The sequence below is a fragment of the Neopelma chrysocephalum genome, unplaced genomic scaffold (assembly GCF_003984885.1).
Source record: "Neopelma chrysocephalum unplaced genomic scaffold, ASM398488v2 Primary Assembly neopelma1_96873, whole genome shotgun sequence".
Taxonomy (NCBI): domain Eukaryota; kingdom Metazoa; phylum Chordata; class Aves; order Passeriformes; family Pipridae; genus Neopelma; species Neopelma chrysocephalum.
Window position 1 is genome coordinate 382,198 of NW_020925516.1, and position 71,851 is coordinate 454,048.

Sequence of the window (71,851 nt, forward strand, 5' to 3'; positions counted from 1 at the left end):
GGGGGAAAGGAGGGATCAAGAGACCCACAGCAGCAGCCAGCCCATCAGCAGCAGCCTCATGCTGTGTACACTGTCCTGCTCTGGTGCTTCCTCTGCCATGCCTGGCTCAGAGCATCTCCCTGGGGCAGGAGCTGCACAGGGTCCACCCAGAGCCCATGTTCAGCCTCTCATGCTCCACGGCCTCTGCCATGACCTTCCCTTCCCTTCCCTTCCCTTCCCTTCCCTTCCCTTCCCTTCCCTTCCCTTCCCTTCCCCTCCCCCTCCCCCCTCCCCTTCCCCTTCCCTTCCCTTCCCTTCCCTTCCCTTCCCCAAGACATTGAGGGGGATGGGACTCCACAGCTCCCGGAGCAGCGGTCAGGGAGGTCCTGCTCTCATGAGCCAGTGGCTCACAGTGTGGTACCCGTGTGTGCACACAAAGCCATGGCAGCTGGAATTCATTACAGCACAGCCTGCTCTGCTGGAGGTCCCAGCAGATGTTGTTGAGGGTCATCTCCCCCAGTTACTGCCTGCTGCTGTGGCCTCTGCTGCCTCCAGAACCTAGGGGTGTCCTGTGGTCTGGTTCCCTACTCTTTGCTCTCTGAGCAAAGAGGATGCTGGGGAAAGATGGGGAGACCTCACCTCTGCAAGCCCATGCTCCGTGGGATGAACCCACAGAGCAAGGACCAGTGACCTGCCCGTGCCCTGGGACCAGCTGGCAGCAGCCCTGGGGGCACAGAGGGAACAGGGGCTGTGCCAGGGATGTGTCAGGTACCCCTGGCAGCAGGGAGGTGCTCCGCAGGGAGCACAGGAGCCTCCTGGCAAATGAAGAGAGAAGGACTGTGCTGATTAATTATTTAGATTAGAGCAATCCAAAAGAGTTTAAAATATGCCTGGAACACGGTGACTTAACAAGTGTACCTCGGGGGGTGACGGTGCTGTCTCCAACCCCCCCCTTGCCTGGCTGGCTCGTGGAGGGGCTTCCTTGGTGCTGGGGAGGCTGAAGCGGCCACAGCCCCTTCTTCTCCCTGGGAGCAGCAAACAGAAGAGGTTTTCATTTTTCTCTGCCTGAGCTCTGTAAGCAGCTCAGAGTGTGACTGGAAAAGCAATGGAGCTGGGAGAGGGAATCCCACCATCACAGAGTCTCAAGAGAGGGAATATTTGATGAAGCTGAGTCCTGTGAAGAGAGAGCAGAGGCTGTTACCATCACAGATACTTCAGCACAGATACCACAGAAGAAAGAAGTCGGGCTTTGTAAAGAGTCTTTGTATTATTTCCTGCCTCTACAAATTCACTGAAGTGAAAATGAGGCATTTTTTTTAAGAGTGAGGGGAAAAAAAAAAAGAAAGGCAGGAGAACAACTTTCTACTGAAAGCCTGGTGCTGTGCTTTAACTCTTTCCTAAGCTCATATGCCAAAAACAGGCTGCTCGTGGGCTCTCGGGGCTTCAGTGCAGAATGGATTTTCTTTAGCAGAACCCTAGTGAGCCAATCCTCTCACCAGATGTACCTTTTGGGCTGCCAGAGGGGAGGTCTGCTCACTCTGGGTGGAATTAGCACAGAGTGGCTGCACATGAAAGACACCAAATGCCATCGATCCCAGAGTCTCTGCAGGGCCAGGGAAGAGCAGGAGCTGTTCTTCAGCCTGACCTGCCACATTTTACCAGGTGGCACCATCCTTCCCTTCATGATTGGCATTATTATGACTCCTTTTCTCCAGCTATGACTGTGCCAATCTCTGCTGTGCCAAGAGCTCTGCTCCTCTTGGCATTGAGAACTTTCTAAGTTTGAGCCAAGGCTTTTGTTCCCCTTGCAAGCATCACAGATGAATGAAGCGCTCCATTCCTTCCTTTGTTTTACTTCTTCCAGAGTAGGACCACTCTGGCTTCATGCAGGGAAGGGAAGAGCAGGAGGAGAGGGAGCACACGAGCTGTGTCACATCATGGAGAAGGGGATGTGCACGCACAATTCTGCCTCCTGTTCCCAGGGAACTGCCTGAACAAATGGCTCATGATTTGCCCTGTTACCCTTGGATAAGTTGTCAATCATCCCCTTAAACACTTGCACCTGCACATTGACAGCTGTGGAAAAAATCCCCCAAAATTGTTTTTTACCTGTGTTTTTTAACAGGAACCACAGGAGGAACCAGATGCTGTTCCTTGATGTGGTGGGTAAGAAAGGCCACTGAAAATCCTGTTGGCACATCCTGGATTTTTGGGAAAGCCCCCATGTTCTGGGTGCAATCCACTCCTGTTCATCCCCTGCATGTTTACATTGTGATGCTTCCTGTGGCATTCTCACTCCTCTTGTAGGATTGCCTGACCAGGAAGGGATAAGGATTTTCTCCTTAGCCTCTAGTTGCTGGGACATGGCCACAGGTCTGGTACGGCAAGAAAGTGATGTACTGCCTAAATGACAACCCTCCGACCTACAAATAACACCTGACACTTCAGACCAGGGATGCTACAATTCATAGGGCCATGAGATTAGAGGATGTTTGGAAAAAAAACCTTTAAGTCCCATAAACTTTACACATTTTTATTTATTGTAGAAAATTCTACATTTTCTGCATACATATTTCTCTGTACTTACATATTTCTCTGTACTTACATGCCTATAGGATTAGATGGGATGGCTTTACACTGAGAGAAGAGAGATTTACATTTGACACTAGGAGGAAATTCTTCATTAGGAGAATAGCTGGACACTGGCACAGGGTGCCCAGAGAAGCTGTGGCTGCTCCATCCCTGGAAGTGCTCATGGCTGGATTGGATGGGGCTTGAAACAACTTGGTTCCTCCAAGGGAAGGTGTCCCTACACGTGGCAGGGGGCTTCAAGGTCTCTTCCCACCCAAATGATTCTGTGTTTCCATGATACCTACATATTCTACACTTCTTCCTGAGGTGGAGCTGGCATGTGAGAGTAGCAGGAAGGTATGGCTGGACTCATCCACCCCATGTCAGCATGCAGGGCACAGCAGCGAGCACTGAGAACAGCCTGCAGCAGCCCATAGTATGCAAATTGCTGATAAAAGTCATGTTAAAACTTTCTAGACAGCAAACCCCTGTGCAGAATGCAGGAGGGCATGTGAACCTGCTGAGAGGGCTGCTCTGGGTCAGCTGGCCACGCCCATTTTTTTCCCATGGATTGTTGTTTTGCATGGTTGGACCTTCAAAAGCTTTCATGGAAAAATTCAAGGCCAGATCAGATGGAACTCTGAGCAACCCTGTCTAGTTGAAGATATCCCTGCTCACTGAATGGGGTAGGACTAAGTGGCCTTTAAAGGTCCCTTCCAACCAAAAGTGTTTTATGATTCGACGAAGAGATCTTCAAAGAAACCAGCATGTGGAGCTCCCATTCCAGACACATCTGAATCTTAGACACTTCCTTGTGAATCTTCCATATCATAAAAATAATAGACATGTAAATTAAACTGTCCTGAAGGCATTTGGCAGAATGCTAACGGGGAACTGTGAGGCAACCATCCTCCTTGCCAGCCTGTCAGTGCCAGAGATGAGTTGAAATGAACTGTTTTCAAACACCTCCTGAGCAGGGAGAGGGGACAAGGTCGCTGGGACCTTTGGAAGCTCAGAGGGATGTGGCTCCTCCTCCCCATTGCTGCAGTGCTTCTCGGTGGAGCAGAGCTCCAGCAGAGCTACGTGCTGACCCCTCAGCTGAGACCAACACTCACCACAGAGGGATGGACGTGACTCCACAAGCGAAGCTGCAGGAGTGATATAGGAGAGATCTCTGCTTCCAGTTCCTGCCCATCTCTCTGTATCTCACAATCTCTAGATATAGTTGGGCTGAAATTTATTGAAAACTGTCCTGGTTTTGGCCAGGACCCTGATGTGATTTGATACACCCTCATGTCGTTGCTGGAGTGGGGGAAAGGGACTCAGGATTTCAAGAAGAAGGGTGGGGCTTCTGGTTGACAAAATGCTGCTGGAGGAGGGAAGCTGTAAGCCCTTGTTCATTGTCTGCCCTTGCTCACTGTCTTGGGGCCCAGGGTGAGCATTTTGCATGTGAATCACTCTCTCTTTTGTATACTTCAGTTATTAATGTTGTTGTTGTTATTGTTTCTTTTCTTATCTCATTGCTGTTTCCAGTAAATTGTTCTTAACTCATGATCTTCACCTTTTGTGGCTCCAATTCTCAACTCCATCTCACCAAAGCAAGAAGGGGGAGAGGAGGGGGGAGTGAGAGAGCAGCATCTGGTTTGGGACAGTCTTAGTATGGGCACTGAATTGGGGAGTATCATTCCCAAACCACAACAAAACAAAAAAATTTTGAAAAGTTCTGCAAAAAAATGTGTCCAGGCATTTTTGGCTCTGTAACAGTGAACAAATGGGCAGTTTCTGTTTTTCACAGAAGATTGTGCGTCTCTGTTGTTACTGATAATCTAAAACTTTCTCCATTTTGGGACTCTCTGATGCCATGCACTCAGCCTTCCAATGGGAATAGAGCTGCTGCCAAGTTTGAAGAAAGTTGTGTCACAAATAACAGAATTATGAACCTTTAAGCACGGGGCACTGACCGTGTTCTGCAGCTCCTTTTCGTCCTTACTGTAGTTCTTTTCATGGGTTACAGCTCAGCAATAGGGCCATGAGGACAAAGGAGTTGCAGACAGCTCTGCTTAACCAGAAAGGATAATAACCTTCCAGTGGAAGTTCCTTCAGCAGAATGGTTGAAAGGTTTGCCAGTCAATTCCCTAACACCAACTTCCCATCACACTCATGGAGGAAGAGTAGCTCGCTTTTTTGGTTGGGGCTGCACTCGTTGTTCCTATTATAGCTGAACCCGGCCAGATCCCAGGGGATCTGTCAGAATAGTTCCTTTGCTCCATGCAGTGTGGCTGTAGGGGAAATAGATGCTCCTGGTCCCTGAGAGCAGCATTAGGATCTTGGGAATAGCAAAGTGAAGCACTTAGATGTAGGAAAAGCCAGCACTGAGGTTGTACAGGAAACGTAGGATAACACTGCTCCCTGGGGTAGTCTCCAAGCTCCCTCCAGGAGGCTCACTGATACACCATTTTAACATTGATCCTCATTTTTAATTTATTCACATCTGAAATCTCCCCTTTACTATTGGTTTTCAGCCTGTCCTCAGGTGGAGTCTGGGAACAGTGATCCTCTGTGGGAATGGACTGTGACACACTATCATCCCCAGGGGTACCCACAGTCCTCACCAGGGCAGGGCTGAGGTTCCTTCTGCAGGAGGAGATTACATTAATAAACAAAAGCCAAAACTGCAAACCTTAAATGTTGTGCTCAGGAGCAGGCTATGGACCCTGCTTGTATCTCTTCCCCTGGGCTTGGGCAGGACTCTTCTTCGAAGCACAGGAAAGCTCTCCCTTCCCTGTGCTGCTGATCAGGGTGTGCTGAAGAGCTGCCTTTGAAGGGAGCCCTGAAAGGGAGATGTACCCCTCCAACATGCCTGTGGTACAGCTCTGAGCGTGGGATGCTGAAGCAATGTTTTATTAACCATCTGCCAGGTGGAGAGGTGGTCCCTGTGGCATGTGGGTGCACTGCAGAGATTAAATCAAGTATGGTGCAGGCTTAAGATTATCACAAACACATCTTCTCTTTGGCCAGCCTGGGCATTCCCTGCATGAGCAAGCCACCCTCCGAGTGGTCTTGTCTCTCCCCAGGTCCCTGGCAATGAGAGCTGCATCTCTACCATCTTTTCCCCATGTTCCATCTCTGCCCAGTCTGGAAACAGGTCACAAGTGGCTGTGCTGTTGAGCTGGGGAAGACTGTCTAGAACTCGTTACCAGGCTCTCCTTCCCCATAGCCACAGCCTGGTACCATCTGGTCCCCACCATATGTCCCAGAACATGAAGAGTGAAAAGCCTGGATGGAACAGCCAGCCCAGAGCATCCCCTACTCAGCTCCATGTGGGTGAGAGAGGGGATTTAGCAGAGTAATAGAATCACAGACTTAGAGAATATGCTGAGTTGGAAGGGACCCACAAGGACCATCAGTCCAACTCCTGGCCCTGCACAGACACCCCAACAATCCCACCCTGTGCCTCAGAGTGTTGTCCAAACACTCCCGGAGCTCTGGCAGCCTTGGGGCTGTGCCCACTGCCCTGGGGAGCCTGGGCAGTGCCCAACCAGCCTCTGGGGGAAGAATCTTTGCCTGAGATCCAACCCAACCCTGCCCTGACACAGCTCCAGCTCTTCCCTCAGGTCCTGTCTCTGGTCACAGGGAGCAGAGATCAGAGCTGCCCCTCCACTGTACCCTGGGAGGAGCTGCAGCCTCCAATGAGGTCTCCCCTCAGTCTCCTCTTCTCCAGGCTGAAGAAACAAAGTGACATCAGCTGCTCCTCATAATGGTTTCCCCTCAAGACCCTTCACCAAAGAATAACCTTGTTGGTTGGAAGGGACCCACAAGGATCATCGAGTCCAACTCTAACTCCAGCTGCAGCAGAGCGGGGTGAAGACTTGTCTCCATGGTTGGGATCTGCACTTTGGTCCCTGAGCAGGGCAGCTGGTGTTACTCCCACGGGTTTTGCTCTTTGTCACTTGTATTCCACGATCATTTATTTTAGTGCAATTGCAGAGCACATGGGCAAATTCCTCTGTAGAATTGCCATCTCCAGCACTAAGCTGCTGCCTGTGTGCGGATGGACAGGTACAATAATATGGAAGCTGACTTTGAGTGATAAGCTGTGGGGTGAAAATTGAGTTAGAAAAAAAATCAGCTTTCACTGTTGTGCCAAAACCAGAGGAGCAGCAGAAATCATGAGCAGCCCCATCAGCCCTTCCATGCACAACCCAAGGTAACATCCCATTGCCAGACCTCACAGTCAGCCCTGGTGTTTGGTATCAAGGAGATCTGAGCACTTCTCTGGGGTTAAGCACGGGCTGAAGTGCTGTGTTGAGTGGGACGTGCAGCGGGAAAGCTCCGATCCTGCAGTGTTACATCACAGACACTGCTGTGTGTTTTATGGACATGGACAGGCTCATGTTTCCTGTGCCTCTGCTCCATGCCAGGGCTCAGAAAACTGATCCTGTGACAAGGATGCTCTCGGCCAGCCTTCAGAGACCCCGAGGCAAGTCTTATCTGCAGAGACAGATGAGGGTTTAAAATTGAACTGCAACATAAAATTCTGCAGAGAGCTGTCACATCCATGGTGTTTTATCATGACATCTCTCTGTCAAATGCATTGCTACTGTTTAATATCAATCACACCAATGAATACAAGTTTTATATACATTTATGCAAAATTTCAATTTCTGCTTCCATTTGCTCAGGTGTTGGAAATCACATTACTTACATTTTTCAATAGCAGCCTTGCTTTTTTTTCTGTAGTAGAACTATCAATAGTTTGATGTATTTTTATGTGGATCACTTTCTCAGTGAAAATATTTGTAAAGCTTTATTCTCATATCACATCTACTTCAGCGTGGTGCAGTCATAAACAACTGTGGGGAGGATGAACTTGACATGATCCTGCACAGGTAAGAACACGGGTGCAAACAACTCCCACAATCCAAACTTCCTCAGGTCAGGAAGAGGAGGGCAATAACAGGGCAGGAGAAAGAGTCAAAAAGGGGGAAGTGAGGACTTTAAAACAAACTCAAAGCAAACTTTAAAGCAAACCCAAAGGGATCAGGAATAAGGACAATTAGCTACTCTAAGCCTTGCTCCATTACAGTGAGACCTCACCTTGTTCCTTCCCACAACCTCTGGAAGGCCCAGCTCACCCCTCGGCTGCGTGAGAGGCTGGAGGAAGGCGGCTGTGACTCGGAGGGCAGGTTTCCATTCACACCCTGCCTGCTGCGCCCAAGAGCTGAGCGAGGAGGGATCTGGCAGCAAAGCACTTGGGATTTGCTTGGAATGGCTGCCTGGCATGTATCTGCCACTGTCGCTTCCTCTTCAACCAGACTGGGACCATGTCCTCAAGAAGGAATTTATCTGTCTGTTGCATGCAGAACCTGCATCCTCTCCACTGCCAGCTGTGCACAGTGAAGGTGCAGCCCCATGACACACCTTGGCTGCAGGACAGCAGCTGATCTCAGCCGCTGGCCACTCCAAGCTGGGGCCTACTTGTACAGCCAGAGAGTGACAATCTCACTGCCAGAGTGGAGCACTGCCACGGTCAGGTCAGCTGATGGAGCAGCCCCCTGCCTTTGTTGCATTTCAGCCTGCAGCTGCTGCCACAGAGGGAAGGTGAGGGGTGTCATGAACATGCCAAGTGCTGAGGTGCGGCTTGGCTTACACCTCAGACCACTGTGAGCCCAAAATCCATCACTGGATTGACACCTCTGTGGCAGCAAAGGAACTGATGCAGACCTTCCAAATGTGTTTCCCAGTTCAAGGGTCCTGGAGGCAGAGAGAAGCCTCCAATAGAAGGTGTACAGTCCTCTAGCTGTAGGAAGTTATCACAGAGCCACCTCAGTGCCCTACAGGGTTTGTTTGGTCATTATATCCTTACCTGTAGCAGAAGTCTCCTTTGCCAGCAAGTTTCTTCCATGGAAGTAGAAGTTGTTGCTGTTGTTGTTCTTCTTCTTGACCACAGATACTATTTTTACTATTTGTTGGTTGCATTTTTGGTGCCCTGGAATTGTTCTGGGTACTTGTTCTGTGGACTTGGTGGAAGACAGACAACCAGATCCTCTGCATCTCCCCTTGGTTCTTCTCCAAGGATGGCACAGGTTTCCCCATGTGTGGCTGTTCTGTCAAGAAGGTGAATTCTGCTGGGTGCCTCAGAGGCCACTGTATGTCAAAGATGCTTCCTTATCCTCCTGAAACAGCTTAGCAGTGGTCAGAACTCCAGGAGGAGAGAAGAACACTTAAGATCCCCAAGAGCTGCAGTTCATGCCTCTTCATCAGCAGGGTTCTTAACAGAGTAGTGATCATGTGTTTAGTGTGGTTAGTGAGACATGCAGAGCCATTTGGTGTCTGCTCTTCCAGTCATGCAGGCAGAGCACAGGCCATGCTAAACATTCCAGGGCCGTGTAAGGAGATGATAATTAGGCAATAACACGCAACCAGGGCTGTCAAAGGTGAGACCAGAGCAAAGCAAGGCAGATGCTGCCGGAGGCTGAGTCTGGGCAAGGAAAAAGGATTCTCTCTCTCAGCAGCCTTTATTTCATTGATTTCAGTAGGATGGTTATGACGAGGCAAAGCCAGGCCATATGTTTACACAATCAACAGCTGCAACCCACCTGCTGATCCCTAAAAGAGAAACATGAAGATCATGAGGTAGCCAACTATGGGGAAATCCAGGTAGACTTGGGTAAGGCAAAGCTTCTGCCTATCCAGGGGTTTCTGCAGGCTGGGAGACAGAGGAGGGTTTGCTGCACACGGGAGGCTGCAGCACTGGGAATTTGCTGCAACTGGTGCTCTTTGTCCTCATGTTGGGTCTTATCACCTGATTACATCAAAGTGTGCATTGTTCACCTAGACCCAGCTGACCAGGCAGTTGGACCTCTTCTCCTACTGCTCCATACTTGGCATCTTGTAGATTTTGTCTAACAAGCAAACTGCTCTCCTCCCACCCATCTCCATCTCCATCATCTCCATCTCCATCTTTCTCTCATCATCTTACTTCCCTGTGGTTCCAGTGTTTAGAGCTGTCTTTGCAAGAATCCCTCCATCACACTCTTGTGTGTTGAGAATTCTCTGCTTGTTTGGAGATCTGCTATTTTTGTCCAGCACTTGGCATATTTACACATGAGCTTTACCAGCATTGGCTGGAACTGGTTTTAATCCAAATCTGTAAAGCCTGATTGTGCCTGGGCTCTCTATCCTATCAGCCACACGTGTGCTCTCCCCTGCAAATGAGAACAGATTTGTTGGGCAAGGGCTATGTTCCAGAACACTGTGCTGACTGGCCGTGATAATATTCCTAGCCCTTAATTCTTTATTAATTCAATCCTGTATCAGCTTTGCTGTTTCTGTGCCAAGGACTGATATCACCGGAGGATGTCACCCTGCAAATTCAGCCTCAACACATTAATTTCTACTAAGCAACTGTGCTGGTTTAAAAGTTAACCAGCAAGGCAAAATGAACTCAATTCAAAAGAGAGATTTATAAGTCAGAATAACAATTTATTAAAATAATGCAATAAGTACAAGTATACAGACAGACAATTGGTTTTAACCCACAAAACCCAAATGTACAAACCCAGCACCCTGGGGTATGAACAAAAGTGGTGTACCTTGGCCCACCCCCCGAGTCCAAAGCAAAGGGAGAGGGGATAAAACCTGCTGGTGGGAGAGCTGCTGCAGTCTGGTCAGAAGTGGTGATTGCAGTCCAGTTGAGGGTGGTGGTCTCAGCCTGGTTGGGAGCAGCGGTGGTCTGCTGTCTTCCTCTGGGTCCCACGAGAGAGCCCCAAGGCTCTGAAACTCCCAGTTATATACTCTCCAGTTCAGGCGGGAGTGCTCAGTCCCTCCCTCAGAGTAGGGAATTCCATAAAAGGGCATGTGGATGCTCAGTCCCTCTTATCAGAGCAGGGAATTCCATATAAGGATATCAGAGCGGGGAATTCCATAAAAGGGTACAGGAACATCTTCCCACCTTGCAGGCCTCTACTGACAGCAGTTTTTGGGAAATGGCATGGAGGCTATAGAATACACAGTTTTGGGTTACACCCATCCAGGGATGAATTGGTCCCAGCCGTTCTAACCAGGACAGCAACCCTGTGTTTTTCTTCAGTCACCCAGTGACATATTGAATTTGACCCTCTTTTTTGCTTTTCATAAGCATCCAAGTATAACTGCTCCTATGTCCTTGCTGGAGTGTGTAACCATTGTTTCTTGGGAATCTATCTCTCTGGGGTGATGGTCAACTCTTTCTCTCGATGCACAGACTGTAGATATGCTACTGAACCTCAGTTTTCCCTGAGGAATATTAAAAACAATTAGCAAGACACGTGTGTGTGGGGGTGTGTGTGTTCAACTACTGATGGTCTTTCAAGCAAGTTCCCTGACACCACCACGAGAAGCTGCCTCATCTCTCTCTTCATCTTGCTCTCAAGGGCAGGTGTGTGTCCTGCTGGAGGTGTGGAACCAGGACATTGCCTGCCCTTCTCTGGGTCCAGCTCCTTCCCCACTGCCTACCCTGCATCCCTCTCCACATCACTCCCCTTGAGAAACCATGGGTTTTGTTGTATCAGTGTAACAGGGAACTTTTTCTTCCATTTTAATCTTCCTGGACATCTGTGCTGTTTCTGCAGTCACTCTCTATATTACAACTTTCACAATCTTTTTATTAACCTCTGGCAATTGTCCTTGCAGGTGCTTAGGAAGCCCAAATGGGACTGGGGCCACCCAAGCTGTCCTGTGGCAATGAGCTGGGGCTTAGCAATTGAAGCTGATCCTCCTGGCACTGTAATTACATTGTGGAGACACTTGAAAGTTTCTGTTGTTAAATATTTAATGCTGTAGGAGAAATAAGACCCTGAATGTGAATTTTATGATGAATGTCTTGCTTGCCTGTGGATGTGCTGAGAGCCTCCACTCACCTTCCAGACACAGTGACCATGAATATTCATCCTGTTCCCTCCAGGGCTTGTCTCCTTTGTGAGGCTGCCAGGAGCTACACACTGGGAGCTCAGATAAGCAAGGAGGATAGTGGGGCATTTAGAGGGACACAGGGTGTGCAGAGAGTGACTGTCAGAGGGGGATGATGTGATAATAATTGAGAGCACCTCGTTTCAGATGGATCAGCGCTTCTCAGTGCGTGCCTGCAGCACAGGAACAGACCAGAGACAGTGTCTGTCTGGAACAGGGGAGATGGGCTGTGCAGGTGGCAGTGAGTGTGGGCTGAAAGGGTGCAGTGGGGTCCTCAGCTCCATGTTCAGCCCACACTGAAGGAAATGGTCATTTATGGTGGCTGCCTGGTCCTAACTCTAACTGGTGTGGTGCTACATGTCCTTTGGGCTCTGCAGTGAGGGGAGAGGGGCATGAACATAAGGCAGGGTTGGGCAACCCCCTTCCATCCCTTCTGCTGGGTTCCTTGGCAAAGCCGCAGCAGTGACTTTGTTTAATGGCAGCTCCAAAGACTGTGAAATGGGTTTGCACCAAATGGAAACCAAACCCTTGGGCTGTGTTTGCATCGGGGTTGGAACCTGTGGTTGGTGCGAAAGGAAGGACGCTGCCTCAGGTCCTGGTGCCAGTTCAGCACGACGAGGGAAATGCCCCAATTTCACAGGAGTCGGGAGTCAGGAGCGGTGCCGAACAGCCCCTGGGAGATGTAGTTCCCATGTACCCCCCGGGCAGTGAGATACCCTGTGGTGATTGGTCAAGGCAGTCACGGGTTACTTTGAACCCATGTATGTAAGGTGTTGCTCGATTTGAATAAAAAGGATTTGGCTGTGAACCCCCAACCAAGCTAGCTGGGTCTGTGTAATTTATTCACGTATTATATTAATATGTCACACACCTTTGTGAATTTTATTTATGACCCTCATTTTTGTCCTCTCTTGCATTACTCCTCCTTCATCCAGGGAAGCACCTAAGGGATATTTCTGCCAGTGCAGGGGGCCGTGGCTCAGCAACTGCGGACACTGGGCTGTTCCAAAGTCAGACTTTTCAGAGACTGGGCTCATCCTGCTCAACAAAGACAGAAGAAATGAGGATGAGTCTTGCTGGATGGTCCTCAAACAAAACTGACAGGTACTCACAGTCGTACCATGTCCCAGGTTGCTGCGGTGGAGAGGGGTCTTTCCCAACTTTGAAAGTTGGAGAGTGATGTCACTCTTTAGAACAGCCATTGCTGCCATTGGCAGCTCCCCTTGGGAGAGCTCCAGTGGGACAAGTGTCTGCTGCTTCCTCTGTGATCAGAGGAGAGAATGAGACAAATTTCTGAAATTAAAAATTTTGTACACAGTAAGAATTCCCTGAATATCTGATTGCTGAGATAAAAAATCACCAAGAAACTTTCAGAAACTGCTCAGCTTGTGATTTTCTTGAGTTGTCTCCTTTGCACTGACAGCATTTCAAGGGAACTATAGGTTTCCTACCTCCAGTTATTTTTCTTCCAAAAAATCTAAGTTTTTTTTCACAGAGAAAAGGTTATGATAGCCAAGTCTGAATCACCCTTAATTTATCACAGACACCAGCTTGTCCTAGCTGGGGATGCCAGCTTTGGCAGCCAGCCCTCTGACTGATAGAGTCACCACTGCTTTACAAGTATATGAGCAGCGAGTGCAATTCTGGAGGAAAGGAGGCACACTGTGTTATCCAGCACAGCCAGGTTGATCCCTAAGCAGTCTTGCTCTTTTCTGTTCTTGTTAAATGCATTAAGTCCTCCAGCACTCACACACTGCACTGACACAAGTACCTTGGGTTAAAAGGGTGGCTTGGTGGCTGGTTGGTCCTTCACGTCAGCACTTGTAGACACATAGGAACAGAAAAGGAAACAAAGGGATTTATCTTTCTCCTGGTCCAGCAGGTATCTGGAAAGCCTGTTGTCACCCCATCTGTCATCTCCCTGGGAGGCCGACTCTGGTGTGCTGGATGTGCTTCGGTTCTGCTGGAGGAAGTGCTGTGACTTGGGGCTCCCCCTCCTCCCTTCCCACCATCCTTGGCTTTAGAAATGCTGCTGGTGTGGCTGTATGACCTCCTGTATCCTATGGTCACCAGACAGTCTGACACTCCTCCTGCAGCCTTTGCAGGCAGGGCTCTCCCAGTCCCACCACCATAGTGTAGCAGCAGTTTTTTCCAGCAGTTTTCTTCCAGGCTCTCTTTGCACCAGTGGTCCAGAGTGGGGCATCCCCTGGCTTGGCTTGCACCCCAGGAAACAAGTTGCATTGGAAAGGGATTGGGATGTGCCCCCTGCCCTTTGAGCAGAGCCCTGCTTGGCTGTGTGTGACATCAGCACTCAGCCTTCAGGCGAAGAAGAGAACAGGCCCCTTCTCATGCTGACAGAGACTGCCAGAGCTGATGGATGGGTGGACACAAAGAGCACCACTGGCTTGGAAAAGACAGAGGAATGAAGGTTTCTGAGTACGGAGAACCTCAATGCCAGTAAGCAAAGGTCTGGTGACCTTAAAGGATGCAGTGTGGCAGTGACAGGCAGTCAGAATTGTGTCTTCAGCAATAGCATTTATTTTCCCATTCCTCAGCAGTCACAGCACTGCCCTGGCTGGGGAATGTGCGTGACTGCAGCTGTTTGCACACTCAGCTTGTGGGGGTGCCCAGGAGGCAGAGGGCTTTGGGAGCCTGCTGTGGGTGCACAGAGGGGCTGCTTCCCCAGAAGCAGGTTCCTGCTCCAAGGTGGGGGGATTTCACCTGAGGGTTCACATCTATTGCAGCAGCCTGCCCTGGGCCCTGGACAACAAGTGTGCAGGAAGGACACTTCTGCCAGAGTTGGCAGGATGTTTTCATATGGTGTGAAAGTGGAGAGGGGAGTTTCTGAGGCCACATCTGTGCTGCTACAACTCCTCTTCAGGAGTCCAGCTACCCCCTTGTTTTCATAGAATCACAGAATCACAGAATCACAGAATGTCCTGAGTTGGGAGGTACCCACAAGGATCATCCAGTCCAGCTCCGGGGCCTGCACAGGCCCATCCCCAACAATCCCACCCTGTCCCTGAGAGCATTGTCCAAATGCTCCTTTGAGCTCTGGCAGCCTCGGGGCCGTGCCCACTGCCCTGGGGAGCCTTTGGCTTTGCCCCTGGTGAAGGGCTCACACAAAGAGGGGAATCACACAGAGAGGGGAATCACCTGCTTTGGGCAGACAGAGCTGTGGGCTCCGGGTGTGGTTTTGGGTGACTCCACCCAAGGGTGAATGCCGCAGAGATTACACTCCGACTCAAGGTTAGTTTTGATTTATTATTCCCGGGACCCTTTAGCACAGCAAAGCTTTTTGAGTTCACTGCAACAAGCGCTCCTTGTTTTATGACCTTTATAAATCACCTGAGTGTGCAGAAATGTAGGAACAGAAAATGTTATTCTGGAATAAACAATCTGTAACCAGTGAGGCAAAATAATCAATATTCATAAGATAAAGTACCGGTGTAAAGTGAGCAATGATAATAATGAGGAAAAAGAAAAAAATCAAGAGGTAAGACTCCCAAAATCTTACTGCCTAAAGAAATGGTGCCTAAAGAGTTGCTCTGGACTGTGTAGCTTACTGAAGGGCAATGGTCAATGACCCTGGATGCAGCTGGGTGTTCAGGATAGCTCCTTGGTTCAGTCTGATCCATGTTGGATGTGCAAAAGAGTGAACCTGAAGTGCATTTGTCTAGCAGGGTTGGGATCATGCAGGAGAGATCAGGAACATGAGATGAGAATGGGGTGAGGAATAAGTGAGGGGATTTCAGCCTGGGAAGACACTCTTGGTGACACACTGCATGAGGTGTGGGCAGGATGACCCTGATGGAAACTGTAGAGTCATCTGAGGGGGGGAGAGAGTGAGGGAAATGGTCTGCAGAGTTTTTCAGAAGCACTAACAACTCCAGTGGTAGGTGGGAAGAGGGTAGAGACATTGCCAGTACCTCTGTGCTACTGGCATTCAGCTCCATGGACACTGGGAGGAGGAGGGCAATTCATCTGCCTGGTCTGGGACAGGCTGTATGGCCAAGAGTTCTTGGCCTTTATGTAGCTCCTGCTTCTGGAACCCACCTTCAGTTGAGGTCCCTTCTTGCATCTTCTCCAGAGCCTAGGACTGGTCCTGGGCATGACAGGGTGGGAAGACACTGGTGAACAGGGGCCTTTAGGGAAGGGATTAAGCAAAGAGAAGTTCTCTGTGCAGAAGGACTGCCTGGAGGAAAACCATGGCTGTCAACTAATGAGTTGGGTGGGAATCAGGCTTGGATGAATTTGGGCAAGCACCATCCAGAGCAGGATGTTGAGGGCTGGGTGTTGATGTCTGAAGCCAGGCTAACTGGAGCAGTACAGAGGCAGCAGCCTTGTGGTGTGAATATCTCCAAGAGGAACCAGGCCCCCTTGCTTGGTGTCAGGTGGCTGTTTCCTTCCAAGTGTAACGTGTGAGACAGCAAAAAGCTGTTGCTGAAGGAGCATCAAGTTTCATGGAAAAGCATATTACAGGTCCCTCTGTCATGCCTGGGTTTTTGGGACCCTGTTGGATGGAAACACTTGATGTGATCTCAGAATCTCATACTGCAGACCTGGCTGTGGGACCTGAGCCCAAGGGTGAAGTCCATCTCACCTATGCCAGAGGTCCCTCGCTGTCACCCCCAGACCCACCAGGCTGGTCAGTGGGGACAGAGGTCCAAGGAATCTCATCCTGTGCAGCCACTGACAGCATGTCAGAGGAGTCAAACCCCAAAACAGCCTCTGCTCCTCCCTAAACCTGACTGACCTTACACCCCCAACTACCCCAGTGGTGTGCAGTGCCCAGCCCACACATCATTTGTGCAGCCTGAGGCACATCCAGAGCTTGTGTGTGACAATTAGGGACTGGCCTTCACCTCCAGAGGGTGTGGCTCTGCTGAAGGTGGGTGGCTGTTGCTGTACCTGTAGTCTGGCAGAGGGGCTGGAAGGGCAGCAGTGACCCAAGATCAGGGGCAGGTGGGAGAGAGGAGGAGAGGTGTCTGTGTCCAGGCAGCCATGCAGAGAGGAGCTGAGAAGGACAGAGGACAAGAGAAATGGGCAGAGAAGCAGAAGAGAGCATCTGAGTTGTACAAACAAACACAGATAACTGACCAACCAGGTGCCAGATAAATCACTAGAAACCTCCAACCAGGCACACATGGAGATCTCTATAAATGACCTAAACCAGAAAACTCTTTTGAGGAAAAACTCGAAAACTTTGATCATTGTTGCCATGGTGACATGATTGGGAATAAAGCGTGGCAGAGTATTTTTTTATTTTCAGCCTTTGTCATAAACAAAAAACCTACTGTAGACTTAACAAAAGAGGATAAAGCTGGGTTTAGACCACCTAATCATCAGCCCCAGAGGCTGCAACTAATAAATCAAGGAAGTAGGAAGATTGTAACTTCCACCAGAGGTCAGTTGGTTAAATTGAGTGCAGGTGTGGGAGAGCACTGGAGTCGTGGGGAGGGAATTAATGCCAGCTCTGGTCATGGTTGGGTAATGTTCACACTCTGCTTTCTGGGGACAGGGAGCTCATCTCCTGGAGCCTTCTAGGAAATCCCACCAGCATACCATGCATGGGATAGTGCTGCTGAGGCTGTGGCTGCCCTGGGGACCTATTGCCCTGTTGTGGTTTTATCCTCAGGAGGTGGGCTGCACTCTACTTTGGGTGACATCAGCCAGTACTTTGTCTCTAGCAGAAGCATGAGCAAACCCTGCCTTGCCATAGGTCATAAATCACTGCACTGATGGAGTCTGCTACTGCCCAAACATGGTTGCAGCAGACTCAACCTTGTGTGTGTGTGGTTGCTCCATGGTCCTTGTGCATCTCTGAGATCTCAGGCATTTAGTAAATTCCTGGATTCTGCCAGCCATGGATCAATAGCAGCTATTTCTCATTCAAAAACAATTACCCTTTGCTGAAGAGGTCTCATACTTATGTTTCTGCTCCACATTGGATTAAAAACTAAGGGGATGAGCATAGTGCTTGCAACTCACCTCCTGTGGGGTTTGCCCTCATGGTGAGTGCTCTCAGTGTCCATGGGTGCACAGCCTGGGGTCACTGGGCTGGTTCCCTGTCAGGAGGTGATGACCATCACTAGTGGGGAATGAGACTCTCGGGAGAAAGATGCCAAGACCAGGCAACAGGAGTGTCGTGAGAAGAAACATGGCTTTCCCTCTTCCATCCCAAGATCTGATGTTACCTATGCCTGGCACAGAAGCACATTGAGGGGAGGTTGGCTTCCTCTGTCCATGTCCTTGGGGCCAGGGGTCAGGCAGCACTGGGCTAACTGATGCTCTCAAGAACGAGAGCACATGGATGCATAACCCAGAGAGAAAATAAAGTCCTGGTAAACCTTGTTAATCCAGCAGAGTTGTGGGAACACTGCCACCGGGGAGTGCCTGTGCCTGTGTCTCTTTGGATTTGTCTTGGAGACATGGTTTCTGTGGCCTCCATTTCTCAGATTTGCAAGTGTGCCAGTTTGGCAGCTGGACTGACCAGGAAATAGAGCTGGGAGTTCACAGACAGAAGGGATGTTCTGCTCTATGTCCCCTCTACCTCTAAATGTAGACCATCTCCTGCAGCTCCTGTCTCTGACTTCTGTCATGGATGAAATAAAAAATACACAACAAAATGTATCTATAACATGAAATACTTCCTAGTCCTCTCCCAAGTTCCTGTGAGTCCTATCTACTCTTCTAGCAAAGCTCTGCACTCTGCAGTGCAGGGTCTAATCTCACAGGTCATTGGTGTCACACAGGTGGTGTCTCTGTAAAACCGGCTGACACCGAATTTCCAGCACAAAGCACCAACAGTGACCCATTTTCCTCTTTAATTCAAAATTTCCCTGGCTTTGAACATCTCCAGAGCTGTGGTGCTTCCATATTGCTGAAGCATCCCATCAGCTCAGGTTTATCCAGGGGCAGTTTGAACTTCTATCAGCCTAATTAGTAGCTGTGAGTGCAGCACTGCCCTGCCTGGCTCTCCCTAGGGATGCTGTAGGTCAGGCTGCTCGCCCTGGATGATGTTCAGAGAGCCTTCCCTCCTGTCTCTCCTGGTGTTCCCAGCAGAGAGCTGTGCCTCAAACTGCATCCCTGCATCCTGCTCTTGTCATTCCACCACAGCCTGGCATTTAATCCTGCCAGACAACTCCTGTTCTTCACAGCCCAGTTTCACTTCACTGACACTCATGCTCTGTGCAGTTCCCTCATCTCTGTCCTGCATTTTAGGAGAAGAGGGAAATCTGGTGTGGCACCTTCTGAGAGTGAAGCTCAGCCCCTCTCCATACGCCCCTCAACACCCCATGTCTCCAGCTCGTTCACATCTTCAAGAGCCTCTCCCCCTGCTTTCCATGGAGTTGTACAGCATGACATGGCTTTTGTGAAAGGCTTGGCTGATAATGAACACATCACAGCATCTCCCTGTGTGCAGGAGGCCACGGAAACACCACATGCGTGTGCGTTAAGGTTGCAATCTCAGAAAGTAGGAAATGGGACACATGAACTCTTCTGGGGAAGAAGAGTGACACAACACTTTGTGTTGTGTCACCCCATTGCTCTGCTCTGTGCAGGATTTAAAGCTCTTCCTCTTCACTGAGCGTAAGGGGGAAAGGAGGAGAGGTTATGTTTTAGGTCTGGATTAACCAGAAGTCACAGAGAGGTTGCTGTAGAGAAGTCACTGTTTGAGCAGCAGGAGAATTCACTTTTTCAGCTTTAGCTTGGGGCTCACTTTAAAAATAATTATCACTTGGAAGTTAATTGTCTGGAAGCTTGGGCTGAGTGGTGATTTGAAACTCCTGTGTTTGAGTATCTCAGCTCTAATCCTGGGGGAAGTATAGAAAAAAAAATTACATAAGTGTTTCACAGTTAGGGAAACATCTTTCTCGCATAGGGAATCAGATCTGAAAACTCCCAGAAAATTGCACGTGCTCAAGCAAAGGTCGCTGTCATACCTATTCCTTATAACAGGGCAGCACTTTCATAGAATCATAGACTCATTAGGTTGGAACAGCCCTCTAAGATCATTGAGTTAATCCAACGTCACCATGTTCACCATGCGCTGTCCCGGGGCTGCCATCACTGAACTGCAGAACAGGCCCATTTTGGTGACTCCGTGACTGAAGCAAGAACCTCTGGCCATCAGGACACCCTTGGGAGAGACAGCAGACAGAGAACTGCCAATGTATTGAGAAGCCTGTATCCTTGCTGCCACAAGCAGGTCCTGCAGCTCAGGCCACCCAGGAGAGGTGGGGACCAAAGTGGGCATCACCAGAGCAAACCACAAGGACCTTGAAAACCACTCTTGACACATGGGATACGTGGGCATGCACACAGGTGCCTCCTTGGCATCTCCTGCAACAGAGTTAACCCCTGCTTGGGCAATTCCTGTGGTGCCCTCTCAGCTGTACTAAACAAATCCTCCCTTCTTTGGCCAAAAAAGCCTTACACAGACCAAGCTCCACCCATCCATTGTGCAGTGGAGGGCCAAACACTGAAGAGCTCTTGCAAAGCATAATTTTTCCTCAGTATCTAAGCACCAAAGCTCCAAACTCCCACTGGTGCTTTCCAAACAGCTTGGCCCTGTCAGAGCTGTGAAGAAGGGTGTTCATCCTCTTGATATTCCCCATTATGGGAATGATTCTCTGCTGCTAGCAGTGGTTCTAGGTGAGCAATGCAACTTGTACCAGTGTTTTCCAGGTTGTCAACACTTTTTCTAACCTCTAAGACATTACATAACTTTCCCTTCTGGGAATGTGCACCTGTTTTAATAAAAATAAATTACCACTAGTATATAAAATTAATATACTGATACCATCTGACTCTTCCCCTGTAGGAATCTTGCTGTTTATTGGAAGGGGTTAAATGGAGAGCAGAAGGGAAAGCACATCCTAAGTGCAGCTGGAAAGGGATCTCAGCACCAGCAGAGCAGGAAAGGATGCAGGTCCAGACCAAGCACCAGCTCACCCACATCCCTGCTTCCCAGCAGAGGGACACCCACCACTCAAGTTCTGGGTTGTAATTCATAATCCCACACTGGGCACCTCAGCCAGCCCCCCAAAATACTTTGCTGAACAAGTTTGCTCAGTTCCTGCATCAGATCCCTACTTCCTCATATTGAGAACCTGCACCTGTCTGTGGACAAATGTTAAAATCACCCTCTTGCAGGTGACCAAAGTCACCCTGTGTTCATCCCCATTTTTCCTTCCAATCATCACTCAGCTGTTTGGGTGGGATGAGGGAATAAAACCTCATGAGTTAAGTGATTACATGTACACTCTGAATCCCATTGTGGGAAGCAGTAAGAATCCAGCTGAAGTCTTCAGGGCACTCTGAATGACTCATGAAAACTAGTCAAAAATCCTTTTAGGAAATGACCCAGTTGAAGAAATCAGAATCTGCTCACAAATGATTTGCAAACCAAAGAATGAGTCCAGGGAGCCTGTTTCTCAGGGCCTGACTCATCCTCTCTAGTATTCTTTTCCCTTTTTTTCTTTTGAGCAGTTCAAAAAAATTGTATGAAATTGCTAGAGTATTTTATAGCTATTACTCACCAGCTCAGCATGATTAAATGCAGCCTATAATACACATAAAGAGGGCAAAATTTAAAAAAAAATCAGACTGGCTCAGGAGCTAAATTTCCCAGGAGCCTGAAGTGTTGGAAATGCTGAGGACTGCAGCACATCATTTTGAGTCTCTGTGCCACCCCAGAGTGCTTCTCCTCAGCTCACAGGGCTGCTGAGGTGATCGGGGGGGTTGCTTACACTGCCCAGCCCTCTTCAGATTTTGCCAACTGCAGGAAAGTGTTTCTTTTAAATGAAAACTCTCTTTAGGGTGAAACCTTCAAATTCAGGTAACCTCAGAGGACAGACTCATCCTTTACCTAGCTCCATTGGTGAGAAAAGTATTTCAGGCACTTGATATCGGAGGATTACTCTGCCCTAGGGTTTGTCCTGGAGGAGGCCACTACCTCCACAGTAGGGTTGGCAGTACTTGTTTGGAGGCTAAAGTTTGTCTCATGGGTTCTGGTTTTCTCTCCTGAAACCAGGTGTTCTGGTTTTGGTTGTGGTAGAGCTGATTTTCCTCCCAGTGGCTGGTATAGGGCTAAATTTTGGATTTGTGCTGTGGTTGATAACAGAGAGGATGGTTTCGTTATTGCTGAGCTCAGCCAGAGCCAAGGCCTTTCCTACCCCTTGTTTGGCCACGCTGGGAGGGACTTGGGGTTTGTGGGAAGTTGGGAGGGGACACAGGTGGGACAGGTGATCCCCACTGACCCAGGGGATATTTTAGACCAGGTGACATCATGCTCAGCATATAGGGTGGGGGGAAGAAAGAGGAAGGGGGTGACATTCAGAATGCTTGTCTTTCCAAGTCACTGTTATGGGTGATGAAGTCCTGCTTTCCCAGAGGTGGCTGAACCTCTGCCTCCCGTGGGAATTCCTTGTTTTGCGTTGAGTTTCTTGAGTGACTTTTGCTTTCCCTATTAAATTGTCTTTACCTCTAGCCAAGAGTTTTCTAACTTTTACCCTTCAATTCTCTCCCTGTCCTGCTAGTGGGTGCATGGGGCTTGGTGGCTGTCTGGGGTCAAACCACGACAGCAGGGAAGGGGTCAGAAATTACATCTCTGGGAAGAGAACATGACTAGGGAGGGAGGAACCTCTGTCAGTCTCAGAAGAGCCTCTTGGAGTTGAGCCAGGGGATCAAAGCCAATTTGAGCCAGAGCTCAGGGCATGGGAAAAACACAGCTCTGTTGAACTGCTTATCCCTGGGCAGATCTAGCTTCAGGCCTTCTGAAGGATCACCAGCTTTGAGTTTTTGCCCCTACATGTGCCAGGAGAGGCTCTAAGAACACAGGTGTGAGGGAGGCAGAGAGACCCCTTGAAAGCATGGTTGTTACTCACCTGCCCCTCTTGCTCTGGGAGATGAGGTTGCATCCAGCCCACTTTGTTCCAGGCGTCCAGCACAGGGAAACCAACCCTTTGGCCAGAGCAGCTCTACCTGATTTGTAAAGATAAAGCAAATCTGCCTCTGACAAATGTCTGAGCAACACATTGTACTGAAGGAAAGCAAAATAATGAAACAGCTGGGGTGGGAAAGCATTTCTAATCCCCTCCAGGACTGAAACTCAGGGAGCTTGAGGAGCCACCAGGGAAGGCTTGAGCAGGGCTTCACCCTGTCTCTGCAAGCTGGGGATGTTTGTAAAGAAGAGGTTAGTCAGCAGCTCCTGTTCCGTACAACAAGAGTCATCCTGGCTTTTAATAGCTCCCCGTTAGCTCAGGGAGAAGGAGCAGCTGACCATGAAACAGCAGCAAGGACATCTGAGGTGGCCTAAAAATGTAATATATGAGTGATAAGTTTTTAAATAGAGTGCACAAAGGGAAAGAGACAACTTGGGATAAATCCAAAGCTGAAAATCCAGTTTGGGGGAGTAAGTGAATGCGAGGTGGAGACCGAATTATCACGCTCTCAAGTGAGAGGGAAGGGTTGAGCTGTCAGACCTAGACCCAATCCTGAGAGAGGGGATAAAAATCTCTAAATAAAAGACACTTTTAGTGGGAAAGGCACATGATTCTCTGTACCCACCAGGGTATTAGAATGTTATGGGCTCTTAGCTGTCCAGCTGGGTCAATCCCCAATGCATTGCAAGAAAAATCAAAAATCCTTTCCAAGGTAAACATTGCATCTTGTACTTCTCCCCTCTCAATAGGTCAGCTGCCACAGCAAAGAAATGAGCCTAGCCTGACATGAGTTCTTCTTCAGAAATCCATACCTGGCATTTTTATTACCTTCCCTTTTTGGTGGCCATAACCTAATTGTTTAAACCTGCTTTCTTGAAAAACCTCCAGGCTCTGGATTCAAACTATAATTTGGAGATGGTCTGTAATTTCCAGCCCCCAACTTTCTTTCTCTTCTAAAAACCAAATATTATACTTCTGCCTCAACCCCTTCTCACCCTCCCCTATTCTTACAGCTCCCTAAAAGTGTTGCAAACTGTTCAGAAGCAGCTTCAGCTGAATCTGTGGGTACTCAGGGGGATGTGTGCAGGTGCTGTGTATCTGAGTACCTCTGTTCTGGTTCAGTAATTTTTAACTCATCCTTTCTCACACCTGGCCTGCCTAATCTCTTTGTAGAACGCACTGCCTTACACAGCTTGTTGCCATGACTTCTTTATTCTGAGCGTTGAAGAATATGCTGGATGTTTCAGCCTCATCTGTGTCATCTTTTATTTGCTGTCATGGTCCCACCAGGCCAGGCTTCCCTTTGTCATCTTGTGCTTTGAAGGTATTTCTGGAACTTTTTCTTGTGCCCTCTCTGCTCCTCCCAGCCTGCTGTGTGTTGGGAGTGCTGTTTCTATTTCGGTGTGATTGTGCTGCTACTCTACACGCTCCACACTCAGGTGTCCTCACTCCTATTTACTTTACTTTTAAGCCCTAAAGAGCTCACGATGTAGCTGTAATGGCTTTTATTTTTCCCCCCTTTCCTCTGCATCATTATTGTTTGCTCTTAAAAGTTAAAGTAAGATGTTTTCCACTGTGAGCAAGGGGCAGAGATGTGGGGAAATGTCAATGCTGTGGGCACACCCCCAGGGATGCCTGGGTTGGGGGGATTCTGTTTGAGACAACATTTCAGTGAGAGGGGATGTGATTCTTGGAGGGAAGCAGGCAAAATCCTACCTGCATCATGGACTCCTCTCTGATCTGCACTCCCTTCCATCCCTTTTGTTTTGATAATCTCACCTCTTGTCAGTGGCCTTTTGGGAATAAATCTCCTGCCAGGCTAATTAACTCTTATGGCACTATTCTCTTTTTTCACATCATTTTTCTGGCCATGTTTCAGCCTGGTACAGACACTGGTGGTAGGTGCAGTTAAGGTGAGACATGCCATGTTCATAGGACACGATGCCTCTGACAGCAGTGAACTAGCACTGAGGACCTCGTGGCCTTGTCTTTGTGTCAGTCTCACAGAGATCAGGTGTTTGCAGGCTCAAAGGAATGCAGGTTGATCTCACCTGAATGGAGGATGAGCAGAGTAGCAGCTTCTTGTGTTGTAATTCAGAGTATTTGTACAGCATAATTTTATATATATATATATATATATATAGTGTTTAACTGGGGTTCTTCAGTACATGACAAAACTTCTTTGGAAGACACCAGGGTTGGCATCCCTAAAATGATAGTGAAAAACATGCTAAAAGGTGTATGGAAAGGTCATTTAAGACTGTGAGATCCAAGAGAAGGCTGGAGATGTTTTGTGCCAGCTTCAAAGAAACATAGATACTGAGGAAGTGTTAGAAATCTTGTTTCGTGCCAAAATGCAGCTTAATAGAAGAGTAGGAGAGAACAGGAGCCCTGGGTAACTGCTGTCCTGTTGTGCGTCAATACCTGTTAAAAGTTGATTCAGCTTTTTGGTTTTTAGCCGAGCTGGGCAGGTCAGATGTGGACCCAGAGGTACAAGACCTTTAAAATAGAAGCATAAATACTTAAACCCATTTCTACCTTAAAAAGGGACTTCCTGGAGTTCTTCAGCTGGGTTCTCCTGACTTGGACTCAGGTCAGGCTTGGCATAGGAATGCTCTGAAATCATTCAGCTGCTTTGTGTCCTTGGATAGAAGTAGTTATTTTTCCTGGGCCAAGTTTGAATCCAAAATTGGCTTGGCCAGGAACCTTTCATAGCTGGCAATCTTTCAGCTGCTTTGCTATAACAGAGACACAGGAAATAGGTGCTGTTTTTCAGTAGCTTAAGATACAGTACAAGGTGGCTTTTGGCTTGCCGGGGTAAGCCCAGTGTGAAGGTCACCAGGTTAATTTCTGACTCACAGCAATTTAAACATTCATAATCCAGCCCTCAGTGAACCAGTTCGAATTTTGTTCTCATCTTTAGATGCCATCCAGCTCATGCTTTGAGACTCCAGTGGTGTTTTTGGCACACTCCTGCTTGGCTACTCTATAAAAACAGAAGAGATGTTTGCAGAACATCATCCTTCATTCCCTTGCAGGCACCTTCTGTATCCTGAATTGTCCCAAATAATTGCTTGTGAAGAAAATGTGACATAAATTCAGTGCCTCAAACTGACTCAGACATAGATTAGGCTCTTAAAAGATGAAGTCCTGTTCTTGATCTAGAGCTGGAAACTGGTTGAGTCTGAGAGGTGTTGGTAGGGAGGCACCTCTGGAGGTCTTTAGTCTGACAACCTGCTCACAGTAGGACTGTCACCACCACTAGGTCAAGACAGCTGTGCTTTTCATCAGCCAAACATGGAGGAAGTCCTAGGATGAAGAACTCCCACCTTTCTGTGACCTGGTCCCAGGCTGCACCACCCTCCAAGTACAAATTTTGTTTCCTGATGCAGAATTTGAACTTCTCAAGCTGTAAGATGTGGCCGTCGCTCCATTTCCCCACTGCCCCTTGTTAAATGGCTGTTATGGCTGAGAAGTTTGGCTCTGTGATCTTCAGCACTTCCCTTCCAGTAGTTGCAGGTTCCTCCTATGTCTCCACGGATCCACCTTTTCACTGGTCTAGGCAAGGCTCCTTCAGCTCTCTCCACAAGACGTGTCTCTGACCACAGTGGCAGCTACTGCTGGACCTTCTCAGGTTTCTCCAAACTCCTTTAGGACTGAGGATCTGAGTTCTGAGGGGATGGTAGAACCATAGAATCACCAAATCATTAAGCTTGAAAAAACCCTCTAAGATGGAGTCCAACCATTCCCCCAGCACTGCCGTCCTAGGTTTAACTGTTCTAAAAATCCAAGCAGGAATTTTCCTTTTCCCTGGTTCACTGTGAGGGAGGGATGTTGGACAAGGGAGGGGGAGGGGGTGATTGATCTGCACAAAAGATCCAGCTGGCAGAACTGCATTCCAGGCTGATGGCTCTCCTGGGAACTGGGTGGGGGGATGATGAGTTTTTTTTTTTCTTCCCTCCTCTCCTTGGACACTTCACTTTTTGCCTTAAGTCGGGCAAGGTGTGTGTTTGAGGGGTCGGAGGTTCACTCTGTTTTCAGCCTGGTCCTCTGGCTGTTTTCTGGCCTCAGCTTGCCCACACCCTGCTCTGTCCCCAGCCCGGACCTGCTCACATTTCATCAGGGAGGTTTGACCCACCTGCAGAGGAACTTTTTGGGGAGGGGGTCGCCCTCTTCCCTCCTCCGCCCCTGTGTTTTTCGTAGCGGTTTGTGCTCATCGACAAAGGGGGGGTGTCCCAGCCACAGCCGGCCACAGACAGCAGGAGTTTGGTGGGAAGAACCCGCCCTTCCTTCCCTTTTCCCTTCCCCTCCTCTCTGAGGGGAACCTCCATTGTTGGCCCAACAGCCTTTTTAAGGGGACTTTGGGTACAGGATTATTGTTTAGTTGCCTCTGTGTTCTTTTGTTGTTCTGCCAATACACATATATCCTTTAATAAAGGGTTGTTATTTCTTCCTTTTTCCATACTTCCTCTATTGGAACCTCTGAATTTCGGGTTTACAACTGCTGAGAGAGAGGAGTTCGGTCTACCTCATAACTCATCCTCCTTAGCAAAACTCTTCAGTCTCATTAAACTGAGACAACTGCCAAAGCCACCACTAAACCATGTCCTCAAGTGCCACATCCACATGTTTTTTGAACACTTCCAAGGTAGCTTCCCTCAGTCTCCTGGCCATGCTCCTCCTAAAGTGCACCAGTCTGTGGTTTATCTTTTTTGCAATTAGAGCTCACTCTTACCTTAATATTCAACCTTGTGTCCACTGTAACCCCTGAGTCCTCTGCAGCACTGGCAAACTTGATTCTGATGGAAAATGTATGGATTTGTTGGACCTGATATGAAATATTAAGTCTGCATTCAAGGTGACATTTCATAAATTCCCTTCCAGCAAAATCAAGGAGCACTCAGATGTTTTTTTCAGTAAAGATATTTACTCCAATCAGGAAACATAACTGGGATGTCATTCTAGGAGTAAAAGCCAGGAAAACCAAGGAAAACCAGTGCTTTTGTGGCTGTGATTTTGGTTCCATAGATCCACAGACGTATGGGCTGGAAGCTGTGTTTGGTGGGTGTGCAGTGCAGATGCTTTTATCTGGTTCCAATGCCTGTAAAGCCCAAGTGTGGCTCCGCATGGGCCCTATCAGGACACACACACACACGTAGGAAGTTTGGTTATGGATTCAGGCCCAGCTAATGAATGAAAACAAGGGACATGCTCCCGTACACCCTGTGGGGTGCTTCTGTTCAGCTCTCAGCCTTCTCCAGCACATCCTCTTGGCTGTGCTGGGCTTCTGTTGGCCTGGCAGTTTGCAGGCAGGCTGCCAGCTGGGATCCTACACTGCCAACCCACAGTGAGTCACACTGACCCAAACATCCCTTTGGCCCATTATTGCTTTTCTCTATTCCCGTCTGACTGGTATTTCATTTCAGAAAAAAAACTTCTGATAGTGTTGTCATTAAATCCAGTTTGGAAATTAAATAAATAAATGAAAGACGAAAGAACAGTGCACAGGCTTGCCCTTCCCACCACCCTGCAATCCAGCTCCGAGCTGGGGGAAACGCTCCAGGTGCATCTGTCAGCTGAGGGTTTCCCCTGAGTGCTCTTCTGCATCACGTTTTCTCCTAGAATAGTCCCCAGGCTGCCTGAATGTGCGTATGAGTGGGACTGTGGCTTTTGCAGCAACAGCTTTCATTACAATTTTGGTGTCCCAGCTGTCCCTCCAAGTTCTGTTTCACTTCCCATGGGAAGAGGGCCCCGTGTGCTGCTGCAGCACAGTGAAGAGGACGGTCTCTCTCTGTCCTGTTCCATGAGCTGATGGGCAGCTCACTGCAGCCTCTCCCCTGCCTTCCCTCTGCCGTGTGGGCCATAGGCAGAGCATGGGTTATGGGGCTTGGCCCTGCACTGTGCTGGTCATGGTGCTCTTCTGTTCTGAAGTCCTTTGTCACACAGGGTGTGATGGGGTGTTCCTGCCCTCCAGTTTTGCATTAAATCTGGGCTCACGGTGGGCAGCCACAGAGCTTTTAGAAGGAGATGTGTGAAGACTGTGAGCACTGGAGTGTCCTGAACATACTCTGGTCTGATGGTCTGACAGCTGATTAATCTCTAGCACAAAATGTGTCATACTTCAGTCAGCCTGATCAGATTCCAGGATTACCCCACAGGGTCTTACGTGTGTGTGCCTTCCAAACTGAAGAGCCCTCTGCTCTCAGAAGTACCTTCACCTTTTATCTGATGAACTCAGTGTGCTGAGCTGCTCTAGTTTTAGTTCTCCAGCACTTAAAAAATTATGAGCTGAGCTTTCCTATGGACTCTTGCAATTTTTTAATCAACCTTTTGAAAGCGTGGGGTATGGAGCTGAGCACAGCCCTTACTTTTGCTTCACCATTGCCTGTTAGATTGCCCTTGCCAGTGCTCATCAGGCCAAGCTTCCCATCATTCCCTGCTGCTCAGCACATAGGAGATCTCTGGGTCATCCCCAGAGCACTCGACAGAGTGAAAAACAGGGATCCTTGGGGCATCTAGACCTTCTGGAAGATGACCTGCAATCAGAGTCTGCCTGCCTGAAAAACCTGGAGCCCCCAGCACACATCCCACAGGCAGTGGGATGTAACCTTTGCTTGCTCTCTCAGGGTATTGGGACCCCTCACATAAACCAAGTATCATCAAAAAACTGCAAGCGCGGACAATACCAGCAGTCCTCTCGTTTGTAATGGTATTACCAACTCCACAGGCTGAGCCCAAGCATCTTCAACACATCTGGGTCACCATGATACATGTCCATAAAGCCAATGTCCTAGGGAGGGTTGAGAGCCAACCTGCTTCTGGTGAAGACCCTGGATTATGAAATGTGGGTGGAGGGAAACAGAGGAGATCTCAGGCACCCAGCAACTCATTTTATTATGAGCAAACTGAGTGGATTAAATAAGTGCATCTGCTTGGCATGAAGTGGTATTGGACTAACAATTACTTTAAGCAAGATTATTAATGAGGACTAGGACAAGAGCCAACTACACAAGCAAGCAATGGGTTGATTATCCTGACTCAAAGCACTTAGTTATGTCTGACATTCCTTGGCAGCTGGATTGACATGTTCCTGAGATACAGCTTTGTCTCCTAAGCAAAAGTTGCACATTTCCCCCACCTGCAGGATCCTGTACTGTACAACTTTGCTATACAATTCTTCTAACAAGAAGTGTTTCATCCATGTCTTGAGTCTCCATCTTGCCTCACCCTTTAGCCAGGACATCATCAAATGACTGTCAAGGTTGAGCAGATCAGTTGAGTCACCTGAGAGTGGCACCTGCCCAAACCGCAGATCCAGAGCCCTTTGGCAAACACCTTAGAGTCTTTGGTGCTCTGCCAGTGCAAGAACTGCAGCGTGGTTCAAGTGGTGTCAGTGATGTCAGTGTGCCCAGGGTGCCAGGAGCGATGAGTGCACCCCTGGAGCAGGGATGGAGGAACCCTGTCCTGGACATAGACAATCTGTGTTGGATTGTCCAATCCAGTGTGGCTTGCACAGTGCTGTGCCTTGCTACCCCCAGCTGAGATGGTGCCTTGCATTGTAGCTGTTACTGGGGACAGCAGATCCTGTGAAATCAGTAAGGCTGTGCCTGTGTGATGCCTCATCTCTCCTAAACTGAGAACCACCCATTCAACCAGGCAGGTATAGCCAGGGTGAGCAGCCACCTTGAATCAACGACCTCAAAACTGCGAGATCTGGGGGGTGTGAGAGAAATGCTTACTGAATGAAACCTGGCAGGTTCTACAGACACTTGTGCATGTGATTGTCACATGATAAAGCTACAAAGGAAGACAGGAAGGCTGTAGAGCAAGGTGGTCCTGGTCCTGGGGTCTCTGGTTTCTCAGGGCTAGGGTATTGGCTTGTGTGCTAATGGGCCTCCTGGCTTTTTTCCTTTCCTGGTGACCCTGATCAGAGGTCAGTAGTTTTTGATTAGGGAAATACTTCGTCAAAGCAGGACTTGGAGCTCTCTGAAACCTCTGCTCAGGCAATGAGATCATTTACAGTGGGGGCAGAAGAGCAGAGTAGACATCCAGCACCACCATCAGAATTTGCTGTCATTGCTGCCTGGGGTTGTGCTTGTTGGCAGCTCACCTGGTCTCCACGATGGCCCCACCACATGCTGTGTGTGACCCCTGAGGCTGGAGCAACAGGGGTCAGATGGAAGCTGCCACTCTAGTGCTGTGCTGGAAGTCTCCAGACACAGATGAGGGAGCTTCTCCAGTCTAGGGGAGTGATGGCGGGGAGGATGAGGAGGGTACCTCCCACCCCTTCACATCTGTGAACAAGGGGAACTTTGATTAAGGAGCCATAACTATCTATATAACCCTGATCACCACGTGCCATCACAGAGCAAGCAATTAATGCAGTAAAATACAAGGTCCATAATTGGTGCTGAGGGTTGGGAGTGATGGAAGAGTCTGTAGACCACAATCCAAGTGTAGAAAGGGCTGAATGACCACATCAGGTTGGATCCCAATCCCTCCCTCTCCTCTACCAAAACCAGGGAGCACAGTATGGAAATAATCCCCAAACACAAACATCTTCTGCGCCAGGGACTGTGGCAGGGCACAGGACAAAGGTAGGGTGGAAATGTCGTCTCTCTGGCACCTTCCATGGGCATTGGACATAGCTGAGGGTGAGAGATGTCAGATTGGACTTATCTCACTTAACTTGAGACTCTTACAATGTCTGCAAATGAGCTGGTTGCCTGGAGTTCTGGCAGGGCATATTTGATATTAAAAATCTCTTTTAGAATGAGAAACACCTTTCTTTCTCTCTCCCCAGTGCAAAGGAAGGCTGTGGCTCAGTTCTAGATTGTTATATTCAGCAGATGAATTCATCAAGTTTGAGAATAAAAAGGGTAGATAAACTATTTGCATAGCTAAAGAAGCATAAAAGCTTGCTTACACCAAATGAACAGCTTTGATTCACTGCAGGACATCACAGAGACCTGGGACAGTGAGAAGGATGTTCTCTGACGAGATTTCAAGTCTAGTCCACTTTGTATCCACTGTTACTACCCCATCTCTAATGCCAAGGATTAACACAGCAGAATGGTTTTCAATATGTTCAGAGAATAGGACATAATTTAAGAAAAAAACCAGAACTGCATCTTCAGAGTTCCCTCCGGTACGTGGATGAAAATGCCACCATTTGGAGATCTCACCTCAAGGAGGAGCGCCTTGAAAGCTACTGATCCCTCCTCTGGAGGGGCAATGGGGTTGAGATAGCAGGAAATCTCAGTTCCAGCCCAGTGATATTAGTGCAACTGCTTGACTTCAGGCTAAGTGAGGAAGTTCTGAAAGGAGTCAGGGGAATTCCAAAAGGAAGGGTTTGAGCACAGTGTAATGGGAGACACATATTGTCAGGAAAAAGAGGGATGTGTGTGTTGTGTCAAGCTCAATTATGCTTGGTACAAGTCCAAGGATGCCCTTGGGGCTGTGCCAAGTTTAGCAGATCATAAGCTGGGTGGAAAACAGCGCAGCAAAGAAGAAAAAGCAGGATGTCCGATGGAAGTGGTAGAAAGATCCTCTGAACATGAAAACCAAAGTCAACCAGATTGGGGCCCTCAGCTGAGACTCACCTGCTGTACAAATGTAGCTGAGAACGACCTCTTGTAACAGTAAAACAAGAAATCCATTGCTAGAGGATTGTAGAGTGGAGATACGAAGTGTTTGCACAACTATTGGAGGAGGACAAAGCTGTGAGGGAAGTGGATCCTTGACCGACTGGGGCATGGATGAAATTAATGATGGCTTCAGCAGGATGAAGCAGCTGCTGTTGGTGCAACTTTTTCTGTAATGGGAAAATGGAATAAGTCCAGAGAGCAAAGAAATGACAGCAACTTTACAAAGCAATTTGTTGGAAATGGATGTTTGGTGATTTTGGGGAAGTGCACAGAGGAAATGGTTGAGTGAATGGGTTTTGGAGAAGGTAAAGTAAATAACAGACTTTTAGGCTACAGAGGTGTGAAGTATGTATGTGTGGATATTCTGAACTTATTATAGGATAAAAACCCAAATCTTTATTATCCTAGACCACAGCTCAGGAACATGGCCTGAAATAACTACCAGGACTGTGGAGCAAAAGGGATGGGGCATGTTCTTGGAGGTTCCCGCCTGTGCCAGTAAATAAAACACACCAGGAACTGCTCTTTGGCCTGGAGGTGACACAAATGACACCGTATGGCTGGTGCACATGGCTGAACAGGCTTTCCTCCTGTGCCCAAATTCTCTGGGAACATTCTTTGTCATGTCATATGGAGTCTTGTAGGTTCTGTAGCACAATAGAACAGTAAAAATGCTGTGATATACTGGCTTATTCCCATGTGGAAATGGTATATTAGAATAACTCTTCTGCCTTAGCATCACATCACAACTTACACAGGCACAGTGACATCAGCACAAACTTGGAGATTGGACTCCCCAAAACATTGAATGCAAAGCCACAGCACAGGGAGAGACAGCAGATATGAACTGGGAGAGCCAGGAAGACCAGTACAGGGTACCTGCATCCTGTACTGGGAGAAACAGCGAAGACCATCAAGTAAAGGCATTTGCATGTAGAAATGAGGTTGGATTTGTTAGGGATTTCCCTATTCAATAGCCCAACAGAGGCAAAGCATCTGCAGCTCCTTGTTCCCAGGTCCAGGCAGTGAGTCTGATCAGGGTTAAAGACCAATAGTGGAAAATTTACATATATGTATATATCCTATATGGATCCCTGCAGTAGCTGTCCCTAGATCCCAGATCTCCCCAGAAATATGAGCTCCTGAAACCCAAACCCCTGCTTCCCTTGCTCAGACCCCTTCACACACAGGGGTGTGCTGGGCACTGAGGACTCACACACTGCCTCCCACTCCCTGCCTTTTGTTCCTCCTCTAAACATCCCACAATGTCTTGTGCAATCCCCAGGTGCCCTTTCTGGAATCACATAGCACATCCCATGCCCTCAGGCAGGGCCCCTTCTCAGCCTGTGGGTCTGTCTGCAGAGCTGCTCCCACCTGGACCGTGAGGCTGAAGGGCTGTGAGGCTGAGGGCTGTGAGGCTGAAGGACTGTGAGGCTGAGGATTGTGAGGCTGAAGGGCTGTGAGGCTGAGGATTGTGAGGCTGAAGGACTGTGAGGCTGAGGGCTGTGAGGCTGAAGGGCTGTGAGGCTGAAGGGCTGCGAGGGTGAGGGTTGTGAGGCTGAAGGGCTGTGAGGCTGAAGGGCTGTGAGGCTGAGGGCTGTGAGGCTGAGGGCTGTGCTCGGCTGTGCACGGGAGGAGCTGGGGGAGGGTGCTGTGTTCACTCTCTGAGTTACCTGGGCTCCTTTACTGTTCCTCTATGTTTGTGGAGATGAGCCAACAAGAACTGCAAACCTCCCATTCCTGGGAAAAGGCTTGGAACACAATGTGTCTTAGAGAACAGCAATAATGAGAAAGACCTTGAAGAGTTATTGGATGGGAAAATTAGACACGGGGAAGAAGAAAAGGTTAAAAACTGTAAATAATCAGTGCAGACAATATTAGCGAAAACATGTCAACATAACTGCACTTCCCTTTGTTTCAGAGACAAAGAACCCAGGATGTTGGAGCACTTGGCAACAGCTTCTCTGAGGCTGGGCTGAAAGCACCTTTTTGACAGGAGCTGCTAAGAAATAATGGCAAAAACGGATTTCTTATCAGTGGAAGGTTTGCAAGGAGATGAAATTCAGAGAGAAGTCCAGACAGCATGTTTTGAGATAGTCTTTAAGGCCTCTTCCAACCCAAACCGTTCCACACTTCTGTGATTCTGTGGTAAATTGAAGCACATGTGAGTGAAAGATTCTCACAAGGGACAAGTTCTGGCATTGCAGCAAAGGAAGCAAAGTCCACCAGGATACGAATGTAACAATGAATAACAAAAACCTTTTAGAAGTGCTCCAGTTCTTGTCTTTGCTATCACAGGCTGCACTAGATGTTTGGTTAGAAGGTCTCCAGGGAAACTCTAGGGTCTTGTGATCCATGGAAAATGTCTAAGAGACTGAGAGTCTTCCCTGGACATCATCAGGGAGGGGATATTCCCAGATGTCTGGAGTCTTATTCCTGTGCCAAAGTCCAAAGCACAGGCTGCCGCCAGTGCCCCAGCAGATGCCCAGACCCCTGTGCTGAGGAGGGGCTGCCCCAGTTTGGGAGCACCTTCCATACAGTAAATGACCACCTTGGCCAGAGTTGGAGTCTGATGCCCTGTGACTGCTGTGATATTGGGTGGATGTGAACTCAGGGCTTCTGATCTGACTTTTATTGCCTTTTCTTTCAATTTTCTGTGTTCCAAATGGGAATTCTGCAGAGAAACTGAGCTCCAGGCTGTTATTTTTATAAACTACTAGTACTTTCTGTCCGTTAGCCATTCTGACATTTTCCAGCTCCCTTTCATGTCTCTCCTTGTGTTCCTTGCTGTCTTTGTCAGCTTTTTTTTCCTCACCAAAATGCTACCTACAGCCCAAGGTTGAGGATGACCCCACACTTAATAATCTCTCTGACACATCCAAATTTATTTCCTCTCTCCTGGCTTCTCATTCCTCTGTACTTCCTCCTGCTAGAGCTGATGATGCCACAGGGGTTAAAAACCCAAACATTTTAAATGCAGACAAATAGGAAAAGGAACAGTAAAGTACAAAAAGAGTTTTTTTCCAAACTATGCCCTCAGCTTTCAGCTACCTCAGGGTTTCATGGCTTATACCTTCCACAGTGAGACATTTCACACTCCACGGAGATTGCAACACTTTAGATTAGACTTCCCAAACTGGTAACCCCTCGTGCACTCAATACACCCATATTTCAGCCCCTGGCATTTCTCTTCCCACCTCACAGCAGCTGCTGCCCCATCAAGCCTGCACATGCAAGCACTGACTTCTGTCCCCACTTAAACCCCAGACTAAGATCAGCAGCTGGAAGCTCAGAACCTGCTTTCTTGGGAGCAGAGCAGCGTGGCCATATGGGCACTCAGTGCCTTCAAAGCCTTGCACCTCTCTGTGTTGTGAGCCTATAAATGTACATAACTCCTCGTTGGGGTTTATGTTCCTCTGTAAACTGATATTGCTGTCTTCAATTTAGATTTTTATTATTTTTACCATTTGACGTTTTAATTGACAAAGTTTCAATCAACATTTATAAGTTGCACAAAATAAAATAAGCTTTCATTAAAGCTCTGCCCAAAGCCTGAGCAATGTTCCTGCAGCTCTTCCTCTCAGAGGGCCAACACCTCTGCTTGGGATTTGCAGCAGTTTGAGGGAGGAACCTCTCCCAGCACTGAAGGTCTCCCAGGAGGCAGGGGGTGCTCTGCCACCATCCTCGTCTTCACTTTGCTCTTCCCTGTGCCTGCCCCTGTGCTCGGCTGGAACTACTCAGGATAGACCCAAACTTGCTCTTCCCTCCTGCCTGAGTGCCAGGCAAAAACTTCATCAGCCAGGCACAGACAGTAATTTCTCCTAAAAGCCATGAATTTTCTACTGTGAGGACCAACAGGGATCATGAACATTTCTGATAAGAGAAGCTCCAGCTGTTTCTTAATATCTGAATATTACCCCATCCAAAACTGCAGCACAAGAGTGTTGGGGATTCTCCAGCCTTGGAGAAGCACTTTTAAATGTTGCTTTCAGTGTCTGTGTGTTGAGAAAGCATAAACATGTAAATCAGATCCTCCAGTAGGGAGAGAGAAGCTACAGTAATGCAAATCTGTTGAGAACCACTTGTCCTTCCCTAGCTCTGAGATCCGCTGTTTCAATGGCAGGATGGATTAGACCCTCTCCCAGGATCAGGAGTCCTGTTCCTTTGGCTGGAGGAGAAGTCTCCTCTCCCACAGCTGCAGAAGACAGAACTGTGCAGGGCTGCACGGCCCCTCTCTCTGCTGGGCTGTGATGGATGTCTCAGTAGGAGTCTGGAGGGACTTGTTTTGTTTTGTAATGTTTTGGGTTTGGTTACATAAAATATTTTTTCCACCCTCAGATTTCTTCCTTTTAATCTGAAGTGGTTTCTCCCCCTGAACTTTCAGTTCTGACCCCAAAGTATCTGTGCAATGAGTCCCAGAGTACGAGAAATCAGATTTTACAGTGCACTTATCATGATCCAAAGTGCTTAGGGAGGAGGGTTGTTTCCCTGTAAGTGCATCCTTCACTGTCCATGTTGTCACTCACAGTGCTGCAGGAACCTCGGGTGGAAGGCAGGACTCCTTTGCTTGTTTAGACAAGTGCTTCAAATGCTTGTTAAACTACTGAAGCTGAAACCACCCTGTGGGGCTGCTGGGAAAAATGTGCACTGACATCAATCCATGGATTAACAACCAGACCAACACAGCCATGGGAAGGCCTTTCTGTCACCTGTCACTGCGTTCAGTGCTGCCAGGAGGACACCAAGTTTACGGGGATCACCAGAGCCATGTCCAGCAACAAGCAGGAGGTGGGGCTTCCCGACCTTGTGCTAAACCAGCACACAAAAACACCTACTGCTCTGTCCTGGTGATTTGAATTCTGTGCATTTGTAGAAGGGAAGACTGCCGACGCTTCATCTGCATCGTTATTCATGCTCAGTTTACTGTTTGTCTGGCTTTTTAAAACACAACTGAAATTTATCATAAATGTCTCATGAGTAAACAAAGGTGTTAATCTGTTTGCTAAGCACGGTTGCTGTTTACACTGCTGCGGAGAACATGACACAAACACAGTGTTCCTCTGACACCAGTGCCTAAAAAAACCCCTCCAACTGTGTTTGGAGACATGGAAAGACGAGGGGCATAGGCTGGACTTTGAAGGTTGGACTTGATGATCTGGGAGGTCTTTTCCAACCTTAATGATTCTGTGATTCTGTGAAACAGAAAGAGTACGAGGAAAGGGCAGCTGAGTGAGTACAGATGCAGCAACTGGTGGCACCAGAGCCCCAAGATACTCGAGGTTTCCACACTTGGGCACAGTGTTGCACCACACAGAGCCAGAAACGAGAACAAGGCTTGTCCTCCTGACACCTCTATGAGATGTCCTGTGGGAGAGCAGCTTTGTTGTGACCCCAAGCAATGTGGTGGGACGTGGGGACAGGAAAATCGACCTCCCTGGGCACCCAGTGCTTTGCCAGGACATTGCAAGCACCTCCTTGCTCACATTTCATTGCAGGGTCAGGCAGACACTGCATCCTCAGTCCTTGCTGAGGGAGGAAGGGAGGAAGGAAGGAGAAGCTCTTGCTGTTCTCCTCTTTGGGTGAGGGGAGGTGTTGCTGAGATGGAGGAGTTCTCTCAGTGCTCCGGGGGGGCTTCGTGAGACCTTGTGCCCATGTTCCCAGCACCCTCAGGGCTTGCAGTGCAGATGCCCAAATCTCAGGGACAGCCTGACCAGGGTTCTCCATGGGTGAGAACACCCATGTCTCAGTGTGCAGAGACCAGATGCTGCAAGGCACATGGGCCCCAGCCTGGCCTAGAAATATCCTTCCTGTGTGATAAGAGTGACTGCTTCTCCCTCTCACAGACACCCAGGGCTGGGCAGCACCAACAGGACTGGCTATGGTGGCATCATCATCCTTCAGGTGGCCTTGTGCTCCTTCTAGTGGGGTACCCAGTGCCACAGAGTCCAAGAAGGGAGATCCGTGTTGGTCCTCAAGGCAGGAAATACATGGCTTTTAGGAGAAATTACTGTCTGTGCCTGGCTGATGAAGTTTTTGCCTGGCACTCAGGCAGGAGGGAAGAGCAAGTTTGGGTCTATCCTGAGTAGTTCCAGCCGAGCACAGGGGCAGGCACAGGGAAGAGCAAAGTGAAGACGAGGATGGTGGCAGAGCACCCCCTGCCTCCTGGGAGACCTTCAGTGCTGGGAGAGGTTCCTCCCCCAAACTGCTGCAAATCCCAAGCAGAGGTGTTGGCCCTCTGAGAGGAAGAGCTGCAGGAACATTGCTCAGGCTTTGGGCAGAGCTTTTATGAAAGCTTATTTTATTTTGTGCAACTTATAAATGTTGATTGAAACTTTGTCAATTAAAACGTCAAATGGTAAAAATAATAAAAATCTGAATTGAAGACAGCAATAGCAGCTCCACATCCTGGCACACACTCTTGTCACCTAAGTCTGAGCAAGTGCCCATGGGGGATGGAAGGGCCCCAGCCAAGCCTGCCTGCAGCACTGGGGGCTGCCTGGCAGCAGCTCCTGCGCTGGCAGAGGAGCCCTGCAGCACATCTCTAGGACTCCTCCTCCCACTCCAATCTCCAACTGTTAGAAACAGGCTCAGCCCTGTGGTAGGAGCTTTAGAAACGTGCTTTCCAAAACATGTTAGTGTTAACTCTGCTAATTGGATATTCTCATTATCCATATAAATTCCAGTCCCACCGGGGTTCTGTGCTACAGATGTGCAAATTCAAATTTACAATCCATTGCTCTGGCATTTCTGGGTTGTGCTCAGCATGATTTAAGTGAAGAACAGTGGTGGTTGATGACTGCAAAGGTATCTAAGTGTGCTGGGGATTTAAACTGAACTACTCAGACACATCACTTTGAAAAGTGGCGTCTCTGGGAAGGAAAGGGCTTTTTGGAAAGAATTTTACCAAGTGAATATTAAGTCAATTTGACAGTAAGCTCCTTGGGAGAGAGGATGTCTGTTCCTCAGTCTGTGCCCAGATCAAACCAGCATAGCCATTTAATGGGCTTGTGACTGGCACTGATTGAACACCACCCTCCCCGCTCATTTCCTAGAAATTGCTTGAATAGCCCAATCATTTGCAGTCCTTGGCCAGCTGAGGGATGAATGTACCTCCTTATATTTGCTCTTGGATGTGAATCAGTCCCTGATGTACCTTATTCTTGAATGGAAAAGCATTTGGAAATTCTGCATATTGTAAGACCAAGCCAAGAAATGAGAAGCTGATGTAGATGACAGAAACAGAAGGAGCTGGAAGACTCACCATGGCTGGGTTGTTACCACTGTTTTGGCAGATGGAGAGGAAGGGGCAGTGACACTCCAAAGGGGATCAGAGCACTCTGCATCTGCTTTTCACTAAAATTCTTTTTTTTTTTTCACAAACAGGAAAAATCTTCAAAATACCCAAGTGCATATTAGTGTGGTTGGAGATTTCTCAGATGCAGGTATTTGTTTGCAATAAGGAAATTACCATCAACTGTGAAAAACGGGAGAAAAGAGAAAGGGAGATCACAGGGCTTTTTCCAGTCTAATTTTTGAATCAGCTCCAGAAAGCATGTCTTCACTAAAACAAATTGATGCAGGATATATTTGTGTGGCTATTTTGAAACACCTGTAATTTCCCTCCTCCTGTTTATAAAAGCCTCAGAACATGATCAGGGAACAAAACCAATAAAGAGTAATTCTAGCCAGTTCCCTCATTTATGGGATGAATCTCATGCTGTGAATAATGAAGAGTGAATGGCTGAAGTAAATAGTTTACAATCAATCTACCTCACTGGGCTTGGCAAATGCAATCAAACAAGATGCAGGATAATACAGCTGGATGCAAGGTCACTGACTAGAAACAAAAAATGCAGGTTGCAATTACATGGTGGGGGATTGGATCTTGGGAAGTGTAGAAGGGGTGGGAGTCATGCTGGTAAACAAGGTAATCAGTGGTTAAGATGCACATGATCCAGGATGGATAAACAGCACAGGGACAAATCAAAGGCAAAGGTGCTGACAGCAAGGCGAGGTCAGATTAGGCAAAAGATAAAGATTCAAGATCCAAAGCCATGGCATTGTCACCTGCAGGGGGTGAGCTCTTGGGAAACCTCAGGCAATGGCAGACATTGGTCTTCAGGTACTTGGTCACCCTGTGAGAGCACAGGGGTAAACCTTGGCCTTTGATGTGCCAAGAAGCCGCAGGTCAGGGGGTAGGTGAGTTTGATCTCTTGGATGTTCCCGTGGAAATCCAAAAGATGTTGGCTTAAGAAGCTGAAACCATCCAAATGCTCCTGAGAAGCATCCTTCCCATCTGTAAGCAAGATTTCCACTGTCCAACATGACTGAGGAGACGAAAGGGATCAGGCTGGAGCAATGGGAGTGCCTTCCATTGGGGGGGTTGTGTTGCAGCCAGTCCACCTTGCTCCCACACTGCCTCTCCAGTGCTTCTGCAGGACTTTGAGCTGCTGAACACCTCAGAGGAGACACCTGGAGATCCTGGGAACGAGCCCTGGAAGTGTCCTGAACGAAGCAAGAGAACCTGCTGTAGCCTTTCAGCTGCTTTGTCTGGCTGGGTAGGCAGGACAGGAGCCATGGCTGGACACTTTGCACTCCGGATCACTGTACCCCCAGCAAATCCAAGAACTTCTCCTCACCATTTCCCTGTGACCTGGCTGGGGTTGAGACACAGAGGTTAGGCTGGAAGAGTGTGGAGCTGGTGACTGTGCCAGAAGGCTGCTGGACAAAAAGGAGTCTGATGAAGGGAAAGAAAGCTGGGATGTACAGAGATAGAAAAGGAGAAGGATAGAGGGAAGCAAGCAAGGAAGGCATGGAGAGCAGGGTCAGAGTAATTGAAGAGTGGGGAATGGGCAGGACAGGGCTCCCGGCAGATCCATTCATGGTCCAGTGCATCCAGGGGTTCCCTTGGCCAGAGAAAGGAGCAAAGGGAAGGGTCTGGAGATAGTATGGCCTGGGAACAATCAGTCATCAGACACCAGCACTGGCCCTGCCAGTGCTCCCATGATCCCTCTGTGGAGCTACAGCCCATCTGGGACAGCAGAACACAAGGACAAGGGTTTTACTGGAAGCGTGTCCACGGAATGTGGGTACCCACAGGTCTTTTATAAAGTTAAGTGTTTACAGAGCATTCAGCTTTGGATGCGCATATCCTGGAAGAAAAAAGGAAAAAGCAAATCAGAGTGGAACACTGCTCTGCAGGGAGGTCACCAGAGTTGTCTCTGACCCCCTAAATTTGGGTGCTGATGATTTATGGGTATAACCTGCTGACAGCAATGCTACAGAGCCAGCCCTGGCTCTGAGAGTGTTCAGACACCACAGAGCATGAAGAGTTAAACCTTGCAGGTCTCAGATCAAGAAGCATCTGGCTGGCATTGCATTTCCTAGGAAAACTATGGATTCTTGGCAGCAAAGTGATAAACCAATCAGCAATAATTAGCATATTTCGATGAATGAACTGTCTGCTGGCATTCAAGGAGTAGAACATCTTGCCTGAGTGAAATAAAGTGTGAAAGAGCTCTGAGCAAGGTGGGTCTATTCCATGGTGGTCTCTTCAGAGGCCCACTGACTCCAAACCTGCTGCAGAGGAGGGAGCCTGGACTGATGCTCCGGACTGCACACAGCAGTTCTGGAGCAAACTGTCTCCTGCTCTTCCTTTCCAAGCCATGAGTTTTTACTGGAGGCTCGGCCCTGCCTTGAACAAAGAACACGCTCCCAATGGGCACATCAAGGCACAAGGCTGGCCCAGATTTTGATCTATTACTAAAATGGTGCTTTTGCTTTGTGGAATGCCTAAATTTTTAATAGAAACACTTCAATCAAAATGCAAAATCACCAGTCCCAGGACTGCTCACTGACACCTTCATTTTCCTGCCAACATACTCAATTTTTCACTTTCTGTGTGCCCACATGCCACTGGAATGGTTGCTTCTCTCCAGCACACACCAGGATACATCAGGAAAATGATGCTCTTCTACCATGGGGACAACTCTTCTATCCCTCAGCTGAGATGCTTCTGCATCAGGCTCCTGGAGCTGGACTTATCACAAAAAAGGATGGAAACCAGCCCGTGTTTGCTATGATGGTTTCATTGTGGCTGCATCAGGCAGAGGGCAGATGGTTTTGGCTGCAGGAACCTCATGGACTCTGCCTGGCTCTGTGCACGTGATAGGAGGAATTTGGGGTCCAGAGCAGTGAAGGTTGCTGAGACCAATAGGGGCAAGGACCACCTGGCTGCTTACAATAAATAAATTAGTAACTGCCAAAATTATAAGGCAAAGAACAGCTGGGGAAGAGAGGAAGAGACAGTTGGGAGCCTGAAGCATCACTTGGAAATTCTCAGCTTCTGCAGCAATGTGGCTGTTCTCTGGCACTGGTGGCTGCAAAGGTTCAACCTTGTACAATTTTGTACAGCCTTTTTGGGGATCACCAGGGAAAGGGGGAGTCTGAGCCAGCCAGTGCATGATGTGGGAAGAAGGAGGCTCATGTTCAGGAGCCCCCACGCTAACAGTAAAAATCTTCATCAGAAAAAACGCTGGGCCAAGCATGTTCAGATTTGGGCCAAAAGATTTTCATAAGAATGAAGCATTCTGGAGAAGTTCAGATGTTTTCTCTGTGAATAAAAAAAATTATCCTGAGAATTTACAATCCACAGAACCGACAAACCATTCCTGATCCCCTCCAACCCAGAGACTGGCTTCCTTTGCCCTGCACATGCCGAGGAAGGGAAGACAGGACACCTTTGCAAAGTCTCTGTTCCCTGTGCACCAGCACTGCTCCCTCCCAGAGCCCCAGATACAGCTGGAAATACAGCTACCCTATGGCTCCTCTGTCTTTTGACCTGTTTCTCACTCTGCAGCCTCTGGGACAAGGCTGGTGGTGTCAGCAAAGTGAGGCTGGTCAGAGCTGTGAAAAGTGGGCAAGAAGAGGCCCCTCAGGATGGCGACAGGAAACATATGGCAGGAGCACGGTGACATATTGCTGACAGACCTGCACTTCCAGGTCCATTAGCCTCAATTAAAGTGGATTGGAATATTTAGCACAGGTTCAAGTAAAAGAGACTGGGAATAGTGTATTTGGGCTCCTCAGTGGGGCTGCTGAGACTCACCAGGAGTCAGAGAGAAATCCTGGACTAGCATAAACCCCCAGGGCGGGGGGAAGGAGGATTATGCTGTCAGGGAACCCTTAGAGCTGGTCATGGTGGTATGGCTGTTGTGCATCAGCCTCTCCAGGCCCATCTTGAAGGCTTTGGGGACATCTTAGAGCCCCTTCCAGTGCTAAAGGGGCTCCAAGAGAGCTGGAGAGGGACTTTGGACAAGGGTCTGGAGGGACAGGACAAAAGGAAAATGGCTTTAAGCTGAAGGAGGGTAGATTTAGTTTGAATATTAGACGAAATTCTTGCCTATGAGGGTGGGGAGCCCCTGGCACAGGTTGCCCAGAGAAGCTGTGGCTGCCCATGGATCCCTGGAAGTGTCCAAGGCCAGGTTGGACAGGGCTTGGAGCAACCTGGACTAGTGGAAGGTGTCCCTGCCCATGGCAGGGGGTGGCACTGGATGATCTTTAAAGTTCCAACCCAAACCATTCTGTGATTCTCTGATTCTATGAAATGCTGTGCTTGAGGCAGAAGAGCACAGGGAGGTTGTTGGCCACCAAGGGTTGGGGCTGAGGGAGCAAGGAGATCCTGTCCAGCCTCAGGCCCTGAGCCCAGGAAAGGGCAGCATTGCTGAAGACAACCAGGCAAGAATGGGCAACCTTCTGACTTCTGCACAATGGAGACATTTCAGCCTGCCTTGCCCTTGCATGCAGGCAACAAGCTCTCCTCACCTTGAACCACAGTCCTGCCTCTGGCAGTAACTCATAAATTCCCATTCAGCCTCTCTCCATAACACTGGTCTGTGTGTAACCACAGCTTGGAGGCTTGTAGAGCTTCTCTGAGAAAATGTGAGCCAGTGACAGCAGTTATGTTGGTCCCACTGAGCAGGAAGATGGGACAAGGCTGTGCCTTGCCAAGGACATACAGAGGAGTCTCCACCAAAGGCAGCAATGAGCCCACATTCAGTGGAGGCCTTATCCAGAAAACCATCATTAAGAATGTCCTCATGGAAACGCAGACCTGCTGCGAGCCCTGCTTAATTCCCTGCTCTGTTTAATTGCCTCTGTGGGACACTGTGAGGAAAAGAACAGCAAACATTAAAATACACAGTGGGATGAAGATGACAGTTGCTACCTTTGCTGTGATTATGCAGCGAGAGAGAAATCAGAGTCTGGTCATAGGCTGTGTATCCCCCTGCCCCACTGGAGGAGTCTGGCTACAGGCTTGGCCCTCTTCAAAACCAACTACAAAGTTCAATTCTTGACCTGTATTTTCCCTCAATGTATTGTTTCTCTGAGCAAACACAAACGTGCATGGACCTGTGGAGAAGGGCAGGAGCAAAGAAGCAGGCATATGCATAAAATTATAACTAATTAGACTTTTCCTCTAAAACCTGGAAAGAGAAAGAAAGTTATTGTGATGCTTGTTTTCAAATCCTTCATGCACATATCGAGATGGAGGAGGTGGAAATCAAGAAGTACTTGGAAAAACTACTTTTCTTTCCTTCTTCCCTGTGAGGGTGGGGTGGCACAGGTTGCCCAGAGAAGCTGTGGCTGCCCCATCCCTGGAAGTGTCCAAGGCCAGGTTGGATGAGGCTCGGAGCAACCTGGGCTGGTGGAAAGGGGGGAATGAGATAAGCTTTAAGGTCCCTTCCAACCCAAACCATTCTGTGATTCTATGATTCACTGACTTTAAACTTCTAATGAACCAAAGACTTGAGTCAAACCATTCCGTGTGCACAGCACCACATTTCCAGCTGAGATGAACTGCTTCCTGAGAACTGCCTTTGTTTCTGCATCAAAATGCTCCAAGTGCACCCTCACTCAGACATGTCAGGTGGCTCAGTCACAGATTTAAGCCCCCAAAATTTCGGGAAGAAATAGAGTCACTATACCTTTGGTGGTCTTCATGGCCCCAGTGTGCCACCTTGGTTTGGGATTAAGAAGGAGTCAGATTCAGCCTGTGGAAGAGGTGGCACAGCAGCTGAACAGGGCTGAGACAGAGAAGGATTTGGAAACGTGCCTGCAGGTCACACAGCAGCCACCACGGTCTCCACACCTGGCAGGTGTGAGCACATGTGTGTGCAACACAGAGCACAGAATGGCTCTCCTGAATGTGTCCTTCGAGCAGATGTTCCCTGAAACCACTAATGGTGATGCTGCACCTCTGGGTGGTGCCTCATTTGATCTACACTTGTTGCCACTTTGTTTAATAGCAAAATAAGTAGTGAAACAATCATATTGGATACAGTTAAAACAGAAGGGTCTTGGTTTCAGTCTTTTCCAGATGACCCTATGATCAAATGTTTGTTTAGGGTGTGCAGACTCAGGAGACAAACCACTCGTTATGTTTAGATTAATGTAATACTAATGGAACATGAAGATTATCGGCCAAAAATATTTCTAGAGTGGGTACTCAGAGACCAGAAAAGACTTGTGTGGATACTCAAACTGAAATGCTTTAATGAAGAAAGAGTGTCTGGAGCCCTGTTAAATCCGTAGAGACACTGGTCTCTCCAAAATCTGAACCACTTTTGTGTTTTCCAGCCTGTTGTTTAAGGGCTAAAGGAACAATTTTTATTGAAGCATGTAATATAAGTCATTGCACTGTCTGGATGTCACGTCCCCATAATCTACTCACTGTGGTGTGACCTCTCCCTATGTGGCTGTGCACAGAGCAAAGGACTGGCTCAGCCATGGGCTCAGCACACTCACACCCTCTCCTGCAGCCCCCCAAACACAGCCCAGCCAGGCTGCAAATGTGTGACTGCTACATCTTCTTCCTCTCAAATGACATCCCCAAAGTCTGGTTTTTATTCATTGGACCTGTGACCAGCGTTTGTGGTTGGTGGTGCTGACAGGGGGTAACTTGTCTTGCTAAACATTGAAATAATGGAAATGTGAGGAAGGTGAATCAAAAGCCCTAAACAAAGCAGCATTTTGTGTCTGTGCCTGAGTGCACATGGAGATGCTGCAGAGTTATCAGCCTGGAGAGTGGGATCCAAAGGATTTCCAGCCCTCTTAGGTGGATTGTTGAAGACATTCTGTGCCTTTCCTACTGATGGAAAGCTGAGTGAATGATGGTAAGGGTTTGCTTGGATTTTTATTTGCTTTGAAAGAGAGCTTCTGATGAGCCCATCTTGATGAGTCCCTCATATACCTTCTCTGCAAGCAGTCAGGCATGCTGGATTTGCATAAAACAGTGTTCTTGAATAAATGTATAAGACAAACCCCTGAGAGTGGTTCATTCCTGTTCATAGATGTTTGATAGTCTACACAAGAATTTGGGTATTCAAGCATTTATTTTTTTTTAAATTCTTATATTTACAAAGCAGTTTAATTTGAGTGATTATTCAACCACAAAGCCTCTCTGTACATGCCTTGGTTGCTATCTGTGACAATTCTGATTAAGAAGTGCAAGTTATGTAAGTAAAAAGAAAAGTTAATTCAACTGGCAACCCGAGACATAGTTCACATGGTTAAATACTTTGAATGTTAACAACAAAAACATGCCTGAAGGGGTCTGGCACATTTACCAGCCATTCACCAACCCACAGAAAAAGTAAATTGCTAAAAGATTATTGTGGTAATGGCTAAATCAAACTGCTGTTTGTAAAAGCACATTCTTAGCCCAGATGCTGCAGTGCTCACCAGACCTTACACTGTGCTCTAAAGCTGGCACGTGACATTGCAATCACAAAACATCACATTTCATCAAAGACCTGTCCAGGGAAGCTGGCATGCAAGGTGCCAGGCTCCGAATGTACAGTGCATTAGTCATGGCACATTAACTCTCCACGTGCAGCCCAGGTCTGGGGTCCATCTCTTTGAGCCCCACGCCTCTGAGAAGGAGCTGTCTGATTTAATCTCCTCCCTGTGAGGAGTGGGAGAAACAGGCCCCTCCTGGAGCACTCCATTCTACCCAGGCAGGTGCCATGGTGAAGAAGAGTTTTAAGATGAGTTTGAAGGTGATAATCAGCTTGAGTGATGCCTGGTTATCCATTAGAAGACATTAAAGGCATGAGACAAAATGTTTGCTTGAGATGAAAAGAAGTTCAGAGCTGGATATGTGAGTCTGCTCTGTGTGTGGCTGCAGACGAGGTGTGGAGGGAGAATAGAAGGGATCAGGAGAAGAGCCATGAAGAACTTCATAAGGGAATAGAAAAGATCCTCCAAAGAAAACGCTGTGTGAGCAATTCATAGAGCAGAACAGAGCTGGCAGAGGGCAGACCAGGAGAAGGAGGAAGGAAAGCGGTGAGAGAGGTAAAAGAGCATTTTGTTGGTGCCTCCTAGGAACAGAAGAGGGCTCTGTGAAGCTGGTTAACCATGTATTAGCTATGGAGTGCAGACCTGGACAGCTCAGCCAAAACAGAGCAGCTTGTTGAAGCCACACAAATTGACTGTATTGATGAGCCCAGAGTTGTGCTCTGGCAGGGGAGGGGATGGGACTGAGCCATGACGGAGATGCCCAAAGAGGAGAGTGTAAGTGCCCAAGTCAGGGACAAAGGAGAGGACAAAGACGGTTGACCAGCTCTTCTGGTCAAGCCAGGACTGTGAATCAAATGAAGAGGTGTGGGAGAGCAAGCAGGCTGCCAGAGGTCTGTGTTGTCCCCGGCGTGGGACACTGGAGTCTGAGGATGACAAAGAGGCACCCGAGTGAACACCAGGCAGGATGGCTCCTGGGGAGGAGCAGAAGGGAGCACAGGAAAGCCAAGCAGAGAGCTGGAGAAGAAAGGGCAGGAAGAATAGGAAAATACTGAAATCAAGAAAGAAAGGTCAATGCCAGCAGGAAAAAATGTGCTTTCATCCTGCAATCTGCTTAGGGGCTGCAGAGATCCCTGCTACTTCAAACCCTGCTGCTGTTTGCAGCAGAGTGGGCCATGCTAGTGAGGAAATAGGGATGCATTTGGGAATCTAACACCTTCTGTGCCCCTTTTGCACTGTCAAAAATTGGTAGAATTGTCCCAGTGAGCTCATCTGGGTAGTGCAGTGGAAATGTATCCTCCTCTGTTTCAGCTCTGGAAGGAGAGAACTGAGCAATGCAAAGAGGACACAAGTTCCCACGAGCCCCGAATCTTGAGTGTCAGCCTGAAAAGCTGGATGGGAGTCTGATCAATGTGTCCAGGCCCTGTAGACATACATGCATCCCATAGGATGGCCCCCATTCCCAGGAAAAGTAACTCCACTCTCCTCACTCCAAAGACAGCGAGTGCAGGGTGGTGGCAGATCCCTGTCAGTCTCAGGATATGACAATGGTAGCATGGAAGCAGATTTCCAGGCACTATTTCCTCACCATATCCTGCCTACTCAGTGTATGCTTACAGCAGGGAACTGGCAGCACAGAAGACACACGTTTCCCTGCCCAAGCACTTCCAATGGGCTCTGTGTCTCTGACAGATCTTGTCTGCAAGAACTTCTCAAAAAGTTGAGCTGCTTCTGGGTCTTCAAACTGTCCTCTCAGTCAGCAGACAAAGCAGCCTATTTGCAGTAATTCCCTTCTGCTCCAGTTTCAGAAACTACAGGTTTCTACAAGTGAAGTGGGACATGGGGGTTCTGACCACACTCAGGATATGGCTGATGGTTCCTGAAGTGCCTCATGGAAAGAGGCCCTCCTGCACCGTTTTTCAAAGTTTCTTCCCTATGTGATGTTTTACATGTTCCCTTTTATATATCTCTTCATCATCCTCACTGGGGAAAGGTGCTCCAGCACCTTCTGCAGTGTGAGCACAGGACCACACCCCCTCCATCCACTGCTGCTGTGACATTCCATCCATCCAGGACCATTATTTGATAGAACTCTTTGTTTTGCTCTGACAAATGGGGCAGGCAGGGAATCAATTTTCTTCCCTTCCTGCGAGGTGTCAGAGCGCTGCTTTTACCAGGAGGCCTCCTCTCTGCCTCAGTGCTCAGATTAACTTATTAGGAGTTAATTAATCAGGCCCATTGACTGACTGTCACACTGTTGGTAGTTAGTCTGCTCTGGGGTCGGAAGGTCGTACTGGAGCAGCTCCTCCTGTCCTCTTTGCTGTGTGATGCCTGTTGTCACCAAGAGAGGCCGGGCAGCAAGGAGGGGCAGGAAGAAGAGGAAAGTGAAGGTTGGCCTCTTTTCCAAACAATACAGTCAACAGAAAAATGGAATCAGAGCTTCATTCCCCCTTGGATGGTGTTTGTACACAGTAAGAGATGGGGATATCTTCCACAGCTCCTCTCCTCCGAGGTGGAGGAGGAACTTGAGACAGTGCATAGTCAGAGGGAGCTTTGGAATTTTTCTGAGCCCAACAGACTCTCCCTCATCACTGCCTATGGGTCTCTGATGCTGTTCATGGACACAGAAAGGTGTTGTGGCGAGGGGGGATGTTGCCCACAATGGGTTATTTGCTTGAGCAAGTGTCCACATGAGCAGTGGGATTCTGCAGTGCAAAGACTTTAGGGAATCAACATTGCATGTATCCATCTATGAAAATTCAGGGAAAAACTACATTAAAAAAAAGGAACACCCTCGATGGAGTTGGGATGAGATTTTGAGGTCAACTTAGGTGCCATAGGTGATCAGCACTTCAAATTTTGTCTAGGGATCATTCCCAACAGCAAATCATCCTTATTAAAAAGCAATGTTACCTGAAAACCTGCTGCAAAGCAGAGCACTGAACAGGTTCAGCTTGTTTTCTTTGTCATGGAGGGCATTAGGCAGTGACTGGTAGAGGTTCATAACTATCTGCATGGGAGGGAGATTTCTGTCAGTAAAGGGCTCTTCAGTTGCACAGAAAAAGGTCTAATTTAGTGTCCAAGGTTGTGAAGCCAGGATAGAATTAAGTGCAATTTTTTAGAAGTGAGGGTTTACCTCATCTTGAGAAGGGGCCAATTCCTCCCGTCCTGTGACTGTTTCCTGGAAAGAAGAGGTTAGTGGAAGACAGGAAACGAGTGAAGATCTTGTCCTATGTTACACAGGCCGAGCTTCCTGTCTGTGACCGTGCAGATCTGTGGGCCAGAGCTGGGCTGGGACCTCATCTCAGAGCTCTGCTGGACCTACCAAGCATTTAATGTCACTGCCCTTGTCACATCTGGCATCTCTTTCTCCTTCTGAGTGATCCAGAATTGTGGTCCTTGGCAGCCTTCTTCTTCCTGCTGGAAAAACAAATGGTTACAGCCAGGACTCTGTCTATCCCACCACCACCATCAGATCCAAACGGGAAGGTTACCAACTCCCAGGAATCTCAGCTCAGTCTTATCAGGTTTGGCTCCAACAGGTCTTGCCAGAGGGAATGATCACACTCCTCTGCCTACAGACCTTCTTAAGGTGCTGAGAGGAGACCATGAGTCACACCTGGCAAGGGATGGTGAAACTTGGTTGTCCAAGGAACAGGAAAAGATTGTCTTTTGCAGAATGTGTGAAGTAGAGGAGATTTATTTCACAGATAACAGTATTTGTTCACTTCTTTATCAATAAAGACTTCGTCTGAAGATTTCCATTCCTCTAATGCTCTAAAACTGACTGTGCATCTAGGGAACCTATTGGGAAATCAGCCAAAGAGTGAGGTGATTACTTCTTCCTTCCTCTTAACCCCGGTTCCAGCCTCAGCCTTTTTGGGGATCAGTAGCAGTCAATGCTGCAATTATTTCTGATGCACATTGTTAGCTCAGCCTCAGCTTTCCTTTCTCTCTTCTTCTGGAGTGACTGTCCCATCAATTCTACCCGTGCAGACACTGCCAAGGAATCCACAGGGTTGTGCACTCATGTGCTCTGCTCTGTGGGGATCTCAGGTCTCATCTGGAAATTGAAGAGGCACTCCCTGGGGCTCTGATCACACACTGGGTGTGGATTCTCAGCCATTTAAGCCATGAAAATCTTAGAGAAGTAGAGATGAACAGCTGTTCCTTATGTTCTTGGTCTCCTTTCCCCACCAGTGTCACCAGTTGGCTGTGGTCACTGAGATGTGATGTATATTCCCTCTCATAGGGAGGAGAGAGACTGAAGTCACTGGGGATTTTTCTAGATGGGAGAGGAAGGAACCAGTCACAGCCTTGAAGATGCAGCATGGAAACATCTATGTGGAGATATTCAGTTATCATTTTTTGACAGAAAACATACATTTTCCTCAGCAGGAAGAGGCATGTATGAAAACCACAACAGCACTGTTTACGTTATAAGGAGAAATCCCAAACTGAGTTATGTTTCAAACGCATTTGACTGCAAATGCTCTAATCAGACTTGTGCCCCAGTGTCAGGCGTTGGAAGTGTCATTGGGCACCCAAATTCTGCCTTATTATGTTTTTACATGTCCAGGTACAATGGAGACTTGCTGCTGAGCTGCTCTGAAGCCAAGTTCCCACCCTACCTACAATTTGGTGCTTTCTGTGAGCACTGAAGAGGAACCAGAGCTCCCCAGCTCTGCCAGGGAAGCTCTAATGAGGGTCTAGGCTAAGGGCACATGTTTGGCAAATCCTCCCTATTGGATTGTTCACCAGTGAGAAGACCAAAAGTTGTCTCAGTGCACAGCAAACAAACTCCCAAGCGTTTTCTGAAAAAATGAAAAACCTAAAATGCCTTGGTCATCAATCAGAAGGACCTGCCACATGACAGGAGCTTGCAAGCAGAAAGCAGAGGCAGCCTGGGAAGCCCTGGACTTCAGCCAGCAAAGCCTGAGCTTCCCAGCTGTGCTCCAGACACCCCCCATGTCAAAGGAGATCCCTGCTGGGTAACAAAGCACCATCTAGGCATGGCTGCAGTGGGAGGTGTCCTCTCAGTCCAGTGCTCTTTTCCTGTTTGCTGTGATTCCCCAACACTCATACCTGGGCAACAGGGAACTAGAACTGCTGAAATTTGGTTGTGGTATCAGTGCATCTTATTGGTGAAAAAGGTCATTTCCAAGTGAACCTGCAATGGATGCTTTTTATTGCTGCAACCATATTCTTACAGTCACCCAGCTAGAGCTTTCTCACAATTCCATGTGCTCAGAAGGGGTGGATCCCACCCAGCAGCTCCCTATTAAACTATTGTCTTCCTTGGGGATCCCATCTCTCCTCATATGATCGGCTACACTTTGAGGCTGCAAGAAAGAAATCCTGGAATCCCAGAATGGTTTGGGTTGGGAAGGACCTTAAAGCCCACCCAGTCCCACCCTTTGCCATGGGCGGGAACACCTTCTACTAGACCAGGTTGCTCCCAGCCCTGTCCAACCTGGCCTTGGACACTTCCAGTGATGGGGCAGCCACAGCTGCTCTGCTCTGTCCACCCTCACAGCCCAAGCCTCTGCAGCCAAATCCTGCCATGTTCCCGTGCTTATCCTGGAAAACAGCCCTGAATACATCACACACCAGGGATGTCTCAAGAACCATAATTATTGTCTCTCCAGCTGTGATTGGCATAGGTGGTGATGCCTCAGGCTTTACTTGGCCCCAGATCCTGAGCTGTGTTGGTTCTGCACAGCATCATTACCAGCATCGTGATGCCTTAAGAACAGGTCTCCAGGGAGCTTGGAGACCCTGAGCTGTCCTGGCTCCTGAGCTATCACTGCACGTCTTCAGGGAGCTTGTAGGTAATGTTCCTTTGTCGGCTGCAGTTGCTCAGCAGAGCAGCAGCTGGACTGGATTCATACCTTGGGCAGAGCTGCTGCTCAAGGTCTGCGCTTTCACTTGGGGCACACACGGGGCTGCTTTGATATGGAGATGTCGTGCCTGGTTTGTTGCCTTGGTCACGTTTCCACGTGTTTTTTCTGCTGCTGTACAACAGCCCTCCTGGATGCACAAGGAAGCAGCAGCTTGTGGCAGCCATCTGTGTCCAATCTGTGGAAATAGGAGGCGGCCTTGGCATGTGCCTGACTCCTACAGGCCCATGTTGATCCCACCATCCAGAAAAGCAGGCTGAGATGGTCTGCCTGCCACTCGCAGCCACCCCAGAACACTGTGATCACTAATTGTAATCATGAAATCACAGAATGATCCCGTTTGGACCTCAGGAGGTCTATGGTGCAGCTGCCTTCAGACGCGAGCAATGAAATCAAACCACACTGCTGAGTGCTTCCTCCAGCCGGGTCTTTAAAACCTCCAAGAACAGAGATGCTACAGCCTATTTCTTTGACTGTTGCAAATGGGAGAAAACTTTCCTTATATCCATTTTGAACCTCTCCTGTTTCAATTTCTACCCAGTCTCTTGTTTTTTCCACCATGCAGTACTGTGGCCTGGCTCTGTCTTCCCAATGACCTTCTCAAAGGCACCAGCCATCTGACAGGACACGTCCCCAAAGCCTTCCTTTCTCCAGGCTGAACAAACTCCATTCCTGTGCCCTCCCCTCACCAGGGCAACTGCTCCAGCCCCGTGACCATCTTGATGACCCTCTACTGAATTCCCTCCAATTCATCAGTATCCATTATTGGGAGGCCTAACACTGGACACACTATTCCAGATGTGGTCTAAAAAGTACTGAGTACTTGCTAGCAATGTTCCTGTTAGTAAAGCCCAGGATGTTGTTGGCCTTCCCTCCTGGGATGAACTGGTGTCACATCAGCCTGAGGGTGGAACAAGGAGAACAAATGAATGGGCTCATGCAGGACTCGGTGCAAATATCAACATCTCAGAGAGCCTGGTGACTTTTCTGGGATGTGGACTGGACCCTTTCTGCCTAGACAAGATGGTGACAGCCAGTCTATGAACCTTTCCAAAAGGTAGGGAGATGGAATAGGTCACATTGTGCTTTTGTGCAGGAAATTGCACTTTACAGTCTGCACCATGTTACTTTGTTATTACCAGCACATAAATCTGCAAGTGCACAGCTTATTGAGGCTCTGTGACAGTCAGGAGATGGGGAATTGTTACCATGACAGATGGACTGACAACTTCTATAGAAAAATCTTTGTTCAGCTTGGAGTTAAAGCTGTAAATATATAAACCTTACATAAAAGGCATGTGATTAGAACAGTGTGGATGAACAGGATGAGGCTGGGAGGAGGACCACGGTGGGTGCTGGATGAAGGCAGGGTGTGAAACCGGACTGTTTTCTCCTCCTCTGGTTCCTACATGTCACATGGTGAGCATTGTCAGATTAGAAAAGGTGCTTAATCCTCCCATGGTTTTCCAGATCTGACTGTGTAGAAATAGCAGCCAGGCTTTGCTTTCATTTGGCTGACTCATGGAAGCTGGTGAGAAGTAGTCCCTATGCCCTGGGTGGGAGTTCCACCGTGGCCACCTGCAAGTGAGAGTGCAGGAGCCAGATATAAGGGTGACAAGGCAGGAAAATATCTCCAGAAGACTTTCAGGGCAATGCCATCCACTTCAGGAAGATCAAGGATTAATTTTGCATTTTACTGAGTGTTCAAATTTGTTTTACTACCAGCAAGGGGAGGGCAGCACAACTGGGCCCTGATGAGTGATGGCCAGGGCCAAGTCCCAGGGTATGATCCTACAGAGCTGCAAAATGTAAGCAAAGCAAGAGGTCCATGGGGGTGGGGTGAGTTCAGCAAACAGCTCGAGGAGAGATGCCAGCTGTGGTTCCTGTTCACTGTTCCAAAGAACGTCTGTGTCACCCTCCACCCTCCACAGTGGTGTGGCCGTTCTCAGAACAGAGAGAACCATAGTTTGGGTTTGAAGGGACCTCAAAGCTCATGTTATCCCATCCCCTGTCATGGGCAGGGACATCTTCCACTAGCCCAGGTTGCTCCAAGCCCCGTCCAACCTGGCCTTGGACACTTCCAGAGATGGGGCAACCACAGCTTCTCTGGGAAACCTGTGCCAGGGCCTCCCCACCCTCACAGGGAAGAATTTCTTCCCAATCTCCCATCTCACCCTGCCCTCTGGCAGTGGGAAGCCATTCCCTGTGTCCTGTCCCTCCATTCCTTGTCCCCAGTCCCTCTCCATCTCTCCTGGAGCCCCCTTAGGCCCTGGAAGGGGCCCTCAGGTCTCCCTGGAGCCTTTTCTTCTCCAGGTGAACACCCCCAGCTCTCCCAGCTTGGCTCCAGAGCAGAGGGGCTCCAGCCCTACAATTAACTTATAACTCACCACAAAACAGAGCTGCCATCTGGGTGCTCAGGCCAGGCAGAAATTTCCTGTCAAAACAGCATTTCAACAGAAAAGAAGCTGTTTGGTAACTCCAGACACTGCCTGTGGAGGCATCTGCTGGGCTTGGGAACTTTGGACTGTCTATGAGAGAAATAAAATATGGGCATTTTGAGTCAAAAGCCTAAAGAGAATGTCACTTCCCAGAAGGACAGCTCTGCAGGGAAGACATCCAAGTTCCTGCAGGGAGCAGAGCAAGCAGCTTTCAGGGACCCCCTGACCTTCTCCAGTGTTTTTCTGCCTGGCAGTGCATGGTGATTACACCTCCTGGGTGAGCCATCATTCCCTCCAGTAGCTGCTTATCCAGGTCTGCCCAATCAGCCCCTGTCCCAGCACATCTCCAGAGATGTGGCTTCTTCCAAGGCCGCTTCCAGCTCTCACTGAAATAAGGTTCAAATTTAAACATCAGGAGCACAAAGCAGGGGCTTGATGAGAACGATGATCACATGGACCATGTGGCTGCACTCAGATCTTCCAGGGCACCTTGTCACCCTGCCAGCTCTTCAGGGATACTTGCATCCACCCTTCTCCATTTGGAGAAAGTAATTTCCCTGCAGACACAGGTGGTGCTGGCTTTGAACAGGGGCCAGGGAACCAGCCTGAACACCCACAGAGATGGGGGACCATGTCCTCCAACACTTCTCCTGCCACCTCACGCAGAGCAGGAAATCTCTGCAGTTCAATGAGTCTCTTGCTAAACATCTTTGACATTTGATTTGAGAAATAAAGGTCAGGCTCCTCAGAGAATGGTAATGTGAGTTTAATGAACAAAACCTGTCACAGTCTGCACTGCTGCCGCCGTTTTGGAGGGTGATGGACTCTGGGGAGCTGTGCTGCCTGGCTGCACCCTGATCTTTGCACATCCCTGTGCAGCGTTTCCATGGCTGGTGGGGACATGCCTGGGTATGGCAGAGGGACATGAGGCCTGATCCAGCTCCTGCAGCTCTTGCTGATAGAGGGGAGCAGGTTCCCCCTGCACCTTCATTACAGTTTACTCCTTTTCCTTGGTGTCTGAGCCTGGTGTCAGTACCAGAGGACAGTGTGGGAGGCGCCTGCGTACGATGCGAGCAGGTGGATGATTTGCTGTGCCTGGTGGCAGAGCTCAAGGAAGAGGTAGAGAGGCTAAGAAGCATTGGGGAAAGTGAAAGGGAATGGACTGGTGGAGCTGCACCCTTTTGCTGCCAAAGGAAGTCCAATAGGAGACAGTGACATCCTGCCCCTCCTGCCATCAGGCAGATGGAGCAAACCAAGTAGATGGGGGGGAATGGAAACAGGTCCCCAATCGAAGAGGTAAAAGAATCCCCTCCCAATCCCCATCACCTCCCCAGGTGCCCTTAAAGAACAGGTATGAGGCCCTGGACCCAGGGAGTCAGGTAGAGGACAGTCAAGAGGAAGATCTGTCTGGAGGGTCTCCTGATTGCACCCCATCCACCAGATGGATTACAACTACAGCTATAAATTAAAAAAGAAGGGTAGTTGTAGTCAGTGACTCCCTTCTGAGGGGAGCTGAGGACCCTGTATGTCAACCAGACCCATCCCACAGGGAGGTCTGCTGCCTTCCCGGGGCCCAGGTGAGGGATATTAGTAGGAGATTCCCTGAGCTAGTTCAGCCCTCAGATTATTATCCACTGTTGGTAGTCCAGGCTGGCAGTGATGACATTAATGACATTAATGGAAGAAGTACCAGGGCAATTATAAAGGATTTCAAGGTGCTGGGTTGATTAGTTGATGGGACAGGAGCACAGGTGGTGTTCGCCTCAGTTCCTTCAGTAACAGGGATGAATGAGGAGTAGGAAAACCCATCTTATCAATAGGTGGCTAAAGGATTGGTGCCACCGGCGGAATTTTGGTTTTTTTGACCATGGGGCAAATTCTATGGTACCTAGTCTCCTCAAATCAGATGGGCTTCATCTATCTAGGAAGGGAAAAAGGACTATAAGTTGGCAGGGCTGATCAGGAGGGCTTTAAACTAGGTTTGAAGGGGGAAGGGATTGACACTGGGCTCTCCAGAGAGGAGCCTAAGGGTGGAAAGCCCGAGTTCAGAGTGAAATCAGCAGCCCAGCTGAAATGCATGTGCACCAATGCAGGCTGAGTGGGTAACGTAGTCGCCATCCCGGAAACGTGGTGGGATGACTCGTGTGACTGGCTGCTGCCATGGGTGGCTACGAGCTCTTCAGAAGGGGAGGGCAAGGTAGGAGAGGTGGAGGGGTGGCTCTGTATGCTAGAGTGTGGAGGAGCAAGGATCAGAATGGGAACAGTTTCAGGAATGGAAAAGGATATACAGCGATTGAAAGGACTTTATTACAGGGACTTTGCAGTTCTTATGTGTTTACAAATATATACATTGTATGATTCCCTGAGATTTGTAACACCTGGGTTTGCCCAGGCATGCCTGCTCCCTGCTTCCCTGCTTCCCCCTCTGACTGGCTGAAGAAGCTGCAGAGAGGAGAGAGCTGCCATTCGCCCTTTCCTTCCTCGGTTCCTCCCCCGTTCCTCCCTCTTCACCTGAGTCCCTATCCCTATTTGTTTCCCTGGTTGTCTGTCTCATGCTCCACCCTATTTTCTGGTGCATTCCACGCCAGAGCTGATAAAACTCCCATTAAACTCGACATTGCACTGCAACCTCAGACCTCGTGGGACCCCTTTGTGCAGTGCCCTGGTCCTTCTCCCCTCCCCCAGGGACCGTAGCATTAGAGAGTCTCTTGACTCTGCAGAACTTGAGGTCAGTAACAATAAGGTCGAGTGCCTGTGGGTCAGAATCAGGGGGAAGGCCAACAAGGCTCACATCCTGGTGGGAGCCTGTTACAGACCACCCAACCAGGATGATGAGGATGATGAATTATTCTACAAGCAGCTGGCAAATGTCTCAAAATCGCCAGCCCTTGCTCTCGTGGATGACTTTAACCTGCCGGATGTCTGCTGGGACCTCCACACAGCAGAGAAGAGACAGCGTAGGAGATTCCTGGAGTGTATAGAGGATAATTTCTTGCTCCAGCTGGTAAATGAGCCTACCAGAGATGTGGCCCTGCTAGGCCTTCTGTTCACAAACAGAGAAGGGCTGGTGGGAGATGTGGTGGTCGGAGGCCGTCTGGGGCACAGTGACCATGAAATAAGAGAGTTTTCAATACTCAGGGATGCAAGGAGGGCCATCAATAAAACCTCTATGCTGGACTTCTGCAGAGCAGATTTCAGCCTATTCAGAAGACTAGTTCAGAGTGTACCCTGGGAAACAACCTTTGAAAACAAAGGGGTCCAGGAGGGATGGACATGCTTCAAGAAGGAAGTCTTGAGCGCAGAGGAGCAGACTGTCCCAGTGTGCTGAAAGGCGAGCCGGAGGGGAAGACAGCCAGCCTGGCTGAACAGGGAGATTTTGAAGGAAATAGGGGAAAAAAGAGAGCTTACCAATTATGGAAAAAAGGGCTGGCTACTGAGGAAGAGTTTAGGAATGTAATTAGGTCTTGCAGAAAGAAAATTAGAGATAGGAAGGCAAAATTTGAACTCAATCTTGCCACATCTGTTAAGGATAACAAAAAGTCTTTCTACAGATACATCAGTAGCAAAAGGAGGGACAAGGAAAACCTCTGTTCTTTATTGGACATGGGGGGAACATAGTTATCAAAGGTGAGGAAAAGGCTGAGGTATTTAACAGCTTCTTTACCTCAGTTTTCAACAGTAAGACAGGTTGTCCTGAGGACAGCTGGCTTCTGGAACTTGTAGACAGAGATAAGAAGCTGAATAGCCCCCTGTAATCCAGGAGGGAACAGTCAGCGACCTGCTGAGCCACTTGGATCCTCACAAGTCTATGGGACCAGATGGGATCTGCCCAAAGGTGATGAGGAAGCTGGTGGAAGAGCTCGCCAAGCTGCTCTCCATCATCTACCAACAGCCCTGGCTCACTGGGGAGGTCCCAGATGATTGGAAGTTGGTGAATGTCACACCCATCCACAAAAAGGGCTGCAAGGAGGACCCGGGAAACTCCAGGCCTGTCAGCCTGAGCTCAGTGCCTGTCAAGGTTCTGGAGCAGATCATCCTCAGTGCAATCACACAGCACCTACAGGATGGACAAGGATCAGACCCAGCCAACATGGGTTTAGGAGGGGCAGGTCCTGCCTGACCAACCTGATCTCCTTTTATGATCAGGTGACCCACCTGGTGGATGAGGGGAAGGCTGTGGATGTGTCTGTCTGGACTTCAGTAAAGCCTTGGACACCATCTCCCATGGCACACTCCTGGAAAAGCTGCAGCCATGGCTTGGACAGGGGCACTCTGTGCTGGGTTAGGAACTGGCTGGAGGGCCAGGCTCAGAGAGTGGTGGGGATGGAACTGCATCCAGTTGGTGGCTGGTCACTAGGGGTGTCCCCAGGGATCAGTGTCGGGCCCAGTCCTGTTTAATGTCTTTACTGATGATCTGGATGAGGGGATTGAGTCCACCATTACCAAATTTCCAGATGACTCCAAGCTGGGGGGGAGTGCTGACCAGCTGGAAGGCAGGAGGGCTCTGCAGAGGGACCTGGACAAACTGGAGAGTTGGGCTGATTCCAAGGGGATGAGGTTCAACCAGACCAAGGGCCGGGTCCTGCACAACAACCCCCGGCAGCTCCACGGGCTGGGGACAGAGTGGCTGGAGAGCAGCCAGGCAGGGAGGGAGCTGGGAGTGTGGATGGACAGGAAGCTGAACAGGAGGCAGAGTGTGGCCAGGTGTCCAAGAGGGCCAATGGATCCTGGCCTGGCTCAGGAACAGTGTGGCAGCAGGAGCAGGGCAGGGATTCTTGCCCTGGACTCAGTGCTGGTGAGGCCACCCCTGGAGTGCTGTGTCCAGCTCTGGGCCCTCAGCTCAGGAAGGACATGGAGGGGCTGGAGCAGGGGCAGAGAAGAGCAGCGAGGCTGGGGAAGGGACTGGAGCACAAGTGCTGTGAGGAGAGGCTGAGGGAGCTGGGGGGGCTCAGCCTGGAGAAGAGGAGGCTCAGGGGAGACCTTCTCGCTCTCTGCAACTCCCTGACAGGAGGGAGGAGCTGGGTGGGGGTCAGGCTCTTCTCCCAGGAACCAGCAGTAGGACAAGAGGGCTCAGGGTCTTCAGCTGTGCCAGGGGAGGTTTAGGTTGGATATTAGCAAGAAATTCTTTCCAGAGAGAGTGATCAGACATTGGAATGGGCTGCCAGGGAGGGGGTGGATTCTCCATCCCTGGAGGTGTTTAAGGACAGACTGGATGTGGCATGAGTGCCATGGGCTGGGAACCACGGTGGGGTTGGATCAAGGGTTGGACTTGATGATCTCAGAGGTCTTTTCCAACCCGGCTGATTCTCTGATTCTCTGATTAGGGAGAGCAGAGAAATTTCCTGGAGCTCATCCTACAGCCCTCAGAAGGACAGTGAAGGCAGGGAGAGCACAGGGCAGCCCACCCCTGGTGTTACCCAGTGCTTTGTGCCTTGAGCTTGGCTCAGTGTCTGTGGCAGCATCTGACTGCTCTTGTCTCTCCTGTCAGTGGTACCTCAGTCCTACTCCTGCTATTGCATCCAAATTCCTTGTGTACTATGGGGGAGTTCAGCTCTCAAACTTTTTTCTTAGTATCATATGAAGTAAAAAAATATTTCAAAATAGGACGTATCCAAACGAAGCATTCTAGCATTTCCAAAACACGGAACAGAATTAAATTTGGCCAATTTTTTATCAAATTCATCACTGATTCCAGGATTGTCCACGTCTTGCCTCTTCTCAGGCTTTTTTCCCCCCTCTTTGTTGGGAGTGTTTTGCCAGCTCTGCAGATCCCCTGTTTACCCAGCTCCCAACCCCGTTCCTGGAGCTGCTCTCCCTTGTCTCCCTCTCCAGTGGACATAAGCCTTGCTTTTGTGTCCAATAACGCGCATCCCACTGCAATTTCATGCTTTTACACTCACAACATACACAGAATCTTTCCACATGCAAAATCACAAATACATGGTGAAACCATGACCAATTTCATATTTGCAGTGAAATACTCTCATTTATAGATGTTCCCGTTTTCTGGCCACAAAATACTTAAATGTTGAATATCTCTTGAAGTTAAAAAATCTCTTTCAAGCTAATTTAGGAGCCATCAGAAACTCTCAGCTTTCCATAGCTGGAAATCACTGCCAATGCATATTCCTTCCTGTTTTGCTTTCTTAAATAAGGGTAAATGCCAGATACTGTGTTTGCTCCTGCAGGATAGCAGTTAGTCAGCTCCCTATAGCCTAAGCATTAACGTTTTCTTCCTCTTTACTTGTGGGATCACACTTAGAAGTCTACTCTAAAAGTACACTGACACTCAAAGTCAAGTTCTTCAGATGCTGAAAGCACCAAAATTTAGGCTGTCCTCCGCTCCAGCCTCTTGAGTGGGATCATTACAATGCAGTGTTTAATTACATGATCATATACTAGTTTTTCCACAGAATCCCTAAGTCATTCCATGCCTGAATAGTCATTCAATATTTCCCTTAATCCTCCTCATTCAATGTGTGCTGCAGGCTTTATTTGCTGCAGACCATCCAAACCCTCTGTTGACTACAGAATTATTCATTCCCTCTTGGGGGTTCCCGCTTTCACTGGGGGCTGGGGAGGCTTCTCAAGTGCTAACTAATTTATTTCCACAAAACACCTGTGTAATGACCTTGTGCTTTCTCCCTTGAGAACTGAGGCAGAGAGATGAGCACCGGAGGCCGTTTGGATGCTTTCATACCATCCCACGCAGCAGGGCCTGGTGCTTGATTTTCTGTGGACTTGGCATTTCTTCACATTTTGCCTGTTCAAAGCACAGCTCCCCTTGGCTTCCATTCTGAGTGCTCAGCACTCCTGCAGACCTGACCCTAAGGATCTCCCACTGGTGACCTGGCAAGGAGAAAGGCATAATTAAGCTCAGCTTTAAATTCTGGAGGAAATGTAAGGGTAGGAAGGAACCCACATGAGAGTGCATTCTTTTTGTCATGCGATGCCCCACTTTGTTCCATAAAGGTTTCTGATCTCCCAGGGAAGGAGGGATCCTGCTTGGTTACACAGTCCCCAGAGCGAGCCCAAGCCATGCACTGCACAGAGCCTGAATGAGCACAGAACATGACTGTGCAATTAAGACCAGTAAAAAACTCTCAGCCTTTCTTGCTCTATCCCTCACCATCCCTTTCTCATCCCCTCTCCATCTTTAAATACTCCCTAATCCCCCTTGAGAATGGCTTTGTTCTTGTGCACCTCTCCCACCAGGCCTCTCAATCCAAAGCCATCCATCTCCCTTCCTCACACCCAGGAGCAATCTTCTGGTCTGGAAAATCCCGTCCAGCCATGGCTGTCGGGCTGGAGCAGGGATCCAGCATCATAGATAATTTTTATCCTTATGGAGACAAGGAAAAGCATGGTAAGCCAGAGATGGGGGAACTGGCTTCACATTGCTCTTCTTCCACTCCTTCCACCGGGGACAGTGGGTCCAGCCTGAGACTAGAGGTCCCATGTCACACCAGAGACCTACAGGACAGCAGCAGCATCTGCCCCCAAAGAGCAGAAACCTTGAGTGTCTCAGCCATTGCTCTGACCAAGCAGAGATGTGGAGGTGGGGGGGCCGGGCCCATGGTGCTGCACAGAGCAGAAGGATCAGGAATGAGCTCAAGGCCACAAGGAAAAGATTCTGCCAGGGTCCATGGGATGGTGTGCAAGGATCTGTCCTGGCTTTCCTTGTGACACCTGTGATCCCAAATCTGCCATTGTGGAGGGAACTTGATCCCATCCCTGTTTTGTGGAGAAATCCTCCCAGCTCTGTCCTGGCTTCTGCTTTTCCCAGGATCTTTCACTGGGCTCTTTCTATATCCAGCGTTGATCAGATGTGAGTGCAAGTGCTGAAGGTGCCTGCAGGAGCTGAGTTAGTGACTGGCTGTCCAGTATCTGGGCTTCAGCTCACAGTGAGAGCTAAAACAATGGCTTAAACCACTAAAATTCAACTCAAGTTGCTCCATGTCCGTGGCATGGTGTATTTCCCGTTTTTATTTCCCAGCCACTAAACAGCACTGGCATCTGTGGAAGTTTGTAATGCCAAGGCTTGATGTTTTAGGAAGAAACCAGAAAGGTATTTGAGAGCTGGTTACCCCCTGCACTGACAAGCTGCTTTGTGCCCACAGATGGGTGCTCTGTGTGGCTGGGGGTGTGCTCTGGGAGCCTGACACTGATCCCACATGTGGCAGCAGCAGCAACCTTCCCACGCTGTGCTTTGCACGAATCCTTCTCCTCCCCAGTGGATGGGATCCCCAGAGATGGGTGAGCAGCTCTGTCCCTCTCTTGTCCAAGTAAGAGGAGCAACTCTGCTGCTCTGTTTGTTTAGAAAAGGCTTCCTGTTCACGTTCCCAAACTCCCCGACAACTGCTCTGACATATTTTTCTGTCAATGCAAAGACAACACAGTCTGTTAAAACAGCTGCCTGAGCCTCCCAGGTTACCGCGTTCCTGGCATTAAAAAGCCATTTTCTGAGGGACTGACAGGGCAGTCATGAATCCTGTGTGGTCCAGACCAGCACTCCAGCTTGCCCCTGGAGAGGCACAGCATGTTCCCACTTCCAGACCTTTCACTGAGATACTTCTCTCCAGACAACATGGATCAATAGCTTGTACCACAGTGACCCATCTGCTTCTCAAAGTGGGTAATGGTGCTGCATCGCTCTGTACTCACACTAATATCACCTTTCCTGGCTTTTCTGGACACAACACCAAGTTAATGAAGTGATTCAGCTCCTGGTACCAAGCTAGGCCAGAGCAGGGCCAGCAGGAACTTGGAGCTCCGGGCAGTGCAGCGGCTTCCCAGCAACTCACACAGGAAAACACAGTTCCTGCAGCAATAGTCTGTGGTTGCACTGCAAGAGGGGGCAGTTTGCTGGTCACAACTCCCCTGCTGCTGTGCCTGCCCTGTCCACACCTCCACCATTCTGGTCAGCAGTTTCTTAACTGAAGCTTTGTGGCAGAAAAGAGACTATTTACAGGAGCATGGAGTGACAGGACAAGGGGCAATGGCTTCATGCTGACAGAGAGTGGGTTTAGATCGGATATTAGGAAGAAGTTATTCCCTGTAGGGCTGGTGAGGCCCTGGCACAGGTTACCAGGAGAAGCTGTGGCTGCCCAATCCCTGGAAGTGTCCAAGGCCAGGTTGGACGGGGCTTGGAGCAACCTGGGCTGGTGGAAGGTGTCCCTGCCCACGGTAAGGGGATGGAATGGGATGACCTTTGAGGTCCTTTCCAACCCAAACCATTCTGTGATTCCATTTTATGATTGTCATAGGGGAATAATGCCTGATGCTCACTGTGCAGTCTTACAACTTGTACCCAACCTTCTCTGGAGTAAAGGAGGCTCAGAGAGGAGCTTTTTGCTCTCTACAACTCCCTGAAAGGTGGTTGTAGTGAGGTGGGGGTCGATCTCTTGTGTCATGTCTCAAGCAAAAGAATGAGAGGAAATGGCCTGAAGTTGTACCAGGAGAGGTTCAGGTTAGACATAAGAAAACATTTTTTCCCTGAAAGACTAGTCAGGCAGTGGAATAAGTTTCCCAGAGGAGTTGTGGAGTCACCACCTCTGGAAGTGTTCAAGAGGCATCTGATGTGGCACTTGGGGATGTGGTTTAGGAGTGATTATGGTGGTGCTGGGTTGACAGTGGGACTCGATGACCTTGAAGGTCTCTTCTAGCCTTGATGATTCTGTGATTCTGTGATTCAAACAAATAATTTGCCAAAAGAATCCCTTTCCCCACCTGTGAAGGACTGTGATGCCTTTCAGTGTCAGAGATTACTTGAAACGGAATGAAAGAGTTGAATTAGAAAATCACTATAATTTTGTAGACAGTTTAAGTGATTCATTAATGGATTTGTTTCTGCAGGGTTGACAGAGCAGAGCCAAACAGGAGTTACTGGCTGAGGTGGGTTGAACAGGAAATTGCTGTGTCTGCGACATGCAGCTACAGGTGCCAGAGAGCTGCAACCACACACTGTGGTCAAGCAAAAAGGCTCAGCATGGGAAACCCTCAGAGGCTCTGTGCTTCATACATGCAATAGCCCTATGCTGCAAATGATTCTCAGTTCAGGAATGTTCTCAGTTTGGGAACAAATCATACAGCTAGGACAAGAAATTGGGGTAAATGTAGAGCTAATGTGCTCATCAGAGCAGAAGCAAAACTGGCCTTCACAGCTGCAGATAAAAGGATCGAGCCTGCTGAGAATGCAGTAGCACCTTTGAAACTTCTTTATTAGGTTAAAGGAAAGAAAGGGTGAGTTTTGTGTTTCTTCACAAGTAGTAAGTGAAAGATTTCATACATGGGCTGCAGGATCTCTCACTTCACAGCAGGGTTACCAGAAGCCACTCAGAGAGTTGAAACACTAGCAAATCTTGATCATAAAATAGACATATGCATGCAGGCTGCCAGCCTGTGGGAGACCCAGATGCTTCCAGAGGACTTGACACAATGCTGGACACCTGTCTGTGAACACCAGCCCTCCAGTGATGTAGCAGAAGTTAAGGCAGTCAACGTTCCATAATCTTGGTGCTCGAATCTCAAGTGACACTTGCCTGGATGTCTTTCAGGAAGGTATCTGAGCCCTTGACACATTAAAAAAGCATTGGGAAGCATTAGTTGTTCAAATTTAGCTCTGTCCATCTAAACATCTTCCCCTGAGCAGGTGTCCAGATGCCCTGGAAGCCAAGGCAGGGAAGTGGGCCTGGGAGCAAACCCAGCTTCTCCTGGAAGCACCAGTGAGCTTGGCTTCAGGCTTCAGCAAGAGGTGTGTGAGACAAAGTGAGAATAATTCAGCTTTAGTGCTTGGAAGAGGAACAATCCCTTCATTTTGTGCAGTTTATGCAGGATGTGCTGTACTGCATGGCAGAGGCAGGCTGGGATCTTAGACTCACGGAATAACAGAATGGTTTGGGTTGGAAGGGACCTTAAAACTCATCTTGTTGCAATCCCCTGCCATGGGCAGGGACACCTTCCACCAGCCCAAGTTGCTCCATGCCCTGTCCAACCTGGCCTTGGACACTTCCAGGGATGGGGAAGTCACAACTTTGCTGGGCAACCTGTGCCAGGGCCTGCCCACCCTCACAAAGGAGAATTTCTTCCTAATATCCAACCTAAATCTACCTTCCTTCATCTTACAGCCATTCCCCCTTCTCCTATCACTATATGTCTGTGAAAAGTCACTCTCCAGCCCTCTTGTGAGCCCTCTTTAGGTACTGGAAGGTTGATACTATCTTTAGGTACTGCACCCTTGCAGGTATAGGAAGGCTGCTGAGGTATCTTGCAGGACTGCACTATTGCCAGGACCACCTCCAGGGAACAGGGAGAAGAAACACACCTTTCCAAATCCTTGATGATTTTCAAGGTAGAATGAAACAATAACAGCAAATAGTTGGCCAGGCTGTTTGCCCAGGACAGGAGATGTATTGGCCTTGCCAGCTGACAGACTGTTTTTGTAATGTTGGAATTACTTGAATGCTGCTGATAACAGAGAATGGAGACAGGCACAGGGGGAGCTTCAGGATCAGTACACCATGCCCACCAAAGTGTCACAGATTAGTGCTTGGCAGAGCATCCTCCTGAGGGCCCAGGCATGGGTCATGGGCCAGGTTTACAATCCCAGCAGTTGGTGTTACGTGGAGGCTGCAGTGATCAGGGAGTCACAGATGGACCCTGCCCCAGGCTGGATCTGCCCAAAACTGGGATGGCAACACTGTTGCCCCCCATGGCAGCTCCCAAAGCACTCAGCAGAATGATGGTCAGTGTTGCCTGCTCACCACTCACCAGCTGGGATGTCACAGCGTCACAGAATCAGGGTGGGAAGAGATCTTCAAGATCATCAGGTCCAACCACCAACCCAATACTACCATAATCACCCCTAGACCATGTCCCCAGGAGCCACATCCAGAGGTCTCTTGAACACTTCCAGAGATGGTGACTCCACTACCTCCCTGAGCAACTAATTCTAATGAACGCCCAGTGTCTAATCTGAACCTCCCCTGGTTCAATTTAAGGCCATTTCCTCTCATTCTTTTGCTTGAAACATGGCAGAAGAGGCGGATCCCAGCGGAGGATTGCTCCCCAAACCCTTGGTGTCTTGGATTGCTTAAAAACAACCTGATAACAACTACCTGTAGCACTGTTTGTGAAGATGTGAATCTGGGAACCACGTGGAGAACATCGACGTGTACGGTGCTGGACATCAGTGCAGAGTAGCGGTGCCGCTTTAATAATCTGAAACTTGGATATATTCTTGCTGCTTGGACTGCAGGACTGGTATTCCCAGCCATGCCCTTCCTCCCAAAGTTGGACAGTCAAGGTGGAAGGATTGGACCTACAGCCAGAAAGGAGATGGACAAAATGGGTGTGGGAAGCTGGGACAACCTAAGCACTGATTCTTACCTGAGGATGAGAACCAGGAACAAAATTTGGCTTTCTATCTTTCCCCCAAATTACCAGCATCTTAGACTGGAAATGACCAGCTGCAGCTGTCAGATGTCTGCTTCAGGTAGGAAACGCTAAATAAAGGATGGAAATCAGCTCCACAAGTGTAGGACGTTATTCAGAATTAAGCATTTTCTACAGAGAGCCCCCGGCACCCATGAGAACATCACGGACCACAAGCCATTGGCATACACGATGCAGAGGGAGCCTTTCCCAGGTAGCTTCCCAGGAAGAGCTCATGAGCTTCTCCTTCATATATGTCTCCATGCACACTTTGGCAGAGTTGCATTTTGTTGTGTGTTGGTTAAGTGTCCCCGTGGTACCTGTGTTCATGAGAGTGATGAACTGCTGCTGCAGGTGGGGCTGCAGGGTCAGTGCCAACGTGTTCAGAGCTCGTGCACCTTGGTGTGGTGTGGAGAAGTTGTGCCCTGCTTTAGTGGAGCTGCACCAGTGTAGCACTCTGGCTACACTCAAAGGTTACTGGCTTTGTGAATATGGTTGTTCTATGGTTATATTGCTTTGTTTTTATGTTCTGTGGCTGTTTTTTTCTCTTTTTAAACATTGTATAACTGAAGGACTGATGATGCCAAGAGCATTGCTGGTGGGTGAAAGAGACAGCAGGAATTTAGCAAGGCAATGAGGTGGCATCAGCAGGTGAAATTCCCCCACAGCAGAGCCTCCTCAGTGCTGCACGCTCCCACTGCAGGCACAGGCACAGGGTGACACACGTGCCCGCTGCCACAGCCCACTCACCATGCGGGCTGTGCTCATCGGAGCACGGCTCCCTCGCTGTGCCTGCCCAGGGACGGACCCTGCCGAGGAGAGCTGCCGCTCCCATGGGATTGCCCTGAAAGAACCAGCTCTCAGAGATCTCAGAAACATGACAGCAGAGTTAAATGCACAGTTGGAGGCCCTCGTGTAGCGACTTCCCATGTGCAGTGTAGGCCCCTCCCCACCCCCGTGTTCCTTGCAGGGGGATTGCAATCCAGGCAGCAGAGGAGGGCTGAGTGACTCAGAGCCACTCTGGGGGCGTTTGCTTGGGCCCCCATGCACATGGCAGCACGTTTGAGTCCCACCCCGTGCTGTGGGAGAGGCTGACGGGAGGTTGCTCTCCCATATGGTGTGTTTTAATCTAGGGTCTTGTTCATCCCTGAGAGGTGCCCAAGCTGTGGCTTCATGCTGCTGGGGGACCACTGAGCATCAGAGATGCTGCCAAATCTCTCCAGAACTTTGCTGTTGGTCCGGGACACCGACAGAGCACTGCAAGGCCGGGCTTGGCTCAGAGACCTCATGAGGGTGTGCACAGCGCTGGTGACTTTAGGAGCACTTAGAGTGAGTCGGATTTAGGAATAAATCAGTCGCTGGATTAAAATAATCAAGGAATTGGTTTGAAATGAGCTTCAGAAAACTGAAGTGTTGGTAAATTCACTGCAGAACTGCAGGGCAATGATGCCTCCTCCCTTGCTTTGCCTCTACAGTACAGGATGGGCAGAGACTTCGCTGTCCTGCTGGCCACCTACTACTGCAGGGCCTGAAGAGTTCACCTCCTCTCTTGCCATGGTGCTCAGGCTGAGTCTGCAGTAAACTAGATGAACATGAACCTAAAATGGTCTTTAACAGCTGGCTCTCCAGCAGCTCTGTCACAGCGGGGTTTGGCTGCACTGAGAGGAGTGTTACAGAGTGAAACTCATCTCGGAGCTGAACTCCTGCAGTGTCTCCTGTTTGGTGTCTCCTCAAAGCTCCCCTGTGTCCCAGCTGCAGCCCAGGCACATTGTCCTGCTTTGGCTTGCAAAGAAAGTCAATGCAGGCACTCACAGAGACCTGTGGCCACCAACTGCTGTCAAAAGTCACCCTGTCCATACATACAAAGATGCCCCTCAGAGACCTGTGGGGAACCTGCTCCAGGGAAACTGGGGGAGCAGAGGGGTGTGGGTACACCCCCGAACAGCCATGTCCCAGGTGAAACCTGGGAAATGTGTCCTGTCCTCACTGTCAAGCTCCAGCAGAGTTTATTTAGAGTGGGACGTGAGGGCAGAGGGTATCTCAGTAGAAATGCATTATGTCCTGAGTTTGTCCTGTCCCAGGAGATGACTGGGCAGTCCCAGAGCTGCCTGCCCTGCTCCTTGGGACCTGCTACCACACCATGGGGACAGCCCTGTCACTGAGGGGACGCATCATTAGCACTGTGCCAATGAGGCTTGGCTGGATATGAGAAATGTCCCTGGACAAATGGTTGGAGGGAGAGCAAAGGGAGAAGGTCCCAGTGTTAAGCCTTGGGAGGACCACGAGGAGCTGCCACCAGCCCCGGGGAAGGACCAGTGAGGAGAGAAGGTGAGGGAAGAGAAGGGGAGCTGGGCACTTCAGTTGCTGATGAGGGCCAGGGAGCAAGTCAGGAGGAGACCACATGTGATGCTGGTGTGGTAGGGATGAGAAGGGGGTGGTGAGGAGATGAGTCAAAAGATGTGGGATGTGGTAGGGCTGAGATAAGTCAGTTTGTGACCCGTCAGGCTCATAGAAAGGGGCAGAGATTGATTTCTAGAGGGTCTCACTGGAACTTATATAGCACTGACTGAAACTCCCACTTCAAAAGCCAGGAAAAAAATTCCTCCTGAGCTCTTGAGAGTGAAACAAACCCTTCTGTGATGGATGGTGTCTGTTGTGCCTATTTGTGGGGCTGAGAACAGCTTGGGGGAGGGTGGAGGGACCACCTGCAAGGCATGGGAAAGTCTCACTTCTACATACTCAGGCTGAATTTTCTTGGTTTGCAAACAATTCCTATTATTTCCTGTGGGAGGTTAGTGGTTCAGGAATCCCCTTCTCTGCTCCAAACCAGTGTCTTCTGCCACCAGCATGGGCAGGTGGGCACTGTGGTGGGTCATACTCCACATCCATCCACTCTAATCCTGCTGAGGGCCAGTCTTTGGGGGCACAGACAGCTCTTACCTGGCAGACTCAGGATTGCAGGGAGCATTCTGCAAACAGGACTGGCCGGGTGTCTGCCCTTGGAGCAGCGTTGGTGTGACGAGGCACCCAGGGACCAGACTGTGGGAGGCACTCGGCCATCCTGCAGAAGTTGTGACAACTGTCACAACTGTCCACGAATGCTCACATGCATTTTAATGGCTTTCTTAGTGGCTGGGATTCCCAAGGTGCACAAGCCAGTCAAGAACTTGCTGCCAAAACATCCGTCATTAGAAAAATGCTGGCTGGGAACCAACGTGTCATAATGGTTTTAACAAATTAATGATAATGATTAAAAAGCCCCCATAACCATGCTGTGTCTTGGGTCCAGGGTGGAACTCATCATGCAGGCTTACTAGGACAGCTATGCTGGAAAAAAACATTTTAAAATACGTGAGATATTAGATCTGAGTCTCTCTTGCAGCAGAGGCAGCTTTTTGAAGAACACCCTCTGGAATTCCTGTTGGGAGACTGGCTGGGTTAAAGTTTGGGGTTTTTTTTCCAAATTTATACTCTCAAAATCTTTCCACAGTTTCCTTCTGCTTTTTGGAGTGATTTCCAAACTGCATTTTTAAGGTTTGCAGTGTCTTCTGGCCAACCCTCCCCCTGGGTCATCACCGTGTGCTGCTGGGGCTGTCCCAGGGTCCTGGCTCAGCCGTGCTGGTGGTGTGGCACAATCCGGGCATGGACATCTGGAAATGGAGGTGTGGGAGCAGCTGAGGGACCTCCCTGGTGTGAAGGTGTGGAGGGCAGGGCTGGGAAGGTTTACATTTTCGGGAATGATGTGGCTCCTGGGGGTGGGTCAGTCCTCGCAGCCTCCTCCAGCCTCTGCTCCACTCAGATGACAGACTGAGCTGGGGGTGACAGCAGTGCCCCTGCTCCTGGGATGCCTCTGGCTGTCCCTGTTTTATCATCCTGACCTGGATAAGGATGGAAGGTGGATCATAATTTTAATTTCTTCTGCTGTGTGGAAGGGTTGGTGAGTATCACAGGTGCAGGACTTTGAGAAGAAGTATCCACGCAAGAAGCCATGGATATTTGAACAGGGAAAACTACTGGGGTAGGACCACGTTTCCATGGACCACCATCCACCAGTTTGGCTTTTCCCTTCAGTCTGTCCATGGCACTGGGATGGTCTCAGTTGGACTTGATGATCTTAGAGAGCTTTTCCAACCTTAATGATCGTATGATTCAAGGGGAATAAGAGACCTTTCTATTTTGCCTCTCTGCAG